The 72,089-nt window shown below is 33.4% G+C and overlaps 4 protein-coding genes and 1 long non-coding RNA gene across 7 annotated transcripts; 1 reads left to right on the top strand and 4 right to left on the bottom strand.

Annotated features, from left to right (window-relative positions):
- Positions 1 to 4,879: 4,879 nt before the first annotated feature.
- On the bottom strand, positions 4,880 to 6,028 carry LOC114423141. The gene is made up of 4 exons (XR_003668798.1): positions 5,750 to 6,028; positions 5,486 to 5,544; positions 5,258 to 5,293; positions 4,880 to 5,160 (listed from the first exon to the last, which is right to left on the bottom strand). It is a non-coding gene; the product is annotated as an uncharacterized LOC114423141 (long non-coding RNA).
- A 13,847-nt stretch (positions 6,029 to 19,875) lies between these two features.
- On the top strand, positions 19,876 to 24,080 carry LOC114423182. Its single transcript, XM_028389828.1, has 6 exons — positions 19,876 to 20,160; positions 20,244 to 20,420; positions 20,520 to 20,684; positions 21,399 to 21,599; positions 23,280 to 23,377; positions 23,461 to 24,080. The coding sequence occupies exons 1-6, from the start codon at positions 20,109 to 20,111 to the stop codon at positions 23,968 to 23,970; spliced, it is 1,203 nt and encodes a 400-aa protein (XP_028245629.1). The 5' UTR covers positions 19,876 to 20,108; the 3' UTR covers positions 23,971 to 24,080.
- Positions 24,081 to 26,651: 2,571 nt separating this feature from the next.
- Positions 26,652 to 30,173, bottom strand: LOC114423181. The gene is made up of 7 exons (XM_028389826.1): positions 29,741 to 30,173; positions 29,564 to 29,644; positions 29,291 to 29,467; positions 28,655 to 28,825; positions 28,237 to 28,449; positions 28,060 to 28,148; positions 26,652 to 27,686 (listed from the first exon to the last, which is right to left on the bottom strand). The coding sequence occupies exons 1-7, from the start codon at positions 29,823 to 29,825 to the stop codon at positions 27,012 to 27,014; spliced, it is 1,491 nt and encodes a 496-aa protein (XP_028245627.1). The 5' UTR covers positions 29,826 to 30,173; the 3' UTR covers positions 26,652 to 27,011.
- A 25,610-nt stretch (positions 30,174 to 55,783) lies between these two features.
- On the bottom strand, positions 55,784 to 60,924 carry LOC114423176 (GPN-loop GTPase 3). 2 transcript variants are annotated; one of them, XM_028389817.1, is made up of 10 exons: positions 60,752 to 60,924; positions 60,311 to 60,490; positions 59,763 to 59,871; positions 59,581 to 59,662; positions 59,265 to 59,350; positions 58,846 to 58,949; positions 58,584 to 58,714; positions 58,407 to 58,500; positions 57,517 to 57,572; positions 55,784 to 56,309 (listed from the first exon to the last, which is right to left on the bottom strand). In XM_028389817.1, exons 2-10 carry the CDS (start codon positions 60,353 to 60,355, stop codon positions 56,213 to 56,215), a joined length of 804 nt encoding a protein of 267 aa, XP_028245618.1. In that variant the 5' UTR covers positions 60,356 to 60,490; positions 60,752 to 60,924; the 3' UTR covers positions 55,784 to 56,212. The 2 variants fall into 2 exon arrangements, with proteins under 2 accessions (XP_028245618.1, XP_028245619.1); XM_028389818.1 differs by having other exon boundaries at positions 60,738 to 60,921.
- A 1,372-nt stretch (positions 60,925 to 62,296) lies between these two features.
- On the bottom strand, positions 62,297 to 67,685 carry LOC114423175 (probable alpha,alpha-trehalose-phosphate synthase [UDP-forming] 10). 2 transcript variants are annotated; one of them, XM_028389815.1, is made up of 4 exons: positions 67,484 to 67,685; positions 63,468 to 65,487; positions 63,081 to 63,354; positions 62,297 to 62,991 (listed from the first exon to the last, which is right to left on the bottom strand). In XM_028389815.1, the coding sequence occupies exons 2-4, from the start codon at positions 65,453 to 65,455 to the stop codon at positions 62,668 to 62,670; spliced, it is 2,586 nt and encodes an 861-aa protein (XP_028245616.1). In that variant the 5' UTR covers positions 65,456 to 65,487; positions 67,484 to 67,685; the 3' UTR covers positions 62,297 to 62,667. The 2 variants fall into 2 exon arrangements, with proteins under 2 accessions (XP_028245616.1, XP_028245617.1); XM_028389816.1 differs by having other exon boundaries at positions 67,523 to 67,685.
- Between the last annotated feature and the right edge of the window lie 4,404 nt (positions 67,686 to 72,089).

The following is a 72,089-nucleotide window of genomic DNA, read 5'->3' as shown; positions in this document are numbered from 1 at the left end:
AAATAAACTTGCACTGGTGGAGTTCCTAGATAAAAACCACACCTGTAGTTTGTTATTCCACCAGTTGTGAATGCAATAAAGGCTTACAAAAAACATTACATATAGGTAAAAAGTATGATTTTAAGATAGCTATGGAATTTGAGATAAAAATTACATGTACCTAATCTAATCATCATTTATTATTTATTACTTCTCTATTTGTTTACCCCGTTGAATATTTGAATCTTTTGTTATCAACCCCTTTAAAAATTTGATATGACAACATTTACAATTATTGTATTTTTGCTTTATTTTTATTAAGTTAACGTTATAGAAGAATTGTTTAATAAAAAAGATATTATTATAATCATAATAAGAGTAATAAAAAAGGTAAATGATAACTAATAAGATATTAATATAATAAAAATAAGAGTAATAAAAAAGGAAAATGGTAATTAATAAGTATAGAAAAGAAAAGAGAAGAAGATTTGTGAATAGTAATAGGGGAAGAGAGAAAGAGGGAGAAGAAGGTAGTGACAGAGACAAAAGAAAAAAAAAGATAAGAAAAGAAAGAGTGAAAACGTAATTTCATGAGAGAGAGAAAGAGAAGAGAAATGAAAACGTAAAAGGAGAGATTTTTTGATAATAAATAAATTTTTTTAAAAAAATTTGCAACAGTTGACACTAAGGAAGAGAGAAGTGGTATGCTAAAACACAAAGCTTCAGAATTGAGGAGGAAAAATGATAAAAATATCAACCATATTTTAAGCCAGTTAAAATAAAGAACATAGTTTAATGTTTTTTAAAAATCTGATGGAACACATCACTTAATTATTAACTTTTCTTATATATGTATGAATTTTTATTTATATAAAATATTAAATTAGGAGAAGTTACTTTTTTCGTATTTAAAAAATGAAATATATATATATATATATATATATATATATATATATAATTTTTTAAAATCATTTGTCTTACGTAAAAAGCATAATTTAAATTTTAATTTTATAATGTTGAATGAAATAAAATTAATAGAATGAGAATTCAGTAAAAAAATCTTTAATGTTATTAATAATATTTAATGCCCGTTTTAATTATGGCCCGTATAAAATTGAAGTTATATTTCACATATTTTCTGTATTTTTAATTTATCATAAAATGGAAAGGGATGTAAAAAAATAATGAAATGAATTTTTTTGTAAAAGAATAAAGGAGGAGAAACAAAAGCGGAGAAGAAAAAAGGAGAAGTTGAGGAAGAGAAGAAAGGGGAAACTGGATATTGATAGAAAAGAAAAGAGAAGAAGTTAAGGAAGAGAAAGAGGGGGGGGGGGGGGGGGGGGAATCCTAACGGATGCAAGAGAAATGGGACAGAGAGAAGAAAGTTCCTGGAATTAAGGAAAATTAAATGGTGCGGTGAAATCCGACAAATTAGAAAGTGACAGGATGAAGCCTTGCACGTGGACTGAAGTGAGCAAAGAAGGTAGAGGGTTTATAATCTTTATATTATTAGGGATTTTTAGATAATAAATAATTATTTTAAAAAAAAATTGCAACAGTTGACACTAAGGAAGAGAGAAGTGTTATGCTAAAACACAAAGCTTCAGAATTGAGGAGGGAAAAGGATAAAAATATCAACCATATTTTTAGTCAGTTAAAATAAAGAACATAATTTAATGTTTTTTAAAAATCTGATGGAACACATCACTTAATTATTAACTTTTCTTATATATGTATGAATTTATATTTATATAAAATATTAAATTAGGAGAAGTTACTTTTTCGTATTTTAAAAATGATATATATATATATATATATATATATATATATATATATATATATATATAATTTTATTTTAAAATCATTTGTCTTACGTAAAAGGCATAATTTAAATTTTAATTTTATAATGTTGAATGAAATAAAATTAATAGAATGAGAATTCAGTAAAAAAATCTTTAATGTTATTAATAATATTTAATGCCCGCTTTAATTATGGCCCGTATAAAATTGAAGTTATATTTCACATATTTTCCGTATTTTTAATTTATCATAAATTGGAAAGGGATGTAAAAAAAATAATGAAATGGATCTTTTTGTAAAAGAATAAAGGAGGAGAAACAAAAGCGGAGAAGAAAAAAGGAAGAGAAAGAGGGGGGAAGAGAATCTCAACGGATGCAAGAGAAATGGAACAGAGAGAATTAAATGGTGCGATGAAATCCGGCGATTAGAAATTGACATGTGACTTGGTGGTTGTGGAAATAAATAAATTAATTTAAAAAAGGGAGGAATTGCAACAGCTGGCACAAACAAGTTATAATTTTTATATTATTTATAATTTTTTATCATTAACTATGACGAAAATTTTAAGATTTAATTATAACATAAAGGTGGATAATGTCTTGCACAAATTAAGGACATATGTTCCGGAAGAGTCCAAAGCAAAAAGAATAGAATATTTCAGTTGCCTTTTAAGCAATTAAGTAATATGTTTGTAGAATAATCTAACTATATATACATAGGTTCATAGGCCCAGTGTTTGAAATATAAATTTATGGTTTTTTTAATTTTTTTTAAAACTCACTTTTTGTTTAATCTCTAATTTTTCTTATATTTTATTTCCTTTTTTTCACTTTGTAACCAACCAATTCATTTTTCAATAGTACCTTAAATGAATATATTAAATTAAGAATTCAATATAATAATAAAAAAAGAAATAAAACATTTAAAAATTTAAAAATGTGAGCAAAATTATAAAGGAAAATAAAATTAAATGTATTTAGGATAAAAAGCCAAATGTGCATATTAAGCAAAGTAAGGAGATTGAAATGACATTTAAGTCAAATAACTAACTACACAAAATTTGAATTCAAATTCAAAACATGAGAATAGTAACAAAAAGAGGCACGTCCGCATAAAAGCATATCTGAACAAAATATTTAAAAATGATTGTTAAGTATGGTGTTTATAAATTTTTCTAACTTTGTGTTTGATTTGCAGTTGTATAAAATATATATACTTTAAAATATGAATTTGATTGATTCAAAAATATATTGTGATTCAATTTTGATTTTTTAAAAAAATTTGATTGATTCCAGATCATTTATAATTAATCTAAATAATTTTTAAAAGGAAACATGACATGTGATAACCAAATAATAAATAATAAATACAATTATTTTTTTTGTATTCATAGTAACATATCATTATATTAAATTTGATTATATAATAAATCAAATGTAATAATGAATGTAATGAAACTCATTATTTTTAAGATGCTGAATAATTGTATGTTAGATGATTTGATTCAATAACAATTAAAATAATTATAAAAAATTCAATCAAAATAATATGTTTACTATTACTATTAGCACCAACATTGAATAAATTAAATAAATATTAATTGATTACATGTTAATAATTGAATAAATAAATTAGTAATATCAGTTAAAGTATTATATATTAACCTTAATGATATCATAATCAAATTAAAATTTTGAAATTTTAAAATTTTGCATGATGAGTTTCAATTTTATAGAGACATTAAACATAAAATGTAGAGAAAAAATCTTTAAAATTGCAAGCAATGCATTTCAGAAAACCATCAATTTTTGCAAGCTCCTTTTACTTCCAAAATCCTGAAATTACTATAAATTAAATCAGAGAAAGAACAAAATGTGATAAACAAAATACTCTTTACTATATGTGTCTCTCCTTCATAAATCGGGTTTATAATACTGTAATCAATTTTCGTAACTTCGTTATTATCAAAACAAAAAGATCATATCATACTTTTAATGGAAAAAAAATTTCATACGAAAGTGAAATGAATAAAATTACTAATATTAAATAACTCAGTTTAACTAATATAAACAAAAGTGTTTTCAATTTACGTTTTTCAGAAAATTGTAAACAATAAAATGCATTATCCGGAATATTTAAAATTAATTGTTAAGAACCTCCTAATTAAGAATATATGTTTAGTAATTTGAAAAGCATGATTATTTTCAAATACAAACAGAATAATTAAAATTGATTTGTTAAGCACCTATTAATGGAAAGATATGTTAAATTTGCCTAATATTTTGGGTAAATTTTGAATTCATAAAACATCCTTTTAAATATAATTGATTGTTAAGTTCCTACTAATTAAGAATAACTGAATGCCAAAATAAGTTTTAAAGATTAATAGTGTAATATTTAAGATTGATTGTTAAGTAAAATGTAGGCTGAGTACAAAGGTTACATTCAAAGCTAATATTTACTTATATTAAAAATATATCTTCCCTGACCAGGGGTCATTAAGTATTAACTATTTTTGTTCAAATATAAGAGATGAATATAACCATTTACCAAAACAAAAATGAAAAGGTCCATTACAAGACTCAAAGGGGCGAATAAATACCATTTTTTGGGTAACCAAGTAATACCACAATACGATTTTCGGGAAGAGAATAAATATTATTTTTTGTTCGAGTGTTTGACGTCATTACTATTTATCACCCGTGTGAACAGAATTTATTAATTCAATTGTTCACAATGTGTAGAAGTTATTTTTTATTATAAAATTATCTTTTTTTTTTATTTTTGTAAGATTTGAATAAGGAAGAGTCAAAAAGATTTTACATACCAGGACCCATTTTTCTTTACACTTACGATTTTTGAAACATCTAGGAGTCCATCATAATCGATCATTTACCAAACAAAAGTGATCGCAAAACAACTCCAAACTTCACCAAGAGAAATATTAATCTTCACCCTTGTGACACTTTTAAAATTAGAATCAAGTTTCCCCTTCAAGCCAAGCAAAAAAGAAAAGCAATCCCCAATATTATCAAATAACATAAAGAATCAGCTTCTTCTCATCACAACCTTACAAAAAATACAAATAGCTACCAATACATTTCACCTTAACTTTATTCATTCATTCATATTCATATTAGTAAAAAGTAAAAAATCCATCATCCCTTACAATAAAAAGCAGAAGGGGATACAACTATCACAGAACTAAACTACTTTACTTAAACAACCTCTTTTGAATCCAAACTATAGAAAATAAAAATCAAAACCTGATATAAAAAAAAGAACCAAATCAAAATTCCACAGGTTTTCTAGGAACACAACTGCAATTAGCAATCCTCCTGCAAGCTTGACATAGTACTTAAAACAACCAACAACATCATCCTACATGATAAATGATAAAATTAGAGATAAAAATAAGGAAGAAAAGCTAATGGTAACATCACTTGTTGTTTTGGCAAAATTAAATGTAACCACTCACCAGGTCTGCAAGTGCTCCATTTTTTCTCTCTGTTATCTGGGATAAAGAGAAGCACATTAAGGTGTCCACACATAGTAAAAGGTCAGAAAGCATAAAGGGAAAAATGTATATAAAAGGTATATAAAAGGGAAGACATATATTAAAAGAAAGAAGGTACCGTTGTACTCATGTAGAAAACAAAATAAAGGCAGAACACCCCAAAAAATTTAAGCTTTTATGTTAACGAACCTGTACTCATGAAGTTTTTGAGATAAAAATCGCAACTTTAATGTGTTCTTCCACCTTCTCTGCATACAACATGCCAAAAAATATATCGAACCATTACACAATCAAAAAAGAACGAAAACACAAAAAGCTAAGCATAGGAAGCAATGAGCACGTTGGAGAAGGCTGAGGAACACAAAAAAAATGTAAACTTTTATATCGTGAGAAGTCAGAAAACAAAATAAAGGCAAAACACCCAAAAAAATTTAAGTTTTTGTGTTTACGAACTTGTACTCTTGGATTTTTTGAGATAAAAATCGCAGCTTTAATGTGTTCTTCCACCTTCTCTGCATAAATAAACACACGTCTTCTACCATTGTAGTTCAAGAGGGAAAAAGAGAAGAATAGAAGAAGAAGAAGAAGTGAGAAGTGAGAGAAAGAGGTCAGCGCACAAATGAAAAAAAAAAAACAAAATAAAGGCAGAACACCCAAAAAAAATTAAGCTTTTGTGTTTACGAACCTGTAGTCATGGAGTTTTTGAGATAAAAATGACAACTTTAATGTGTTCTTCCACCTTGTCTGCATACAACATGCCAAAAAATATATTGAACCATTACACAACCAAAAAAGGACGAAAACACAAAAAAAAATGTAAACTTTTATATCGTGAGAAGTCAGAAAACAAAATAAAGGCAGAACACCAAAAAAAATTTAAGCTTTTGTGTTTACGAACTTGTACTCTTGGATTTTTGAGATAAAAAGCGCAGCTCTAATGTGTTCTTTCACCTTCTCTGCATAAATAAACACACGTCTTCTACTATTGTAGTTCAAGAGGGAAAAAGAGAAGAACAGAAGAAGAAGAAGAAGCGAGAAGTGAGAGAAAGGGGTCAGCGCACAAATGAAAAAAAAAAAGGCAGAACACCCAAAAAAATTTAAGCTTTTGTGTTTACGAACCTGTACTCTTGGATTTTTTGAGATAAAAATCGCAGCTTTAATGTGTTCTTCCACCTTCTCTGCATAAATAAATACACGACTTCTACCATTGTAGTTCAAGAGGGAAAAAGAGAAGAACAAAAGAAGAAGAAGAAGAAGAAGTGAAAAGTGAGATAAAGGGGTCAACGCACAAATGGAAAAAAAAAAACATACGCGTTTGACGGTAAAAAGGAGCAATAAGGAAGTAGAAAGGAAGTACCTTGTAGAGGAAACACACGTCCTCTACCATTGTAGTTCAAGAGAGAGTAAGAAAAGAATAGAGGAAGAAGAAGAAATGAGGAGTGAGAGAAAGGGATCAGAACAGAATGGGAATGGGAAAGGGTGAACGGAGTGAGAATGGAAATAGAATGGGAAAGGGCAGGACACGTGGACTGAAGTGAGCAATCAACAAAGAAGCATAAAAGAGGGTTTTTTATTGGACAGGTGGCAACACACGGACTGAAGAGCAAAGAAGCATAAAAGAGGGTTTATTATTGGACAGGTGGCAACACACGACAATGAGCAAAGAAGAAGCATAAAACACGACAATGAGCAATAAGCAAAGAAGAAGCATAAAAGAAGGTCTATAACTGGATAGGTGTCAACAGGACAGAGAATAGGCAATAGACAAGTGTCAACAGGACAGAGAAAAGGTAGTCAGAGCCTTGTTTGTATAAATAGATAGATGCTTTATTAAAACTTTGGCTTTTTGTCATATAATCGACTGATATCATAATCTTTATAATCTTGGAAACATGTTTAGAATATAAATTAGAATTTCATACCAAAATCAATATTCAAATTTTATCCTATAGGATTGAGAATGTTCCCACTTGATTAAACAAATTGTTGTTGGTATTAGAAAACAATTGATTAAAGAGGTCTCAACTGGATATGCACCTTTTATAATCAGATTCTTGATCAAGCCCATTGAGTGATACTAGTAATTTCCATGTTGTTTCCGTATAGGAGGGTGAGTCTGATCCCAAGTGCATTCTTGAGGCACTTTATACTCTTTTGAACAAAAAGTTTGCTTTCAAAGTTAAGACCATACTAGGTAGCATAACATTTTCTGTTTTTGAAGTGTTTGAAGATGAAGACACAATTAAAGCAATAGTTGCCAAAATTCCGGTTGATGAGGTATAGCTAAACTTATAGTTCAGTCAATGATTACATATGTAACACAACTAATAATTAATGAATTTTTTACATAGGATTTGAGCACATCTTTGGTGACATCTAAGAAAGACAAGTTGATGTCTTCTATAGTGAAGCTCGATGATATATGTGACAATGTAAGTATGAGTATATACTTAATTATTTGTTATAACTATTTATAAATGCAAAGTGAGTTGTTCTAATTTTGTTTTACTTTTTTAATTTCAGCAAACTCTGTCTGCAAGAGTAGACTATGACCCTGAAGCACTACTCACCCAAACCCACTGCTAAAAGAATTTTATATGTTGATTCTCAAATGATGTACATGTTTTGGAGGTTTGTTAAACATCATCTATGTGAAGACTTTGGTTGGGAAGTAGTTGTTTTTTGTGGTCTTAAAGTTGTCTGAAGCATTTTGTGCTGTTAAACTTGACCAAAATGTTGTAAAAATATTTAGTTTTAGGGGGTAAAGGATGAACTAAGTATTGTGCGGTGATTTTGGGTGGGTTGTCAGGTTTTGTTAATTAGTACTTCCTATGTGCTTAATTATAAGATCATTTGCAGAACTTTACTTGCCTCTTTTTATAATATTTTTTTTCTTTTAATTTTTAGATATATTAATTATTTTTTCCCTAAATATCTTAACCATGTATCCTCTAAGAAGAATAATGTTCTCTGCCTTTGCAAAATTACATGACTATCAATTAAAATCAGTATTACATATGCAATATAAAATAAAGTAAATGTTATAATAAAAAAAAAGCCCTTATCCTCCAAAGCAGTGTCTAAAATTGAACTTAGTAAACAAAACTGCATCACACATAATTGATACAAGTGCTAATATATTAAATTTATAATTTATGGATAACAATTACTAACCTTTTTGAAATTAGTATTTTAAGATATAAAATAAAAAATGTATTGATCAAATTTATCAAATATTAATCTATTTATTTTGCAGTATATATCGATATTAGTAATATACGATGTTTCCTCAACGAGAAAGAATAATTAAATTAAGTATCCTCTTTATTAATTACTAAAATCCTCCTTGTAATGATTAATTGTCGCTATATGAATCTATCTAATGTAACTTCTATTAAATTATTTACGGAGATGATAATTAAATAACGCAATTGAGATTATCATGCACCAACAAATAACGTAATTAAATAATTATATGACAAACTAAATACTAAATCATGAAATCGTGTACAGCAAGTAGTAGAATTTGCACCATGCCTCGTGGCATTGCAACACTAAGATGGAAATACCAAGAATCAAGTCTTTCTCAAAATATAGTAGTACATGCCAATTAAACAAAAGGCATTCAATATGACAACATGAATACATCTTTAAGGAAAAATATTTTGTTACTACCATGTAAAAAATATATAAAAAGTAATGTAAAATATTAAATAAAACCATATAAAAATATATACAAAATATTAAATAAAACTAAAAAAGTTTAAAAAATATTTATTTATTAAATAATTAAATTAAAAAAAATTATTTACAATTTTTTAAAAAATTAACGAAAAAATAAAACATTAACAATTTTAAAGTTGAAAAAAAACATTGACGACTTCAAAGTTAAAAAAAAAAATTTACAACTTTAAAGTTATAATAAAAAAAATTAAAATCCTAAAAAAATTTACAACTTCAAATAAACAAAAAAGAAACCGTAATGGATGTTAGCACTTCCAACTACAACTTATCCTAAAATGAGTAATAGTTGAAAAACATTCCCAAATGATAAATTCTAAAAAATATTACACCCAAATGATAAATGAGCCAAATCAAAGGCAAATTTCCCTGTTTGAGGTTCTTTTACAAAGAATTTCTCAAACTAGGGCTGTTTTGGAAATATTTTCCATGAGGTGCTGTTTTTGCACGTACCCAGCATGGGACGCGCCAGTAGAACTGACGACTTCATGCATGGCGGACAAGTGTCGACTGCTGGAGGGACGCGCTAACCTGATTGGCGATTTGATCATGTATTGCAAAACGCCAATGGTGTTGGCGCTTTGACCCTGTCTTGTCCCATCAAGCAGCAGCAGCAGAAGGCAGCAGGGCTAGGTGCAGGGAAACGCCATTCCTATTGGCGCTTCGTGCCTGCTGAAGGCGCTGGTGCAATTGGCGCTTCGTGCTTTTTCTTTCGTTTATAAACTGCGTTTTGGCCTTCAATTGTTTGCCTGCGTTTTCGAGTTTGCTTGTTATCCGAGAGAGTGAAATATTGTGAGAAGAGAGAACTGCTTGGTTGGTGCTGTTCTTGTTGGTGTTCTTTCATTTTCGTAAAAAATTTGTAAGTTATATATTGAATCTTTTGTATGTTTTTATTTATATAGATGTTTATATTTTGATAATAAAATGGTTTTAGGTAGTGTAAGATAATAATTTTGTATAGTTTAGGTAGTGTAAGATAATAATTTTGTATAGTTTAAGTAGTGTAAGATAATAATAATTTTGTATAGTTTAGGTAGTGTAAGATAATAATTTTGTATAGTTTAGGTAGTGTAAGATAATAATAATTTTGTATAGTTTAGGTAGTGTAAGATAATAATTTTGTATAGTTTAGTTTCAATTCTTAATGTTATAGGATAGATTAGATTTAGTTTAAATTTTTTATATGATAAATTAGGAATAATTTTTTATATGATAAATTAGGAATAATTTTATATGATAAATTAAGTTTAGTTGAAATTTTTTATATAGGTTTAGGTACCATAATTTAATAATTTTAGATTAGGAATAATTTTAGGTACCATAACGTATTAAGTTTAGATTAGCTTTAGTTTAAATTTTGTATATGGTAGATTACATTTAGTTTAAATATTTGATCATAGATTAGAAATAATTGTATGTATTGTAAATTATTAATTTAAAAATAGGTTTGAATTAAATTTTTTATATTACGTTAATTTTAATTTTAATTATTATTAGTTTCATATGTTATGTTTAAATTAGAATAGTTTTACGTATTTTAAATTATTGATGTTGTATGTTAAATTATTTTACTCGTAATTATTTGAAGTCATTAATTTTGCATATGGTAGATTACATTTAGTTTAAATATTTGTTATGATAGATTAAGAATAATTGTATGTAATGTAAATTAGTAATTTTAAATTAGGTTAGAATTAAAAAATTTATATTACGTTAGTTTTAGTTATTATTAATTTCATATGTTATGTTTAAATTAGAATAGTTTTACGTATTTTAAATTAGTGATGTTGTATGTTAAATTATTTTACTCGTAATTATTTGAAGTCATTAATTTTGTATATGGTAGATTACATTTAGTTTAAATATTTGTTATGATAGATTAAGAATAATTTTATGTAGTGTAAATTAGTAATTTTAAATTAGGTTAGAATTAAATTTTTTATATTACGTTAGTTTTAGTTATTATTATTAGTTTCATATGTTGTGTTTAAATTATAATAGTTTTACGTATTTTAAATTATTGATTCCGTATGTTAAATTATTTTACTCGTAATTATTTGAAGTCATTAATTTATATATTTAAATTTATATTTATTTATAATTTAATTTATTTATAAAATATATATGAATTAGGTTATTTGTATAATATATTTTGTTATTGAAATTTAAAAAAAATAATTTATTATTTATTTTAATTAATTTTTTGTAAATATACTTAATTTGTGTATGTATAATTAATGTATAAATTTTATTGTCAATTAATTGTATTATATTTTATTTTGTAGGATCAATGGCATCTTCGTCGTCATGCTCATCCAATTGATGGTGACGTGTTGTGGATGCAACCCAAGCATGTTTCAGAACATTTTTGGAATGGGGAACCAGACAGAAAACTACACATCAGACGAGCAGTCCCGACGTATCAAGGTGAAGAACAAATACCAGAGGCAATTGTTTCTTTGCTTCGACAATGTGGGTTTTATTGGATCATGAAGGTGGGACACCTAAAGATAAATGCGGCCTTAATTAGTGCGTTCATTGAAAGATGGAGGCCCCAAACCCACACGTTTCACCTGAGATGCGGAGAGGCTACCATTACTCTCCAAGATGTGTCAGTTTTATTAGGTCTGCGTACTGACGGGGCACCATTAATTGGTTCAACAAATCTTGTTTGGGCCGATTTGTGTGAAGAATTATTAGGAGTCAGACCACAGGAAGGCGAAATTGAAGGCAGTGTCGTCAAATTAAGTTGGTTGGCTCACCATTTTTCTCACATAAATATTGATGAGGGTAACGTTGAACAATTACAAAGGTTTACCCGTGCGTGGATCCTTCGATTCATAGGAGGTGTCATCTTTGTTAACAAAAGTAGTAGCAGAGTTTCCTTAAGGTACCTACAATTTTTACGTGACTTTGAACAGTGCAGCACGTATGCGTGGGGACCTGTCGTGCTTGCGTATTGATATAGAGAGATGTGCAGCGCCACCGATTACAAAGTTAAATCAATCGGAGGTATGTGCATCTTAATCCAAATGTGGGCATGGGAACGATGCACGACTTTAGCTCCAAAGAAGACGCCTTCCGTCATAGAAAATAAACCACTCGGACACAGGTTTGTCGTTTAAAAAATTAGATTTGAATTAAAAATATTTAATGATGGAACGTGTTGACAATGATGATTTCATTTTTATTGTAGGTGGCTGCGACGTGGAAATCAGCATATTGGCAATGATGATCTTAGACTTTTCCGTTGCAAATTGGATCTGATGAAACGACATGAGGTAAGAACATCGTAATGTAATGGTTAAATGAAATTTTAATATGTTATGTTTGATTGAAAATTGACAAGTGTGTTGTTATATGCAGTTTGTCTGGGAGCCATACATAGCAACTGTGATGACAGCGTTGCCTCCAATTTGCGTGGTTGGAAGTGTAGCCTGGTTTGCGGTGGTGCCACTGATTTGTTTCCATGTTGTTGAGTGGCACCAACTCGATAGAGTTTTACGACAATTTGGATTGCAACAACCTATTTCTGGGTTTCCTTCGCAACCGCAGAATCTCCATGGCATAACGCTCAAAGGCAAACAAGATGAGAATTGGTTCCACCTGTTGGCCCCAATCATTAGTCAGTGGAACAATGCAGCTGAGTTTAGGGTCGACGTTTATCCTCGACAGGAGGGCCTACTGGGTTTTAACTCGGACTACATGGTGTGGTATAGGCGTAAAACAAAGATGTTTGTCGACCCAAACAATGCAAACACAACTGCATTGGTATTTATCTGTTTTTCAATGTTTAACTTCTAATTAATTTCTTAAGCATGAGCATTAGTTTCTTGACGCTAATAATTGCAGGGTGAAGTTGTGGAGACTTTACAATATATGGTGTCACCACAAGGGAGGAACACATGGACAGTTGATGATCTCGTGCCTTACGTGGATAAGTTAGCGATTATATCTGAAGAGCAAGAGAGAATTACTGAGCCAGTGTCACATGGTCCAGCATCAGAGCGTGAATTCCCAGCACAAGAGTTTCACATTCTTCAGTCAAGTGTTGAAACTCGGGGCATAGGCAGACGAAGGGAGCCTGTTGAAGCGGAACAATATTCCTAACAAATGATGGAGCGTGGTCATGGAATGTATTACACGCCAGCAACATTTTCCGAATATCCTTCACAGATATATCAGTATCCTTTTACAGGTCATCATACTGATACTTCTGAGACCTCACATTCGTTCGGTGGTGTTGCGGAAACACAACCTCATTTTTCATGGCCCACTATGACTCCTCCACAGCAGCACGATGCCCCCATGGCAACACCTAATGCCCCATTTGCTCAGCAATGGAATGTACCCGAAGTAATACCTGATATGGGCGACTTATTAGGTGTTGATTTGCGTCAGGAGTTTTCTGCTGAGGCTGAGCAAGCAGAAGCGGGGAGACAACGCGGCAGAAGAAATCCTGATCGTTAAGCGCAAAGATGGGATCGACCAAGTGGCACATCCTCACGACATCATGGACGCCACAATGACTGATTTTTATGTCTATGTGTAAATTTGTTGTTGTTTGTAAGACATTTGATTTTGACAGTTAATCTATCGCATCTCATTTATTATACCTTACTAATGTATAGAGTTTATGTGGCGCATCAAACTATAATAATAAACAAAGTTTAAAAAAAAAACTAAATTAGAAAAAGGGGTTAAGGCTTAGTGTTAGGTCTAAGGCTTAGTGTTTTGTATTAGGGGTTAGGGTTAGGGCTTAGGGGTTTAGGGAGTAGGGATTAGGATTAAGGGTTACGGTTAGGGTTAGGGTTATGTTTTTGGGATTAGGGTTTGGGTTAGGGTTAGTTTTTAGGGATTACGGATTCGGGATGTGTCTTATGGGTTGGGGTTAGGGTTAGGGTTTTGGGGTAGGGTTAGGGTTATGGTTTAGGGTTTAGGGCTTAGTGTGTTGGATTAGGGGTTTGGGGTAGGGTTAGAGATAGGGTTAGGGCTTAGGGGATTAAGGCTTAGGGTTTTGGATTAGGGTTTATGGTTATGTTTTTCACTAATGAATTCATGGAACCCCACAAATAGCTAATGTATAGAGTTTATGTGGCGCATCAAACTATAATAATAAACAAAGTATAAAAATAAAACTAAAGTACACATATGAAAAATAAGTAGTTTTAGTAACTAAAGCCGAACACCAACACCAGATGTTTTTAAGGCATTGACTAAGACCATAGTTCATCATTATAGATAGTTCTCCTTTAGTATCAATTTGAATACCCCTAACTACAGCATTGGGCTTCCCACTTTCACAAAACCTAGGTTTGGGGTTGAGGTGTTAGGGGTTTGGATTAGGGATTAGGTGTTAGGGTTAGGGTAGGGGTTGGGATTATGGGGTTGGGTTAGGGTTAGGGTTAGGTCTTAGGGGTTTAAGGGTTAGTGTTTGGGATTAGGGGTTAGGGTTTTGGGGTAAAGGTAGGGTTAGTCCCTATGGGTTTGGATTAGGGATTAGGGTTAAGGTTTGGTGGGATGGGATTAGGTTTTATTATGTTGGGAAAAGGGTTTAGGTGGTTTGGGGTTATGGTTTAGTGTGTAGGGGCATGGTTAGGGTTTGGTGGGTTGGGATTAGGGTTTAGGGTTAGGTGGTTTGGGGTTTAGGGTTAGTGTGTTGGGCTTAGGGTTAGGGTTAGGTCTTAGGAGTTTAAGGGTTAGTGTTTGGGATTAGGGATTAGGGTTTTAGGGTAGGGGTAAGGTTAGTCCCTAGGGGTTTGGATTAGGGATTAGGGTTAGGGTTTGGTGGGATGGGATTAGGGTTTGTTGTGTTGGGAGAAGGGTTTTGGTGGTTTAGGGTTAGGGTTTAGTGTGTAGGGGCAGAGTTAGGGTTTGGTGGGTTGTGATTAGGGTTTAGGGTTTAGGTGGTTTGGGGTTTATGTGGTTTAGGGTTTAGGGTTAGTGTGTTGGGGTTGTGGGTTTAGGTGGTTTGGTGTTGGGGTTTAGTGTGTTGGGCTTAGGGTTTAGGTGGTTTGGGGTTGGGGTTTAGTGTGTTTGGCTTAGGGTTTAGGTGGTTTATTGTGTTGGGCTTAGGGTTTATGTGTTTTGTGGTTAGGGTTTGTGTGCTGGGGTTAGGGTTTAGGTGTTTTGTGCTTAGGGTTTAGTATGTTGGGCTTAGGGTTTAGGTGTTTTGTGCTTAGGGTTTAGTGTGTTGGGCTTAGGGTTTAGGTGTTAGGGTTAGGTTTGATGATTAGGGTTTAGTGTTAGGGTTTATGGATGTGTTTTTAAGTAACGAATTCATTGAAACCCACAAATATCTAATGTACACAAACCAAAATAAGTAATGTTTTTAACTAACAAATTTATTCAACCCCACAAATTCAATACATTGAAGAGAACTTAAACAAATACAAGTCACTCGACTAACATAAATCAATGATTTGAACAACTCCCACGCTCAGATTGCATTGGACAGCGACGCCTGTTATGCCCTTCGGCTCCACATCTACTGCATTTTATTTGGTGCTCAAATGGTTCGACCCAATCCATCTCATTCCTTATCCTTGTTGATTTTGGCCGACCTTTCGCACGAATTGTGGTTGGGTCAGGGATAAGTGTCCATGCATCATTAGAAGGAGGAATAGTCGCTTCATTCCCAAGAGGCCACCATTGTGCGGAGTAAGCTTTTAAGATGTGCTCATTTGTATAAACAACATCTATATATTGGTAGTAGTTCAGGCTCACGTAACCACATGCTGCAATAATATGTGAACATGGATAGTGAAGCGCAGAATACCTTTCGCATTGACAATAATAACCGTTCAAGTTAACTGCCCACTTTTGTCCACCACGTTGCATAATAGGATTGATGGTCTCCTCTACTTCAAACCTTGTGGAGTGGATGTCATACACGCGAACGATGTGCGAACAAGCTTGTTCTTGATTTTTTCTAAGTTCTTTAACAAGCTTTGAACAATATACTTGCCCTTCATTTAACTGTCTCTGGGCTTGGCGGTCACGCTCAACAAAGTACTTTCGACACCTACTGTACATTGATTTGACCAAGGCTGTTATGAGAATGTTGCGACAATCCTTCAAAACCTTATTGATACATTCTGAGAGGTTGGTTGTCATGTGGCCATATCGACGTCCTTCTCTATCATAAGCCATCGTCCATTTATCCTTTGAAATGCGATCAATCCATGTTGCTATGGTTGGACTCAGTTCACGAAATTTTTCTAAACCTTGATTAAAAATGTGCTTGCAAGGAGTGTAGGCTGCATAAAATTAGTTATGAATAACAATTTTAAGTATATATGAAAGTTAAATAAACGTGACCGTCAAATATGAAATCTTACCCAACTTCTTCAACATTTCTTTTTGTTTGGCGTTATTGAATTTCCGATTGAAGTTGCTTGCTATGTGTCGCACGCAATAGACATGATAACCGTGGGGAGGTTGCCAACCAAGTGCTTCGTTAGCGACAGCGGACTTTATACTCGCGTGTCGATCAGATATCAGACAAATACCATTTTTATCAGTGACGTGTTCACGCAAGTGTGCCAAAAACTATGACCACGCTGTCAACGTCTCACCTTCAACCATCGCGAATGCTAGAGGAAGGACACCACCATTTCCATCTTATGATGTGGCCATTAAGAGGGTCCCACGGTATTTGCCGTACAAATGTGTGTCGTCAACTTGTATGATTGGCTTACAGTACTTGAAAGCTTCTTTACATTGCCCAAAAGTCCAAAAAACTCTATGAAACTGACGGTGTTCGCGACTAATCGTATTCCCAACGATAAAATTGTCATGTAGTACTTGAAAATATGATCCAGGAGAATGATTTTGCATGTGTGTTAGCCACGACGAAAGTTTCGCATATGACTCATCCCAATTGCCATATTCAATTGCAATGGCTTTCTGTTTCGCCAACCAAACTTTTTTGTACGACACCTTGTACGCAAATTCACTATTAATCCTCTCTTGAATCAAAGAAATTTTTATTGATGGACTTCTCTGATCATGCCTGTCAATAACATAACAAAATTTAAATGAAAATTAACAAAAAATGAACATAATATGAACATAAAATACGTACTTACTACACAAGTGGCAATTAAATCTGAATCAAGTTTCTCGTGATCTTGTGTCATGGTCATATTCAGACATGTGTGTGGTCCACCCCATTGTGTGACTTTCCACGTATCTGTTTTTTTAGATAAAATTGCCCTCATATAGAAAGGGCAAGGACACTCTGTATTTTTATTCACGCAACAAACCACATACTTGTTCGTTTTGCTTTCAACAACTTTGAAACTTTGATGCACCTTTATAAAATATTGTTTGACAGCATTTTTGACCGCATCTTTACTATCAAATTCCATGCCAACATATAATTCTTGGCCAACATTAAAGGTCGACGGCATCTCCAAACCGCAAATGTCCTCCTCATCAGGATAACTCCAGTTGATATTGTTATAATGTAAGACATCATTCCAAAATGGATTTTCTATTCGTTGTGCACCTAACAGTTCAAAATAAAATAAAAAATCAAATAATACTTATTTAGCATTAAATACAATTGTCATCAAATGATAAATGTATTGTCTAATTTTTTTATACAACAAATTATACCTTCTGCTGGGTGAACAATTCTTACTGGTTGAGGAATGTTGGTGACTTCATCGTCTGTATCAGATATACCGTCAATACTGTCATCTTCGTCTAAAGACTCTTCAACGTATGAGTTAGACACAAGATAATCATCATCATCATCATCATCGTCTTCGTCAATATGTAAATTGCTCATATTTGTTGCCGGTTGTGTCTCATCATTATATAAATAATTTCCACATGATGTAAGCGAATTGGCAGAATGAAACATTGAACCACCAGCCACATCCTTTTCTATGTACAATTCCAGAACTGACATTTGGTCTTGTTGTTTAAAACTTTCCAACATTGTTTCAATGTCTTCGTCATCACAAATTTGCAAGGCAATATATTTTCCTGACACTAAAAATCTACAGCTAATAGCAGAAATAATTTCATTATTTTGTAACTTTACCTTATCTCCAATTTTTTTCTTCAAAGCATTGAAACTAATTCCACGTTTAATCTGAATCGCTTTTTTACTGCCTTCAAATATTACACCATCATTATCTTCATATACCCTTCCATTGAAATACAACACTGTTATAACCGAATTCATCGTGTACCTACAAAAACAATATTTTAACACGTCAAATAAATCACAAAATGGGTATCACAAAAAGTCATTACTGAAACTTCAAAATAAAACTTTATTTAAAAAAAAAACTTCAAATCAATTTCACATTAAGACACTTTAAAAAAATTAACAAGTTCAATGTAGTAATTTTAAACTAATCAAGATGTAATTAAAATTATTAACTTTAAATAAATTTCACATCAACACACTTAAATAACACAAACGATTTTATAAAACTTTTAATCAAAACTAATAAAATGTAATCGCAAAAGATCTCTTTATTGGAACTTCACATTCAATTTCTCTTTTAAAAAATTTTAATTAACTTCAAATTAATTTTATGGGACAAACTTATAAAAAATGAACAATTTCAACAAAGTCATTATTAACAGAAAATTTAATAATTCATTAGCGAAGTTAGTAGTATAAATAATTAATCTTAACCATTAATAACTTTAAAATGGAAAAAGGTAATTACAAAATTACTACAAATATAATAAAATATTTGTAGTACGAGAAAAAACAAAGCATCAAATAACACTTTCGAGTTCAACGTTTCTAAATTTTTAACACACCAACAAACCAACCGAATCTAATTAAAAAAATACTACAACTTCATATTAAAAAAAAATCGTACTTAAAATACTTACTTCAAATAAATATCATCTATAATTTTTTTTATTCAAAGTTCAAACATTCATCAACACCAACCTAATTTAATTAAAAAAATAATACAAATTTCACATTCAAAATATTTTCTTCAAATAAACATCGTTACACAATTTTTCTGTTTATTTTTGACATTTAAACACACACTAACAAGCCTTTTAAACATAAAAGCTAATATAATTTTTTTAAAATAAAATGCTTCATACCACAGAAATTTCCAAAGCCACCAAAATGCCAAAGCTACCAAAACGAAAGCAAAATGTTCAAAGGGAAGAAAAAACATAAAAGCTAATATAATTTTTTTAAAAAAATGCTTCATACCATAGAAATTTCCAAAGCCACCAAAATGCCAAAGCTACCAAAACGAAAGCAAAATGTTCAAAGGGAAAGCGCTGAAGAAAAAACATAAAAGCTAATATAATTTTTTTTAAAAAAATGCTTCATACCACAGAAATTTCCAAAGTCACCAAAATGCCAAAACTACGAAAACGAAAGTAAAATGTTCAAAGGGAAAGCGCAGAACAAATGTACAAGACTCTGGGTATTGGTCGGGTATTTAAACACCTTCAAACGCCATCACCATTGGCGTTTTCATGTAAGTCGCAGGAATCAATGGCACCTCCCTCTTCCAAAATCGCAACCACCACAGGCGCTTCCCTACAACTCTGCAGGCCAGTTTGCAACGCTGCAACCTAGGGCTACGCGTTTGATTGAGCCTTCACCAAGTCGCCACTACTGCTGACGCTTCCAAAGCCACCTCAGCAAAAGGGGACGCGCTGCTGGGAATGGCGTTTCCATGGCCACGTGGCTCGTCCTTGTCGAAGGCGCCATCAGCACTGGTGCCATGCATGGCCAGCTACGTACAAAACAACCCCCCCTGAGAAATACCTCCAAAACAGCCCTAGTCTGGGAAATTCTTTCTAAAAGAAACCCAAAGAAGAAAATGTGCCCAAATCAAAATATTGGTCTAGGGAAGATAAAAATATCTTAACTTGGAGTGAGTTGCACTTGCACAGGGGAGGGGAGACTAGAGAGCAGAGGGCCTCTGGTCAAGTTGCAATATAAAAAAATACCAAACTTTTTCTTTTCTTCTACACTACTTCGCCCACAAGGAACCCTTCCTTTTTCCATCACTACTAAGTACTAACACTGAAACTTGTGCTTACTCTTGCAGCAAAGTGAATAATGGCTTCACTTTCCACCTTCCTCACACTCACTCTCTTCTTCCTCTCACACGGTAAGTCATTCCCTCATTCTCCCTTTTCCTTCCAATTCCATTTCTCATTTCTTTATTTCTTTTTTTTCCTTTCAATTTTTTAGTTAACGCCAAAGAAATCGTCATCACCGAAGAGGGTTACACCGTGACCACCGTATTCGACGGCCACAAGCCTCACATCTTCCCTTTCACCGTTCTCCAGCGACCCTTTTCCTCCGATCTCATCCTTCTCGATTCCGTCAACAGCACTTTCTACACGGCGCAATTCCCCATTACAGAAGGTTCTTTTCTTTCCCTTTCTTTTTTTTAGTCTTCTGGGGTGTGCCAAAGTTTCGATTTTTGTTGATATTTTGCGGTTATTCTTCGTTATTCTGTGGCAGAAAGCGTTTTCACGAGGCTTTCTGGCGATGGGTCTGTGGGGTATTCTGATGGGGACGTGGGTTCTGCTCGGTTCGCCAAACCCAGAAGCTTTGCTTTTGATATGAGAGGGAATGTGTATGTTGCTGATAAGTCCAACCGTGCAATAAGGAAAATTAGTGCCAAGGGTATGTTTGTAAATAATTCCTTAATTTGGTTGCAATTAAAGTTTGTCTTTGGCTTCGTTTAATTGTCTTGGATTGCATGATGTTGATTGAAAATGCATCTATTTACTACCAAATGCGTGAATAAACTTGCACGAAGTTATTCTAGCTTAATGAGCGATCTCAAGTTTGAACCTTGGACATTTAATTGCATTAAATTACTCGAAGGAAAATCTTTGTCGTCCATGATGATCCTACCTGACAAGATTGACTTCCTGCAGAGGATTCATGTGGTACCCCCAAAAAATGCATCTGTTCTGTTTTTGGACAAGTAGTTGTAGGATTTGACTCCTAAAATGAGACTAAAATCAACTGTCATATTAAATGTGCATGCTTAATAAATAATGAATGTCTTGAAATATCAATAGCTAATTTTTTACCATGACTGAAATTTCTTTATTTTCTAAAGCGAGTTGCTTATTTCGGAAGAGCCAATTCCATAGTTGCATGAAAAGAGGAAGAGAGAGAGAGAGAGAGAGAGAGAGCAGATGAAGAGGGAAGTTTCACTCTACAAGCAAAGCGTGGGCCAAACTATTTATGTAAAATGTTGAATGTGATGGCCTCCAGTTTTTGCTTTAGCTTAGAGTAGCTTAATGATTGTTTTTAAATGAATGACTTGGATGATAAGTCTCATGAGTTGTGTTGAACATTCCTTTTGTCTGATTTCATCTTGACTAGGTGTGACCACGATTGCTGGGGGAGAGTTCTCAGAAAAGTCAAGAACAAAGGATGGGCCTGCACTTAATGCATCATTTTCAAATGATTTTGACCTGACTTTCATTCCTGGGCTGTGTGCTTTGCTCGTGTCAGATCACATGCATAGATTGGTCCGCCAGATTAATTTGATGGAGGAGGATTGCACCCTTGGTTCTAAACCTGGTGAGATTTTAGAATTTGGGGCATGTGTATATCTGCTAGTGTGTATATTTTTTTTTAACTTTTACAAATTTTAGATGAGTGTACACCCCATTTTTTAGGTGTAGGAGGTGGAAGGAAGAGAGACAGAAAGAAAAAAAAAAGGAATAAGAATTGGTAGACACTTACATTCTAGTTGGACCAGAGAAAAGTGTAAGTATGATAAGTAATATGATATGATAGGAAAAAAGAGAGAAAAATAGTAGGGGTTAATGAGGTGTTTGGAATGATGAAGTGTTCCCATATCACTACTCAAAAATAAAGGGGGAGAGAGAAAGTGAGAGATGTGATGTGTGATAAAAAGAAAAAGTGAGGTGGAAGTGAAGTTGAAGTACTGTAGAGGTGCATAAATATCACTGTTGTTAAGTTGTGTTTCCTATTCTTTTTAGCTTAAAGCATCTCTAACTAAATCAATCTTACACAAATAAATAAGTCTGTAGAATGAAGATTTCAGTAAATCCATCTTTACAATGCCTGATTGCATTTGAAATTTTCATATAGTCATGTTCAAGATTGAAAGTCCAACTTCATTTTTATCAAAATAATAATCCACCTTGATTGAAATTAATGTCATGCTAACAGAAATTATAATAAATACATCTAATTAAGTGGTTATTTGATCTAAATAAACTGTTGTAAGTGGGCTACTACATGGTGTGAGTGTGTAAATCTTGCACTAGTGTCTAGTACATTTTTTAACCCAAACAATAAGGTAATAATAGTATAATAGCTTAAGTGAATGCACAGACATAAATATACTTGATATGGTTTCTTCTATTGCACCAAGGCTATGACGCTTGTATGTTTTGTAATATTTGTAGAAACATGTCATGATTCATGAACATAGCAAAGGCAAACAGTTTCAACCTGAGGCTGTAATTGTCATTCACTTATGAACCTTTCTATTGACTTAAAATTTTGAAAATATAAATCATCACTCCATCAATTATTTCATTACTTGAGTTATGCAAATGAAGGTTCCTGTTTAGAAATGGGGCAGTTGATAAGGTGAAAGATGGGAGTGTATATTTGCTCTACTGTTTGGAATTTGGGAACAAGTGGGCAGAATGAAACCTAGTGGGGACCAATGTCTCTTGTGTCACTTTCAACACGGGAATTTTTCTCCCTGCATTTAGGCAAACAAGTGGCCACCTCTTAACTTCATCTACATTTTGCACAATTCCAAAAACAACCTTGACTGAAACTTCTCTCTTCCTCATGTTTGGTTTTAGGGGTACTTTTGCAGTTTTTGCCTCTCTCCACTTAAATAAAACATTATTAAAAATGGATAATATTAATATCCACCTTGTCCATACCTATTTTCTCTATTAAAATTCAACCACCATCACACCTAACTGTTATGCCAAATGTTTTTTATTTTAGATAATTCATTTGCATTTTTCCATGATTCTTGTTGATGATTAATTTCACAAAGCAATTAAAATTTTGTTTTATCTTTTCTTATTCATTAGATTTCATCTCTACTTTCTTTTTTCTTGGAGTGACAGTTCCTCTTAAGTCTCAACCATCCTGGAAGCAAGAGCTTTATATTAAGTTCCCCCTTGCTCAATTATTACCTTGCCTTAATCTAACCTAGATACACTAATTCGACTATAATGTGAAAAAAAAACTTCTTTTGTCCAGGACTAGGCGCAGTTATGACTTGGACTCTTGGATTAGGACTTTCATGCTTACTTGGCTTAGTAATTGGAATTGTGGTGCGTCCTTACATCATCCCTAATGTAAGTTCCTCTCAACTTGTTAAGATGATATATTGCCGAGTAAAATTACTTACACCTTGTCCAACTGAAAACTGTGTAGACAGAAAGGCACCAACCCTTGCCACTTCACCGAGACATGGAAGCGTTACCTAACCAGTCTGGGGAAGCTAGCACAGACGCTCTTCTTCGGTGCCAAAAGCGCAATTGCTAGCTGCAGTTGCTCCTCTGTTTACAAAATCCTGATGAGCTTTTGGAGATTGAGTCTCTCTCATCTTGTTTGCATGTCTAGAATTAGAATCAACATAGTTTCTCCAAGGCCACATCTGGAATCAGTGTCTTTGCTAGATTTAGATGCCTGCAATAGCGGTGAGGTAACAAAGTCAGGTAAGTATTATGACCAATTGAAGGATTTGATGAGTTTTGATGAAGATTCAAACAATGGCAAGGCAACCTTTAACAAAGGAAATGATAGCATAGGAAGGAGGAATGTGTGCTATGAAGGTGATGTCATGATGAAGGCTAACATGGGCTTTGTAGAGACACCTAAAGATAACAATAACATTGTTCGTCAAGAATCTTCTGTGTGTAAAATGGGTATTGTGAAGCGTAGATGAAGTTATTTGTAAGACATGAACTATGTTATGAAACTAGCATGCATATATTTTGTCACCAGCAACCATCTTTTTTGGCTTCTTTTGCTATCTAATAGTATGTGTTTGGTTTATTGTTGAGTGACCCCAAATGGTCGTTGAATCATAAGTTACAAATTTCTACTTCTCAGAAAATATGCATAGGAATGTGTCCGTTCAACTTAACGTTAAACCAAACACACCCTGAGTAGTAACCATGCCAAGTATGGATATCTGCACCTTTAAATATCATTGAACTTCCAAATGAAAACTTGCTCCATACTGAATAGGATAATTTCTGCGGAAAACAATTAGTTAAGCTTGTCAATGAAAGGATAATAAGCCGTGGTTAAGAATTAAGCAATTAAATGTCGCGTACCTGGAACTATTGGAAGGATGTCTTATATATGTTATAAGAGCAATTTTGGCTCAAGTAAAGGTGTGAAGTTGAGTCTAGGTTTGTAAATTAAGAAAATTAAATAATATACTCGAACAAATGCAGGAAATATTACCCGTATTGTAGAAAAAAAGTTCCTTAAAAAAAGTCCGTTCACTATAGTACGTACATATAATTTTGATATATTAATTTTAGTGAATTTCTCTGGACTTGAACTCATAACTAGCCAGATGAAGTAGATAATTTTCTTTTTAAATCAAATTCAACAATAAAACAAGAAAAGATCTCTCCATGACTTGCATTTTTCGATGCACACTTATTGTCCTATGCATACATCTAAACCTGGATTATTTCCTTAGGAAAAGGCTTTAAGTCAAATATTCAATTGATGAACCTCTTTTTTTTTTTTTTTTTTCTTTTTTATGATATCAATTGAATCTCAATTTTTTTTAATGATATTGATGTGAAGTATCCCTTAGTTAGTTTTGTTTATAACTAATCTTTATCATGATTAAATCCTAACTTATTAAATCAACATTTCAAATCTTATAGATATAATTGAGATTTCACATGAAATAAATTTTTGGTATAAAAATAAAGTAAACAATTAATGGTATTTTTTTAAAAAAGTAAAATAAGTATGAAATAATAACAAATTACTTGACACAGACAAAAAAACATCTACCTTTTAAAAGTAAAGACTTAACTTTATAATATAAAATTACTTGACATAATGTGCCGAGCACATTCTAAAATTCTAAATTAAAATAAAATCTAAACTTAGTTATAAGATTTTTTTTACAATTATACTAATTAAATTAAATAATGTGAGGAACTCTATTTCAGTAAGTTAAACCTAATGCATGAGTTATTACAAATTTGTTTTTGGTTCTTACAGATAAAAATAAATAAACAATGTTAATTTGACATTGATTTTTCTAAAAGACCATCTACAACTAAATTAAATTGAATTTTTGTTCAATTTTCTAAAATTATTTGTCATATATTTAATTTTTTTCATAGTTTTTATTGAATGAAATTTGTGAGTTTCACTAAACATGAGCTCTATTTTCTATCTGATGAATCTCATTCTTAATTTAGTATGATATATAATTTTCAACCAGTTAAAAATGTATTAGAAAGACAATACTAAAAAAAGTGTTGCTACATTCTTGCTTCAATATGTTCAAAGCATTATAATTTTTATCTTCTTTTTTAAAATAAATATTATGTTTTCCTTTTAAATTGTAATGCAATATTTTATTTTCATAATTTTTTTTACAATTTTATTTTTTATACACTGGTGTAAAATTTTCTTATCAATATTCATTAAAAATATTTTAAATATAACTTTTAAAATAAGTATTACATAATCCTATAATCTAATCGTGATGAAAATCTATAATTGAATGACATCATGTTAGTGAATTCTAAATTTCTAATTATTTATTTTATCATTCAATATTCGTACCTTAACCCATTTTTTTTTTTAAATATAAAGTAATGAAATTGTGACGATTTCATTCACATGCTACTAGGGGAACTCCATTCGTGTCACATCGACACATCGTAATCCGTGTTAATTAATTTAGAAAATCTAGCCACCTGACCTTAACTCACCGAAAGACGCTTCAATTTAGACTCTAGTCAGCAAAATGTCTGGGCAACGCTTTCAAGCTTGGCATCCATATAAATCCAATTTCAACAAGAAATTCACTTCAAATGCATATTATAATTTACTTATCTAAAATGAATAGGTAAAAATAAATTTACTATATTTACAAACCTTATTAATCGATGTACTAAAAATATTCAATAAAGAATAAAATTATTAAAAAACATGGTTGAAACTTGAAATACAATAAAAAGTACATTAATAATACTTTCTAAAACATCGTTTTGATTCATTAAACAACATACTTAAACCACTTATTAGAATTCGTCTTAATTTAACGCATATTATGATATTGACTAACTATAAATTAAAAATAAATACCTTCTTGTTTAAAGCCAATTCCATTTTAAAAAAAAAAACCTATACTCATCCCCTGATTTTTTTTAATTACATATAACACCATTCTCTTTTTTTTTTTTTTATATTCCTACACTAATCCTCTTAATGTTTGAAAAAACATTACATTAACACTAAAATAGATGGTTCTAAAAGTTAAAAAAGAAAAGATATCTTGTGCAATCCAAAAAAATCTTAAGTGTTAATGTAATTTACTCTTTTAAAAAATTAATGTAAATTAGTACTGTAGACTCTTGATTTTAGTCTTTAGGAAATGTAATTAAAGAACAGAAAGAAAGAAATTACAATTTTTTTCAGAGTACTATTGGACATTTAAACATAATGAGATCATCAGAAGAATATAGCATGCAAAATTTCTTGATCCCTCCCCACCCTCATGATTGCCAGAGTTGCTTCTTACACTACACACCATAGCAACCTCCATTTGGCAGAACTGAATAAAACAATTAACATTATGATCAGCACCACCGCCTTCCTCTTACTAATATCTCACTGAAAGAAATCATTAATTATACCACTACCTATACCTGATTTCATTCTTCCCTCTCCATTGAGATCATTACTTCTAAAAATCTAAACTTCCTAGCTGTTATATACTCAATACCTGTAACCATAACCCATGGAACTCATTCTAGACCGAATATTTTGTTCATACATTGATTCCCCATAATCCACAGGCTTGATAACCACAGATTCCTGCTTCCTATCCTGCTCCTGCACTGCCCCAAATACTATTTCATTGGTTGTCTCATGGCTCTGCTCATAGTAAGTGTGAGGGATTGACGAGCGGTACTGATGGCGATGATGGTGTTTCTGTTGCTGTTGCTGCTGGAGATCTCCATCCCATCCGCTGTAGAATGCTCGGCTTTGTCGCAGTTGTTGCATTTTCTCTGCATCCTTGGACATGAAAGGATAGGTTTTTCGTGGGGTTGGGGCCCTTGTGTCGATGGAAGGGGGCTGGTCTTCGTCGGGGATCACAAAGCTTTCCTGCACCGGCCAAGCATTAACTTGCTTCTGAGGTTGCTGGATAAGTGGTTGTCGTTGAAATTGGTAGCTCAGGGATTTTCTTCTGAAAGAAGGAAATAGTCCTCCCATTATCTCCACCATTGACACACCGGTGTTGGCAATAAGCTTCCCAAGGGATCCGAAGAAACCTTCTTCCTGCTTGTCAGGTTCACATTCTGCTGGAATTAAAGGAGGCCTGACAGATTTAAAGGGCTTTTGATATGGACTTGGAGGAACCGAAGATGTTACTGTTACTGGAACCTGAGCCTGCAAAAAAAAAAAACATGAGATGGATTATAGACTCTTCATGAGCATGCATCTACAGTATCATGAGGCTGTAGTTGCAATCCCATCACTGCAAAGGTAATGCAAAGTTAAAATGTAATAACTTGAAACTATAGATAGATATTCCATTATGTAGCTCTCAACGGAAGTAACAAGATGCTTTTTACTGCAAAGTGTAAGAACAGTAGTTCTCAAACAATTCAGAATGTCTGGTGCAAGTTAATTTATTCACGAAATGCTAAAATTGGACAATCATATTCATTAATGACTATTTTAGTTATAAAAAAGTCTATATCACTATCAGTCTCATTCAGTGCAATGCTTGAGATGGAATAAGGCAAGACTAAGCACTAACTTCCTGGGATGACACAATTGTACCAAGCCTACGCTGCAGTAATGCCAGCATGTAACCAAAGAATCCAGCCCCAACAAGCATTGCAATCCCTGTAACATTGAAGGCAATCAGTCTAAATTTGATTAACAATAACACTTGACAGAATTTCTACAGAAAATCATGTATGATTTAGTTTACCAAGTGGGAATCCACTGCCATATTGATAAGCACAATCATCAAAATGGAGTTGGATCTCCCTGATGGCTCGGTTTCCTCTGTCTATGACGAGTAGCGAACAGCTACTTCCAACATAAGCCACATCAAAGTCACCAGAAAATTTAGCTTCTTCACTTGGTCCATCAACATGGCCCCCTCCGCGGCTCCATTTTCCACCAGCAATTGTCGTGACCCCTGAAATAGAAATCTTCAATGAAAAGCTCCCACATTTGACTCATGCGGTAACAATTATATAATCAAACCGGGCCTACAATATCATTGTAAGAGTACACGTATATAGGATTTGTAAGCTGTCTACAATTTCCAGAAAGGATAAGTATATGTAATAGTTATGATACTAACTATGCATAGAGGGAGAGGGGGAGAAAGATTATTATACCTGAATCACTAATTTTCCTAATTGCCATATTCGTAGTATCTGCAACATAAATATTTCCTCGGTCATCAACAGTTATCCCCTTTGGGTGACTCATCCTAGCCTCCCTGAGTTTTCCATCAACATGCCCAGAATACCCTTCAGCTGATCCTGCAACCAGCTTGGGTCGGCTGTCTGCACAATTGCAACGAACATTATCTTCATCAGGTGCACCTTACAATGTATACATACACAAAAGAAACTTTACAGTCGCACTGCAATTATACTCAAAAGACAAGTCCCATAGACACATAGTTCAAAATGCATTATAATCATGCAATGCATTTTCATTCAGCTCATAATCATGAATTGAAGTGACTGAGATATCACAAATCATGTTGCATAATCTAGAATCACATTATGCAAACACCAGAAAATATGATGCAACGGATCAAACTCAAACTGACAGCAATCTAGATATGCCTAAAACTAACTAATCGCCATTCCAGATCCAGCAAAAGGCAGCTGAACTTTCAAATTCTCAACAACAGCAACAAACCTATGATTTTTTTTCCAAAACATCACAATTAAACAAAGTGGATTTCACCAATCACTTAGAACCACAAGCCACCATCAAAAACCACATTGTGACACACTTACACAAAGAAAGCGAGGATGAAATCCTATAAATGTTACTATTAGCCGAATCAAGAATGAGAAGCTCCCCATTGGGCAACACCTCCACAGCATAAGGCTCGATCCCAAGCTTGCTTCCATCAAACACAGTCTCCACGTTGTACCCACTCTCGAACTTCATCATCGACCTGCTCGAAACCGCTGCAAAAAAAAACCCCAAAAAAACCCACATTTCAAACCTTCAAAACCCATCTACCAAAACCAAAGCCAAAAACCAAACTTGCACCAGATCCACACCCGTTTTGGTGGTGGCCTTGAGCGACCACACCCACTTGGTGAAAGCAGGCACGGCATTGGAGAGAAACCCACTAACAATTTCTGAAACCAAGAAGACACAGAGCTATCTATGAGCAAAAGAAGCAAACTTTGATGAAACGGAAGCGAGAGAATGAGCACAAGTGAATGGGGTCTTACTTGCTGGGGAAGTAGCGGAAGGTGCAGCTGAGACATGGAGAAGGTGGAGAGTGAGGGCCAGCAAGAGAAGTTTGTGCTTACCCATTTGAGCTGATCCGAAGAAGGGTGAAGCTATGGAGAATGTTGTGACGTTTCAACAATGGTGGTGAAGACTGAAGAGAGTGGGAGAAGAACCCTAATTCAAAGGTGTGGAGAGAAAGAAGATGAAAAGGAAAGGAAACTGGGAATGTCTCTTTTTTTGGGGTAATGTTTTAGCAGAAAGGAAAGGAAAGGAAAGGGAGTGGGTTTTTGAGTGAAGGGGGAAAAAGGCAGAGAGGAGAAGAGAGAGGAGGAAAGGTACAGTGCATAAAATAAGAGCAAAAGCAAAGGGGGGAGAGAGAGAGGGAGAGAGAGAGAAAGAGAGAGGGACCCTTTAATTGATATTGATGTCTTAAATTCGGAGTGTTTTTCGACAACAGGCTTTAAATGATGTCTTAAATTTAAATTGTTGGTTCAAAGTTTATTCCAGATTTCCAGTACTGTATTTTTTAATTTTTTTATGGGAGACAAGGGTAAGTTGTTTGACCATTATTTATTATTTATTAATATAGTATATTTAATAAATAATCATATTCCTTATGGATTTGATTTTCACGTTGCGTTTGTGTGTGACAGAATATTTTATTATTAAGGGGGGGGAGACTAAGGAATACGCATGAGAAACATCCCTCTTGCGTCTAGGACACAAGTCAGAATCAATCATGTGTCCATGCTTCCTTTCATAAGCAAACCCATGAAATATGTTTTTGTTATTTAGGGATCTTTTTATTCTGAACCCTAAAAACATTCGAGACACACTGACATTCTGTGTAAGGAAAAGATAAGCGGCTTTTATGGAAAATAACTTGTCCTTAGCACACTTCTAGATTGGCACATCATCCAGACCTTGCGAATTGAAGGGGGATTAATGGCAATAGTTCTATACAAATCTGAGGCGACATAATAACATTAAGAGCAGGCCAAGGCCATCCAGTGTCATCCTCATAAGCTGAAATCGGAAGGTTAGGTTCAGCATAAGGGATATTATCCACCATCATAGTCTCAAGGGAGTCCATATTAGGAATCCACTTATCCCTCCAAAACTTGATTGTGTTACTATTATGAATGTTCCAAACATGTTATCTTTACCAAAACTTGATTGTGTTACCATTATGAATGTTCCAAACATGTTATCTTTAATATGGTGCCAATGGTTTGCAATAGTCACTTGTCCTGGAAAGGCAAATATTAATATCACAAAAGAGGATTAGATTGTGATTTTAAAAACTTTTTTTCTTATAAAATAAAGTTAACTATTGAAGAATTTTGTACTTTATTAAATAATTGGTTAAATATTATGTTATTTATTTTAATTTTAATAAAACATCGTTCGTTAAAAAAGAAAGAAAGAATTCGTAAAAAAAGGCCGGAACATCCATTTAATTTGAAAAGCTATACATTACTACTTAAGATAATCATAAAATTCTATTTTTTATGATGTAAAATAATTAAAATAATATAAATTCATTTTTATTATCTCATTTCATTTATAAAAAAATATTATCCGAAAATTTTTAAATGATAAATTATTTAAAATAAATTCAAATATGAAAATTTACAATTATTTAGAAACATATAATTACCAAATTTAAGTTTTTTTTAGGGGTTACCGAATTTGAAGTTATGACTAACAGACTAAGTAATTAATATGCCCCTCCTTTTCATTTTAAATTTATAAGTTAGATAGTAGTTAGTTTTTTTTTTTGTGGGAAACTATATATATATATATATATAAACAAACTCGGCAAAAGAAATCTACAACAAAGGATTTGGACAAGAGGGCCAAAACTTCAAAGCATCCAAGGATGACACGCCTTTCTTAGTGCACATTGGTTTCCTTGACGAAGCACATGCTAAAAACACAACTGCCACGACCTCTGTTTATACTGCCAAATCTTGTCAATGAGAGCATTGTAGGGATGAAACTAAGTATCATTACTATGGATCAGGTTCAACGCAATCATAGAGTCAGACTCGCAAATAAAAATTGAATATCATTGTTCCAAGCGATGTTCAAACCATGGTAAATCGCGAAATGTTCTGCATGAAGACTAGTAGTGAAGCCACAGAAACCAGAAAACCCAAGTTGCTACTGACCAAGATTATCGCGAATCACTCCGCCAAAACTTGAGGTTCCTGGATTACCCAAAGAACTCTCGTCGGTGTTGAGCTCCCGAAAAGGCTGAAGAGGGGGAGACCAATGAACCAAAACGGATTGACGAGGGTGAGCCTGTTGGTTGTTGTTCAAGCTAATGATGGTTTCATGAAGTGATGTTATCTGATGTTGAATATATATACCAAGAGGTCCACACTTTATTTGAAAACACCTCTTCATTCCTCGATCTCCAAATGAACCACCAAATAATCGCAAAGAACACTCCTTTGGATCCAAAAACATTCCTCTTGATCCATTGAACAACATCATCAATTAAGAAGTCAGGGTCTGGTTGCCAACTTATTGTTTGCCAAACCATTGTTGCTTTGTTGCAATCCCTAAGCAAGTGAATAATATCCTCCTAGAAAACACCACCACTACTAAAAAAAAATATTTTTTATGACACACATTTTAAAACGGTTATGCAGAAACTGTTTTTGAATGTCACACCGTGACAATTTCGTGAATATGAGATTGTCAATGAAGATGATTTTATAAAACTACCATTTTACGACAATTTTTCAAAAACCGTCTTAGAATAATTATCATTCTAAGACGATTTTACAAAAACCATCTTAGAAGTTAGTGTTTTTAATTTTTAACTCTTTCTTTCCTCTCTCATTCCCATTCTCTCCCTCTCGGCCCCTTCCTCTTCAACTTAACTGTAACCCTAATTCCCTCTCCGTTCTCTTCTCTTCCCCCTTTCTCGTACCCTGTCTCCATCTCCCTCCGCATCTTTTTCCCTCCCGCTTCCTCCTCACTTCCTATCCTTACTCCATTCTCCCCTCCACCGCTTCCTCAGTTGCCTCCTTCTTCTCTTTCCCCAATCAAAATGATGCCACTTCCCTCTTCCTCGCAATCGCGCGCCTCCACCTCCTCTATTACCCTAACAGTCCAAACGTTGTCGTTTCCTTCCTCGTTGGTGCCAACGACGACAAACTCAGCTTCTTCATTTTCATTATCAAGGATTTGCACTTGGACATTCTATATTAAAAGGTATGCGTAAGTCGTGGGCTGTGGTGAGGCCATATATAAGCACTCACACTCATATCAATATATGGTGCGACCATTATTCACTTCTCCTTCATTTTCGAACGACGACAGTCAAGCTATCTCTCTCTTTTTCGCCTCGTAAGCTTCTTCTTTAATTTGCTTAACACTTTATCAGATCCGCGTTTCTCTTACAACCACATCACTATCATTTTTTCTTGATTATTTGTTCCTATTTTTCTATTTATATGAGAAACAACCAAGAAGGAACATTCCTATAATCTTGAGCTACTTCTTTTCTTTTCAAATTTCTAAATGGTTAAATATTATGGGATCAATTTGTGCTATGCATTTTCTGATCGTACATGGAATTAGTTCTCAAAGATTTTGCCATGTTAGCTTGAGAATTATACCTAAATGTGTTCGTATTTAATCTTTTGGATTGCTGATTCCATTTTCATCCATCAATGGCTCCAGTAGCATAAACATCTTCATATTCAATCAAGCCAAGATGTCTTTCATGAAACATTTTGGCTTGTATAGATATAGAGTGTTTATATATCCTTTTATTTGGTAGTTGACTTCATATGTTTGATTTCTATAGATGTTTGTATTGTTGGTGTTGCACGTACACCAATGGGTGGATTTCTTGGTACTCTATCATCTCTATTTGCCACCAAGCTAGGTTCTATAGCTATTGAAGGTAACTATGTCTATGGAAACCTATGTCAATGCTTATTACATTGCATTTGAATTCTTTGTGTTTACATATTCTTGAATTAATCAAGGTACTCATTCATTTATTTATTATTCATGCTTAACACTGGCTCAAGAATTAATGTATCATTCTTGAATTAATAAAAAGAATAAGTGGACCCAGATTATATTGTGTGGTTTTGGAGGTGAATTGTGAGATTACAAGTATATGGTATTCTAGTGTAGGACCTTGTAACATCCCAAAACCCAGGACATGGAAACTTGTGGAGCATAGCAAATGGGCCAGGTTTGTTTGCTTAAAACACACTTGCTGCTTTTTAATTTTTTGTATGTTGTTATTATAAAATATATATGTATGCATTTGTGTAGCATTAAAGTAGTAATTATTGATGCAGTTGGAACCAGCTTGGAAACATGTCCTCCACTGAACCTCTGCAGGTACCTACTTTCAGCAAAATTCAATTCAATTAACTCTTATGTTAAAAATTAATGCAATATATATATATATATATATATATATATATATATATATATATATATATATATATATATATATATATATATATATAATCAAACAATTTAGGATCCACACTTGGAAAGGGCTTCAATCGTGGACTAGGAACTATTATAGGAGGTGGACTAGGTTGCTTAGTAGCAGTTTTTGCCTAAAGCATTGGGATTGGCAGGGTTGGCAACTCATTTAATATCTAATATTTTTTTTCATTTTCTCCAGACTATTAGTGGTTTTGGCTTTTGGGAACCAGTAAGTCCATTCACCGTGTTTTGTTATTATATGTGTGTGTGTGTGTGTGTGTGTAGAAGTTAGAAAGTTCTGAAGGCTAATCATGTGACATTTGCAGGTCCTTGTCCGAAAATTTTTAGAGCTCTACCTCTATATATATATATATATATATATATAACATCCTAAAATAGTTTTTTGAAAAATCGTCTTAAAATGTCTACATTCTAAGATGATTTTTTGAGAATGTATACAAAAACTGTCTTAGAATTCACCCGATTTAGTTTTTTTTTAATAAACCATTCTAAGACGGATGTTTAAAGAACCGTCTTAGAATGATCTATATTCTAAGATGATTTTTAGATAACAAGCATCTTAGAAGGGTACTCTTCCAAGATGGTTCTTAGCTAAGAACCGTCTTAGAAGGATACATTTTTCTAAGACGGTTTTGAATTGTTTTTGAATATGCTTAAGAATCGTCATCATATGTCATTTTTGCAATAGTGCACACTTGTTACAAAGAGAAACCATAGACAAGTGTCTATAGTTACAAAACATGTTAGTAGGAAGGCTTTCTTTAGTAGAAAGCCAAGGAAACAATTTGATATTTTTTTTTCGTCCATAGCCAGGACCAAGAATCTCCATGGGTATTACTTGTGGAAACATCACCCTAATGAGCCACTAGCAGGTGGATTTTGCTGAATAAATGTCATCCCGTGCAGGGGACCAAATAATATCATCTGATATGTCCATGTTGAAAAATGTGGACCTCATAATTTGTTTGACATCATCCGGAATGGTTGCGGCATAACAAAGTTCCAACCAGCTTCATTACACCCGCCCTTAACTTGAAGTGCAGTGTCCATGATATTAATATAATCAACCTCTTTAGATAGATAACCGAATTCCAACCACTTATCATACCAAAGGGACACTTCACCTTTGCCAATTCGGATAATGAATCCATCCTTTAAGATTTCGGCAGCTTTGATTATGGAAGCCCAGGAAAAAAATAAGATCATGCAACAAACCCTACTTGGAAAACAAATATTTTGCATGAAGCATCTGAACCCATAAGCGCTCTTTATCATTGATTAAACTCTATACATGTTTTCCCAAAAGACATATGTTTATGTTCCTAGTAGATCGCACCCCTAGGCCCTCAAATCTTTTGGGTTGAGTTACATTTTCCCTATTGACCCCAATGGGAACTAGGTTTTCCCTAAATAAATCTACAAACTATAATATCAATGCTTTCACAAATTCCTTCAGGCAACCAACAATTTTGCATGACATAATGAGGAATAGTGGCCAACACAGATTTGGCCAAGGTTATAGACCCACCCTATTAAGGAGCTCGTTTTTTCATCCAACCAATCTTCCTTGAATTCTCTCTAGCAGGAAGCCAAAATCAGATTTTTTTTTATTCTACCCATAAGGATAGGGAAGCCTAGGTATTTATCAATTTGTTGAGTATGGTTAAACTCAAAAATATTCTCAAAGCGAGTAATTTTCCTTCTTGGAACATTCTTAGAAGCTAAGAATTTATATTTGCTAACATTAATTTTAAAGCCAACAGTTAAACAAAAAGCATCAAGAACTTGCTTGTATATCCTTGCTATCTCATAGGTCGCCTTTATAAACAACAGACAATCATCAACGAAGAATAGGTGAGAAACTTTTGGGCCATTCCTAGATACTGATATAGACTGCCACTGATTGGAGGAGACTTTTGAATGAATCAATAAACCCAATTTCTACATACACAGAACAAACAGGTGTGACGACATGGGATTTCCCTATCTCAATCATCTAGTAGGTGCAAAAGAGTCCAGGGTATCATTGTTCCACTTTAGAGAAAGAGAAGCTTCACTTGTACAACTCAAAATGAGATCAATGGTTTGTTGAGGAAAGCCAAACTCTTCAAGAGTAACCTTCAAAATACCCCAGTCAATTCTATCATAGGCTTTCTCAAAGTCAATTTTGAGCATCAAGTAACCTATTTTCCCTTTTTCATATACATATGATGGGCTATTTCCTGAGCTATAATCGCATTATCATTAGTCATTCTCTTTGGAATAAAACTACTTTGTAAGGATCCTATAAAATTATTCAAGTGAGATTGGATACAATTAACCAACAATTTAGAAATAATTTTCAAAGACACATTACAAAGACTAATAGGACAAAAGCCTTTTAAGGAAAATGGCTAATCAACTTTAGGAATAGGAACGATAAGAGTTGCAGCCAAACCTGGTGGAATATGTCCTGTAGAGAAGGTTGTGGCCACCATCTCCCAAATATCAAAAGCAATAATGTCCTAATAGTTCCTAAAGAAAATGGGTTGAAACCCATCAGGTCTAGGAGCTTTATAAGGGCTCATACCAAAAACTGATTGTTTAACCTCATTCATAGTGACCAAGCTAACCAAATCCTCATGCAACACATCACCAATATCAGGTATATTATCAAGGCGCAAGCTCTAAGGTTGACAAACATCATTACTTTGAAACAACTCCTTGAAGAAATCATTATTGCTTCCCTCTTTAACAATTCCTCGTTAGTGCCCCAAATCTCTTCAATATCCAAACCTCTGACTTTATTTCTCCTTTTTCTAATGATGGTTTGAGTATCAAATTTTTTTTGTATTCTTATTCCCATACTTAACCTAATTTTCTCTAGAGTTTGGAACCACAACATCTCCTACTGAGCAATAACATGATTATATTGACGTTGAAGCTCCTTGTCAAACTTTGCTAATTCATGATCATAAGACAAATCCAAATCTCTATAGATCCCTTTTAGCTTAGCATCCAAATGTCTCTTTCTATGAAAAATGTTACCAAAAACCTTTTCATTGAACTCAAGGGATTTGGTCTTAATATGCTTCAACTTATGACCCACAATACCATGATTAGTTTTCCAAGTATTTTCAACAACAACACCATAGTCAGGATGAAAAGTCCACGCTGCTTGAAAAATAATATTTTATTTTTCCTCATCGCTACCTTTTTACAACTCACCAAAAGGGGTTATGGTCAGAGTTATGGTTTGGCGGAACTTCCACCAAAGAATGAAGAAAAGTTATGCGCCATTGAGGATTATATAAACATCTATCAAGCTTTTTACGAACATGTCCTCCATTTTGGACGTTCTTGCTCCAGGTGTACAAACCCGATTTCAACTCATGGTCCAACATTAAAATCCCGTACCATTATCCAAGGGCCTGTAATGGTATCACCCAAGGCCATAAGATGATCCCACACTTGAGTACACAGTGTTGGATTAGGGGAAACATAAATAGCTGAACAAAACCAGAATAAGTCAAGACGTTGGATCTTGAACGTAATAGACTAACTAAACTTTTCAACCAAGGTGAAAACAACATCAAAGATATTAGTAAGAACCCAAATACCACCTGAATGACCATTTGCTTGTTGGAGAAGCAAAGCATGATTACCTAGGGAATCCCATTTCTTTTCAACATTACAAAAAAGAGTATGAGTTTCATAAATTAAAAAGAAAGAGGGATGATATTGACAAACCAACTCACTGATATTTCACCAGGTGCAGCAACCAACTGCACCACGAATGTTCCACGATATGAGAGATATATCTTTAAAACAATCCATACAAATTATACTCATAAAGTGGATCATGATGCCAACTTTAACTTTGTTGGCCTGAGCTATGAGTTTCTTGAGGAATAGATGAGGGCACCACTTCCATATCTGCCTGTGGAGCAATTGTGTCTTCATCCATGTTCAAACTGGTTTCAACATTCACATTTTGTTGTAAGAACGTTGTGGGCTCGATACCTTCACCAACACCATGCATAACATGTTGAATTGGTCCCATGTGTTGAATGTTTGGTTCCCTTTGCTTGTGACTGATATGTGGGTCCCCCTTAGTGTTTCTTGCAGAGGCCAATTTAGTAGCATTTTGAATCATCAAAGGTATAGGCATGAAAAAAATCCTTTCAAGATCTTTTATTTTTCATATTCCCAATTGGCTTTTTCTAGTGATTGGTGGTTGCATTATTTGATGGCCCCACTAGATCAAAATATGACACTCTGAAAATATGGAAGGAATATTCACTCTAGGATGAATATTTTCTCTCTCCAATTTGTTTTCTTACTTTCATGATTTCCCATTAAAGCATATTCTTTCTTTCTTTTTTTGTGCATATACATTTCTCTTTTTTTTTCTTGTTACCACCAACCACTCACCATGTAATGCATCATCTATTTGTGGGGCCCTAGTTGCAGAATTGTTGGTTGAAACATTCCTTGGATTAGCAACTAGGGTTTCTGGCGGCATTGTCGTACTCTTGTCTCCCTCCTTTGTCGGCAAACCAATATCTTTTTGAGTTGGATGCTTCCCCGAGATAGTTACTAGAGTTTTTTTACACTCTCTCGCAAAGTGTCCATAGTAGCCGCATGTAGCACAAATCCTATGGAGGCCTTCCTATTCAACTCGATACCAATGATCTTGAAGCCAAAATCTCCCTACAACTGGAACACTCAAGTCAATTTCAACACATACTCTTGCAAAATGACTACGTCGTACATCTAGAGTATTAGAATTCACCTTCATTGGCATCCCTATCGTTGTTGGCATTGCCAATAGTATGCTTTCATCATAAAACACAATATTTAGCCCCAGAAAATGTACCCTTACGAGTGTCTTCTCTATTTATGCTTTAGGAGAAAGGAACGATGGAGATCATGTTTAAACAATTAAATAATGATCAAACAACATCCAAGGACCATCCTCCATAACCTTCCTTCTGTCATTCTCATTATCAAACTTGACCATGAAATATTCAAGATAAATATCCAAAATTTCAATAGCCTTGTGAGCCTATCCTTCATAGTATTAAAACCAACAAATTTCTCCAAAAGCTTGATCACCAACGCGTCTTGCCAAGGGGTAGATAAACCTTCCACAACCTTCTTGTCCAAATGAACTTTTGGCTTCAAGTGATTACCATCTTCGTACTTCAAAAGGTCCACCTTAGGTCTAGGTGCCACTGGTGCTTTTTGGCCCATCATCAGATCTCTAAACGAAGTGCGTTTCTGTTGTCCTCCACCATCCGACAGCTCCTTACCGGAGTCGCTTCCGCTCTCAATACCTACAAAGAAAAAAGGATTTCCCATGTTCGTTTAATAAGATGTGGATAATAGTTAGTTTTACTAAATAATTTTAATTCAATCAAGTAATTATTACCTTTTAGTCTTTAGTTAGTTTTTCAAATTTTTTTTACTAATTTATTCATTGATTTTACAAAACACCTTTAATCTATAATAAAATTATTATCCTTTTTCTTTTAGAACTGTAGTACTAATATTTTTAATTTTCTATCTCATTGTTTTAAAATTAAATAGAATTAATTTTGATAAAAAAAGTAATATTAAACATAAATAAGATATATATTTAAATTAATTTCAAAACGTAATTTTTTATATTAAAAAGGAAAGAGGATAAGTGTCAAAAGTGGGTTTGCGCTTGACTCAATTCTACAAAACCGACTTGTAAGGTGAGAATTGTTCCCCACTTTATATAGTTTATCTCGGCACTATCCTTATTTAATGTGAGACTTCAACATGCCCCATTTTTCCTCATGGCTACCCACCATGTAGGACTTTCAACACACCCCTCTATCTAGGTATGGTCACACCTCCCCTCATGCTCAAGGCTACCTGCCTAAAGCGTGACAAACATAGGGATCCATTTAGGATGAGCTCTGATACCATGTCAGAAAGTGGGTTTGAGCTTAACTTAACCCTACAAAATCGACTTCTAAGGTGAGGATTGCTTCCCACTTTATATAGTTTATCTCGACACTATCTTTATTCGATGTGGGACTTCAACATGCCCCATTTTTCCTCATGGCTACCCGTCATGTGGGACTTTCAACGCACCCCTCTATCTAGGTGTGATCATAAATGCATTGTGCACATCCATCTAATGTAATTCCCAAGCTCCTGTGGTTGCTACGGCTAACACTATGCGTACTGTTACCATTTTTATAGCAGGTGCAAAAGTCCCTGTGTTATCGATCCCCTCCTTTTGATGATTGCCAAAAATTACTATCTGGGCTTTGAATCGTTCTACACTTCCATCAACTTTATGCTTTATTTTGTACACCCACTTGTAGCCAAGTGCATTTTTTCCTGGAGGTAATTGCATGATTGTCCAAGTTCCATTGGTCTCAAGGACATGTATCTCACTTTTCATTGCATCTCTCCATCGACTGTCTTTCACCGCGTCAATATAAGTGACAAGCTCCTTTTTCTGTGAAATGGATGCAAGAAAAGCACAATGTGCAAGAAAAAAATGGTCATAATTCACATAATCAGTTATAGGATAGGGTGCACCTGAGTCTGCCTTTGGAGAGGGTAAATAGTTGGATGGGCTCAATCTTTTGGTGGTATTTGTCACATAATCTTGCAATGAAGTAGAAGGTTGTTTGGTTCTATGTCCTTTGCCCAATAATGGCTCGATTGGTGATATAGATGGAAGCATTGTATCTTGTGTGTCCATATTTTGGAGATTAACACCTTGTTCATCGAACTCCGCATTTGGCTCACCCCTTCTATCATCCATTGTCATATCACCACTTTCTTCAGTACCTCCTGTGTGATCCGTTTCTTCTACACCATCAGTCACATCACCAACAATTTCTTCACAACTCCAATTTTTAGGAGGATCGTCTTTCTTGGTAGTAACATTAATAGAAAAAGAATACTTGGTCTCAACGAATTCAACATCTCGAGAGACAAAAATCTCTTTTGTTTCTAAGTCAAACAGCTTCCACCCTTTCTTGCCATATGGGTAGTCAATAAACACATACTTCTTACTCCTACTTGCAAATTTATTACCATTCCGTCTTTGATTATGGGCGTAGCATAAGGAGCCAAATATTTTCAAATGTTCATATGCAGGTTGCTGCTCATACAACATCTCATATGGAGTTTTCCCATTCAAAACAGTGGAAGGAGTTCGATTGATCAAATATGTTGCAGTTAAAATACATTCCCCCCAGAACTTAATAGGAAGATTACCTTGAAATCGCAGTGCTCGAGCCACATTCAAAATATGTCTATATTTTCGTTCCACTCTCCCATTTTGTTGGGGTGTTCCGGTGCAAGATGTCTGAAAAATTATTCCACGATCAAGAAAATATCTTTTCATACATGTGAATTTTGTCCCATTATCACTTCTGAATATTTTGACTTGTTTATGAAACTGCCTCTCAAGCAGAGCAAAAAAATTGTGAAGCATTGTCGATACTTCTCGTTTATCAGCTAATAGATATACCCATACAACACATAAATAATCATCAACTATTGTTAGGAAATAAAAAGCACCACAAGTAGAAGGAGTTCTATATGGTCCCCATAAATCACAATGAACTAATTCAAATGCACTACTGGTTTTATGTTCACTCAAAGGAAACTTCTCTCTAGTCTGTTAGGCTTTAAAACAGACTTCACATGTTTTATTCACTACATTGTTATCTTTGTGTTTTCTAACCTCAGGAATCAACTGGGTGATCTTCAAGGAAGGATGTCCCAACCGTTTGTGTCACAAGTCCATGGAATGCAAACCATCAGTTTTGTAAGCTCTCACATTTCAAGCCCCTCTAAAGAAATAGAGTTCATCCCTTCGTTCACCTGCTCCAATCAGGGTCCTCAAAATACGGTCCTGCACAACACATAACTTATCAATGAATTGAACAACACATTTCAATTCATCCATCATCTGTGAAACAGATATCAAATTGCAATTCAATTTAGGCACATAGAGAACATTAGTAAGTTTTAAGCCTCCATCTACCATCACACTTCCTTCTTTAATCGCGGTTGTATGATGTCCATTAGGAAGTTCAATTGGACAACTTTGAATATCTCGTAGTTCATGCATATGATTCATATTTCCAGTCATGTGGTTGGAAGCCCCTGTGTCAATTATCCATGTATTGGTATCACGTTCACCTGTCTTCTTGTCATTAGAGTTTGTCTTCTGAGCATTTAGTAATTCTACCAACGTCTGTCACTGCTCTGTAGTAAGCCCAATCAAACTTGAACTGTCTCCTTCTCAGATCCTGGTGTCTGCACTTGTTTCACCATTGTGCACAACATTTGTACGCATTGTTTCTCCTTTTCCTCGTCCAATTCCCGGGTTGTTGTTGGAATTCAATTCATACGGTGATGAAGTTTTCTTCACCATCTTATGTTCTTCTTGCTTATGAGACTCATTCTTAGGACATGATGACTCATTGTCACCAAATTTCAAACAGAACCTGTTGGTGGCTTTGATACCATAAATAATTCTATGACAGAATAATTTTGTTCTGTATTTTATACTTTATTAAGGCATAAATATATATAAGAGAGTTACATCAAAATCTCTTAAGATTGAGTTATATAGATTGATTTTTCAAATAAAACTTCTAAGATTACGTCTAGACTAAAAATAGATTGATTTACATGATCACAAGCTAATAATACGAAATAATATAATAATTATACATAATTTCACACAGATTATGTTATCTCTTATTATCTCATGATTGATATCATTAATAAGAGAAATTAATTTGACGAGGAAAACAAACAAGCCCTCGCTCAGTATCACTATTTTTTATCGACTACGTGAATCTACGTTAACTAACAACACCACCAAACAATCCACGACGTATATTCTCTGTTTTGATTTTGTGTTGTTATCAATAAAAAGTGTAAAATATTGATGGAGACGTACGTAACATATATGAATATATGGTTATTAAAATTGTAGTAACTTATATAGCGGGGCCCAAACAATCCATGAACCTTAGTTTGTCTCCAACAAACGTTGCTGAGTCATTCATGGATGTTTGATTTGTAATAAATAATTTCTTTTAAAAGTTTCATTAAATTAAATTATATATGTTATGTAAAAAATAAATTTTATATTATATTATCTAATAAAATTATTTAAGAGATATAATTTTCTTGATATATAAGTCACTTACTGTAAACTTAGTCAAACCTACAATATTATATTACAGTGGTTTGGAAAAAAAGTTATATATATATATATATTAATTAGTATAAAACATTTTAATTAGTTTCCACATAATTCCACAGAAACCAAATAAAAGTTTACATTATCATTGTATCATATTAATAAATAAGATGGAGTAATAAAATAAGTAAATATTAATCGTTAGATATATGTATAAAAAAGTTCTATACATGCGCTAACAGTGTATTATATTATTTAGACCCCTTGAAATTATTAAAAAAGAGAAGGGTGTTTAACAAGGTTATAACTTCTTATTACAAATGAAAAGAAGAAGTCACATACACGTATTTGCATGTGAAGTCTGTAATAATTATCAATTAACATGATAAATGAGATTTTTTTCCTTTTTTCTTTTTTTTAGGTCTATGGCTATTCTAGCTATATGATGAAAATGATCATTTGTCATGTGTATTTGATACAGTCAGAAAATAAAAATAATCTCATTTACAATTGATTTATTAGAGTTATATTCCATACATGTATGCACATTAAACATAGACATTATTTAAATCATTATTTTGATTTATTTTTCCATGGTAAAGAGTTATACTTTACATCACAACTTGCTTATAAATACTACCGTGTGTTCTTAAAGAAACACTACTTGCATCGAGCTACTATTATAATAGTGAAATTGTCAAATGACGTGATGATACTTTATATAAGCCAACATCTTATTTAAAATGTGGGAACTGAGAGCCCGACTTTGCTATGCTGTATACAAGGATATATGTACATGCCAGGTTCTCTTGTTAAAATTAATTGTTTAAGAGCTTTTCTATTATTTACATGAAATTGGATAATTGATGCGTGATAACCATAAATCCATAATTCATACACTTGCACAATATCATATTTATTTCAACATTTTTTAATCTTATTGCCACATTGTATTACTAATCATATTTTTTTTTCTTTTTCTTTCTGTTAATATCTATTTCCCTCGTGAATCTCTATTAATTATAGAGTATGCATTTATATTTATTTAGTAATAATATTCTTCTCATTTAATTATGCTTTGGTTTTTACATAAAGAATAAATAAATAAATATAAATACATTTAATTCAAGGTTTTAAATTACGTTCATGGTTATAATTTCTTCTCGATCTTCGATATTGTAGAAAGTCATGCATAAATTCGACTAATGCAATCACCACAATTGCATTTGCAAAGATCTAAAAAAAACTTTGATATTGCAATCAAAATCATAGTTGCGGACCATTTTCTAAAATCTTAATTTTAACCTTCATCACATATAAGAAAACCACTTGCTAATTTGCCACTCAAATAATGTCTATATAATTTTTCTTGCTATGTAATACATGATCATATCATATGGACAGTATTTTTCAAAAGTCTCATGTAGGGCAAACATAACCTAAGCATACCTTGGAGCTAAAGATTTTCAGTACTCCCATTCTACCTGACAGCAAATTGATTCAAGTATTCACTTCTATTATACAACCCTTCATAAATGAAATTGGTTTTGTGGTCCTGCCAACAACATTCAATGATTCAATGAATGAATGAGGTACTGTCACTGTCCCCCCCTCCCCCATGTTGATGCAATGCAATTCCAACAACAAAGTCTTATCTCACCAAGTGAGATTGATAACATCAATTACACGATATTTGTAACATCTTAGATGAATCACACTAGAATAAGAGAGATCCAAAGATTATGCAAGTATGAAATTGTACACATAAAAAAGACTTAAAAAAATTAATTGATATTATTTATACCAATAAGATGCATCTATTTTTTAGTATTTCATCACTTAAAAACTATACAATTAAGCGTGTTTAACTTTGAGCAATTATGGAATGAATCCTTTTAGGAAATTTCCTAGAAAACGTGAGTGAGATCAAAACATGTTGAAAAGTCTCTGTTGATTTGTAAAGATAATCATCTCCTGAAAGCAATCAAAATAAATTGTTGAGTCTCAGAAAAAGTTAACTACATAGGTTTTTAATGGAGTGTTCTGACCATCAAGGAATTGAGTGAAGTGTCACTGTATAGTATGTATAGTATTGTAGTGTGAGAGTCATTGAAAAATCGACGATCAAAGACATTATAATATCATTCAACGGTTAAAAACTAAAATTTTAGAAAAATTATTTAGCCAAAAATCTCCCTTTGATGATTTTCTCTTAGGTCTTTTTTTTGTCTGGGTTTTCTATCCACATGCAATGCAATACCATATCCATAAAAAGTCCTCTGCATCGATCCTTCTGTTGGGGTGTGTAAGAAAGAGAGAGTAGTACAATCAAGCATCAACAATGCAACACAACACATTGGTTTAGGACACACCAATAATCCATGAAAGATTATTGCTGTTGTTGTTTTGAAGGCCAGGCTGCACCTGATGCTGACACTATTGGCTAGTGGCTACCACTTATTGTCTAACTCTATTCAGCAGAGCAAGCTGGCAATGATGCCATGCCACGTGATGAGACTGTTGGCTTTGCATTCTAGATCAGATTTCACCACTTTGTTGTATATTTTTTTATAACACTCTCAAGGGAAGAGAACAAAGGAAGAACAGTGCAAGACAAACGTGCCCAATTTTCCATTCCTTCGTGAAACACTTCGAATCTTACATCAAGTTTTTTTTTTTTTTTAAAAAAATTTACAAAGGGATGTCCACTGCACCAGGTGAAACAAAACGAAACAACAAAAATTGTTTGCATGTATTATATAGATAAATTTCTGTATCACTTAATTAAGAATCAAATACTTATCTCAATTAAAAAAAATCCCATGATTTAGAAGTTAATCCAAATTGAACTTATATCTTTCTCCGACACAATTTATTGGGCTGGGGCCATTTTGCTTCAGAATTTTTGGATGCATTTCAGTGCCAAAAACATGCAGCCCTATCCTCCATAGGTTTTGGTTACCCCCAAGATAGCACTAGGTTGCAATGTAATGTTTCATTACCAAATAAGTCACAAGCATTCATCATTTCTTTTAGACTAACACATTATGTCTAATATGTTCAGCTCCTGGTTTTTGGGAAAACGAGGATGTTCAATTAGTAGCAGGCAAAAAGTAGCCAATGATTATTATTTTTTCTTTTTTTCCAAAAATTCTAGGTGGGTGCATGTGTACAACCTTTGCCCAAAGGGGAATTTCTTTTTTATGTCTATAGTTTACATTAGATCATTCATTTTTTCTATTCCTATGCAAGCAAGTACAAATTTAATGAAAATAAAAAATGCCACGAATCTATCACTAGGCACTAGGTAGGTGTGGCTTATATAAATGACTCTTGAGCGCCATATCTAGTTCATTAGTGTAAAAAGTACAAAAATCACTCAACCTAACTAGCTAGTGTGATATTCGTCTTATTGTGTTGTGTCCTTTGGTGGTGACTAGTGCAAAGAAACTATTCCACATATCAATGGCCATTGATGCCCCCCCCTTTTTTTTTTCTCTTCTTTGATTCCCTCATCCTTGCATGAATTTCAACGTTAGGTGATAGGTTTTAAGATGGCTAATGGTATGAGATTTGATATTTTTAATTGGTTTGGTAGAAATGAAAGAGGATGAAAAAAGAGTGAAATGACACATGGTTTTACTTTCTACTTTAATTCAAAATTTTTATCTCTTTTTATTTTCATCTCTTTTCTTTCTACTCTACTAAGCATACACTTAGTGGCTATTGGAACACGGCTATTTCGCCCCTACCACAAGGCCAATAACTGAATTCAATCCTTAAGGGGATAAGTCCCAAAATCATTTAAGGTTGGAGGAAAAAAATAAACAAAATTCTAACATGCATAATCATTGTTGCATCATTGGCTTATGACTTATGTACTAGGTGGGCCAGCCGCCATTGAGAAACTGTTTGACAAGGGGGCCTAAGGGTTGATTGAGTCCAAACTGCCAAAAGGAGTGATACCTGCATACAATGACAGACCCAAGACTCCAAGTCAGGTCTGTAAAAATTCTTAAGGGGTTTCCTAGACTATCAATGATAGGAAACAACAGGATCTTGAAACCTATGGTTCTCACAAACAATCAATAAACAACAATAGATAATGATGTGTACCTTTCTCCATAGGAAGACTTGTACCTTTCTCCATAGGAACTTCTCTCCGGTGCACTTTGATCTCCTTGGAAAATGAGAGAAATAAGATTTCACTTCCTTTGGCCTTTCTTTTATGCCTCTCTCCGTTAGTGATGACTATGAGTGAGAGAGAACACTTTTCTGGTCAGGAAGGGGACCTTATTTCACGTTAGTGGGTATTAAGCCCCTTTTATAACCACTACTCCCATCAAGTAGCAGTCAACCCTAGAAACTTCTCCTATTAAGCCCAATTACAATTTAGTCCTTAATCGTTAATTATTTACTTATTAGTCCCTACATAAGTCACATGCCTCTCACATGAGACATAAATTCTAACATTCTCCCACTTGGCTCATATGACATTAATAAACATTATGGACTAAATAAATAAATAGATTAACTAACATAATGCGCATTAAAATTGACTAAATTGTTCTATACATTGGGTACATCATAATTTCATGATTAAGAATAGGAACCAATTTGAGTCATGGCGGTTGTACATCATCTAATCGACATAGTCCCTTCCATGTACTACAAATTAGTCTTCTCCTTAATGTGACCATTAGTTAGGAGTACATAATTGGTCCAACATAATGTCTTCATTCAAGACAAAACCTGTTAACATTACTCTAACACAAACATGCATGCAAACATAGAGAACAGGTAATCAGAAACATATCATAATTGAGCTCAGAGTGTCAGCAAAATTACATAAGGTAAATTACACTTAATGATCATCAATAACAATAATGCCCATACTTTCAACATGTTCTATAATGTCTTGGGCAATAATCCCTTATTCAAAGGGTCAACTATCATAAGGTTTGTGCTAATATGTTCTATTGACACTCTTTGTTTTTGAACTCCTTCCTTCACGACAAAGTACCTCAATTTTATATGCTTAGCACCCTTAGAGTACTTGTCGTTCTTACAAAAAAATATTGTTGCGGAGTTATCACAATACATTTTCAGCGGCCTAGCAATACTGTCGACAATTCCAAGCCCTGAAATAAAGTTCCGCAACCAATTAATCTGAACTGTAGCGTCAAAATATATTACAAATTCAGCTTTCAGATGCAACAACAACTGATGCATACAAAATAGCTTTCATTTATTTTCGTTCCATATCATTTCTAGGACATTCTGCGAGACTAAATTAGTCTCCATTCTAAATTAGAATAGGTGATGTTAAATACCTTTCCATCTTGAATCTCTCTAGTACTTTATCGATATATATACTTTCTGAGATAAGTCTGACAATCCTTGTGATCTATTATGGAATATTTCTATCCCTATCACATACCTTACCTCACCCATATCTTTCACTTCAAAGTTTCTAGAGAGAAATTTCTTAGTCTTATGAAGAAGACCAAGATCGTTAGTTGCAAGCAAGATATCACCAATATACAGAATTAGAAAAATAACCTTACTCCCACTGACCTTCAGATACATACACTGATAAACAGTATTTGCCTTAAATTTAAAGGAAACAATGGCATCATTAAACCTCAAATACCATTCGCGGGAAGCTTACTTTAAGACTGTATATTGATTTCTTTAGTTTGCACACTATGTGTTCCTTTCCTTCAATTGAGAACCCCATTGGTTGGTCCATACAAACATTCTCCTCTAAATCTCCATTAAGAAAGGCAGTTTTCACATCCATCTGATGTAGCTCCAAGTCATAATGGGCTACTAATGCCATAATAATCCTGAAAGAATCATTTCGTGAGACCGGTAAAATGTCTCTTTATAATCAATATCATCTTTCTAAGTAAATTCCTTAGCAACAAGTCTAGCCTTGTAACGTTCAAGGTTGCCATGAGAGTCACGTTTAGTCTTGAAGACCCACTTACAACCAACTCTCTTACAACCCTTTGGTAATCCTACAAGGTCCCAAACTCTATTATGTTCCATGGAATTTATCTATTCTTTCATGACATTTAACCACTTCTCAGAATTATCACAACTTATAGCTTGTGAAAACAAAACTGGATCATTATCATTAATGCTTAAGTTTGTTTTTGTTTCATGTAGGAATACCACATAATCATTCGAAATAGCTGGTCTCCTTTCTCTTTGAGACCTCTTTAATGTTACTTCTTGTGGTTCTTCCATAATAGGTTCATTATACATCATGGGTTCATTATTGTGTTGCTCCTCTTCATTAATTTTGTAGCAATAACTGAAGGAGCAATCACCTTACTGTTAGAGGCATAAGCTAAAAGGACTTACACTCTAACTTCTTTAATTTCCATTTCTCGTGGAACTGTACTCCCACTGATTTCATCATTTCCAATGAACCTTGCATTTCCAGTTTTGACAATTCTCATACTATGATTAGAACAATAAAACATATACCCTTTTAACTTTTCTGGATAACCAATGAAATATCCACTGATTGTTCTTGCATCCAATTTTCTTTCTTGCGGATTATAAATCCTTATTTCTGCCTGGCAACCCCAAACATGCAGGTGCCTTATACTAGGTATCCTATTTGTCTACAGCTCAAAAGGTGTCTTTGGAACTACCTTACTAGGAACCCTGTTCAACAACTACATGGCAGTTTTCAAGGTATGCATCCACAAGGATACGGATAAAGTCTAATTGATTAACATACTCCTAACCATATCCATTAAAGTTCTATTCCGCCTTTCTGATACACCATTTTGTTGTGGTGTACCGGGAATTGTGTATTGCACACAAATGCACGTTTCTGAACAAGCTTAGCAAATGGACCTGGGTGTTGCCCAGTTTCATCATATCTTCCGTAATACTCATCACCTCTATCATATCTAATAATTTTCACATTTCTGTCTAATTGCCTTTTTACTTCATTCTAGTAAATTTCTATGGCATTCATTGCCTGAGAAATCTCAGGCAGCAAGTAGACATAACCATAATGTGAATAATTATCAATAATGGTGATAAAGTATCTTTTCTTTCCGAAAGAACTAATATCAAAAGGTTCACAAATATCAGTATGCACAATTTCAAGAAGCTGAGTGCTTCTTGTAGCTCCTTTCTTTGTATGTTTTGCTTGTTTTCCCTTAATACAACCCACACAAATATTTAGATCCGTAAAATCTAGATAAGGAAGAATTTCATTCTTTATTAATCTTTCCATCCTTTCTCTATAAATGTGACCTAAACGTTTATACCACAAGAAAGCATATCGTTCATTCACTAAACTATGTTTAGTGCCAACATTATGATGCAGAGTTAAAACAGTTTCAGCATACAAACTGTCTATTTCCAATTTATATAAACCATCACAAGAATACCAGTACCAATGAGATGATTATGCTTAAATAAATTGAAACATCCATTACCAAAATTAAAAGAGTATGCAGTAACTTCAAGTTTAGATAATGAAACTAAATTCCTAGATAAACTAGGTACATAAGGAGTTTCCAGTAAATCTAAACGATGTCCAGTGTTGCGTTTTAAATAATAAGTTTCAACTATTTCCACTAGAGCTTTCACTTCATTCCCTATGAAAATGAACTTCTCATTTGGGCTTATGGTTTGGATTGTAAGGAATCTCTGCATAATGTTAGAAACATGAGTCATACTTCCAGAATTAATCCATCATGTATCATGGGAAACTACAGTTAAGTTTGATTCAAAACATACATGAGTATTAAGCTCACCATTCTTTTCGAACCAAGACTTACATTTTAGACAATCCTTTTGGAAATGTCTTAATTTAACAAAATTGACAATTATTGCCCTTTGATACCTTTCTTCTGGATTTGCAAAGAGTCGTCATTATTCTTTAATGACCCTTTGCCTTTATCATGCTTCTTCATAAATTTCTTTTCAAGCTCCTTGATTCCCTTGGTGGCTAACATAATGGACTAAGTGACTTCCTTGATTCTTAAGCCTCGTTTCTTTCTGAACTAACATACTGTGCAATTCATGCACATTCCATTTATCTTTCACGGTATTATAGTTCATTTAGAACGGGCCAAACTCAGACGGTAATGAGTTTAGAATAAACTGAACAAGAAAGTTCTCATTCACAGCCATTATATTCCCAAGGTCTTAAGTCTTGCTGTAATGTTTGTCATCTCAATGACATGTTCATACATAGTACGTGAACCATTAAACTTCATGGTGGTCAATGTACTCATTAATGTCCCAACAACAAACTTATCAGCTGTTTGAGAATACTCTCTTACTAATCCCATAAACTTTTTAGCACTTTCGATTTTAGGGAGAGTTGTCTTAATACTTTCTGCAACAGTCATTCTCATCAACATTAGGCTGAGTCTGTTACATCTTTCCCAAGTTTTACAATGAACTTTCTCTTCACTGCTACTAACATCAATAATAGTAAAAAACTTCTCTTCCAACATAGCAAGATCATGATCCAAAACACTAAGGTGAAATTGAACTTGCTCATTTCTGTCAGAGAAGTTAAGCCCATTAAAATTGGCTCAGATGATACATAAGAATCCAATGAATTCAAAACATGTATTACATAATAAAATTCACATAAGTGTTTTGAGACATAAAATACATGTCATACATATGATTCATTCAGATAACAGTCAATGTATATTGATGTTCTCATTTGGATGATACATCAACACACAACATACAAACATAATGATGCTAATAAAATTTTAACATTATTTGGCAATTAAATATGCACCATTTAGTAGTATCTATTTCCTTTGGGCATATAAATAAAACTAATGATACACACAAATCGCCTACAATTATATTCACTAATTATAAGAACAACTAATCAACCTTTGGGCGATCCATAAATGCCTTATAACAATGAATTTCAATTACCCATAAACCAATAACCATATAATTTAGCATCCATTATTCTATGAGTAATCAAAATAATCATTAATTTTGGAATTAAATAACCTTACAAATTTGGCCACTTTGGTGACTAACAAATTCAACATACATTTAATTCCAACCAAGTATAATTGAAATAATCATTAATTTGGAATTAAATAACCTTACAAATTTGGCCACTTTGGTGACTAACAAATTCAACATACATTTAATTCCAACCAAATATATATGGCCTGCACATACTTATTGCTATTAACAATTCATAGTCATTCTATTAATTTCATTCCAGACCATAAAATAATATTTGCATTTATTTGTGTTTTTACATTCAAACACGTTCAAGCTATGTAGCATATACATATATTTACTGCTACCAATAATTGTAAAATATTCACATTAATTTAATTGCAGAACATAAACTTTCAATCCTTTAATCACGTTCAACAATAACTTTTTCGAAAGAAAAAAAATAAAAAAAAAAGTGGGATTGAAAATAGCAAACATAAGGTTGCAAATAGCAATTTCCAAAATTTCTTATAGGAACAAACATACCTACGCAGCGCGCAACTTTTCAAAATTCCTTCACTTACTAACCTACTGTAGCAGCCATAGCTTTTCCATGAATTGGAATTGCAACTCACGCTTTCTTTTTCCATTATAAATAGATAGTGGCAGCCACAATGGTTTTCTCCAAATTTACATAATATTTATACTTTCTCCAAAAATTGGTATTCAACAATAATAAAATATTACCAATAAAACAATACATGCAGCGGAAAATAAAATTCTTAAATTTCATAATTAGGATTTATGCATAATTGGGAGAAATTAAATTATCCCTAAATTTCATAATTAGGGTTCATACATAATTGAGAGAAATTAAATTATCCCTAAATTTCATAATTAGGGTTCATGCATAATTAAGAGAAATTAAATCATTCTTGGAGAATCATAAATTTCATAACACATGCTCTGATACCACATGTAAAAATTCTTAAGGGGTTTCCTAGACTATCAATGATAGGAAACAACAGGATCTTGAAACCTATGGTTCTCACAAACAATCAATAAACAACAATAGATAATGATGTGTACCTTTCTCCATAGGAAGACTTGTACCTTTCTCCATAGGAACTTCTCTCCGGTGCACTTTGATCTCCTTGGAAAATGAGAGAAATAAGATTTCACTTCCTTTGACCTTTCTTTTATGCCTCTCTCCGTTAGTGATGACTATGAGTGAGAGAGAACACTTTTCTGGTCAGGAAGGGGACCTTATTTCACGTTAGTGGGTATTAAGCCCCTTTTATAACCACTACTCCCATCAAGTAGCAGTCAACCCTAGAAACTTCTCCTATTAAGCCCACAACAACAACAACAACAACAACGCCTTATCCCACTAGGTGGGGTCGGCTACATGGATCAACTTCCGCCATAATGTTCTATCAAGTACCATACTTCTATCCAAACCATTAATTTCGAGATCCTTTTTGATAACCTCTCTTATAGTCTTTTTGGGTCTTCCTCTGCCTCGAATTGTTTGTCTTCTCTCCATCTGGTCTACTCTCCTCACTACAGAGTCTACCGGTCTTCTCTCTACATGCCCAAACCACCTAAGTCTATTTTCCACCATCTTCTCTACAATAGGCGCTACTCCAACCCTCTCTCTAATAGCTTCGTTTCTAATTTTATCCTGTCGAGTCTTACCACACATCCACCGCAACATCCTCATCTCCGCTACACCTACTTTATTCTCATGTTGGCTCTTGACCGCCCAACATTCTGTTCCGTACAAAATCGCCGGTCTTACCGCAGTCCGATAAAACTTCTCCTATTAAGCCCAATTACAATTTAGTCCTTAATCGTTAATTATTTACTTATTAGTCCCTACATAAGTCACATGCCTCTCACATGAGACATAAATTCTAACAAGGTCATCTATTTAAAAGTAAATAATAATAATAATAATAATAATAATAATAATAATAATAATAATAGATATAAAGATGAGTGAGAAATTGAGGTTAGTGAGTTCAAATATAAAAAAAAAATAGGAGTGCAAAGTATATTAAAAAATGGAGAAAAAAGGTTATGTATTGAAAATTGTAAAAAAAATTACATAGTCATTCAATCACAATCTATCATGTATGATAAATTTGTTGACTTTTAAAATAATTATCTTAAAGTAATTCAAATAGTGATTTATGATTAAATGATAATATAAAATTATTTCACACTATTAGTTCATAGACATTAAACTAAAAAAAAATTACATATAACTTTTTTTTGAAAATGATGGGATGCATTTGTGCATTCTCATTACAATGTAGGTCGTAACTGCCTGCATAGACTGCGACACTCATGCTAGTAAAAATTTGAGGTGAAGATATTATATAATCTTTGTGGCAGAGTAACATTGCTATTTACAGGTGTAAGTTGGGCAAAACATTTACGAGGTGGTTGCCTATTTGAAGGGAGTAATGCCTTCCACATAGACTAGAGACGAGTGTCCTCCTTTACAAGGATCAACGGTTGGGGCATGCCTTAAGTTCTTTTGGTTAGTGATGGGTGACTAATTATTGTTGTAAGAAAACAAATTTGCATTCGAAATACTTTATTAAATATTGTAAAGGAAATCAGTCACCAGAGAAATCTTGTTTTCTCTTGAGAAGATTAATCCATTATAAACTTAAAAGATGACATCATATAACTATGTATGTTAGTGGAAAAAAAATCAATTATTTTGAATCCACTCAACAATCTAGGTCTAATCTGATGTTTAGGCTATATTACCTTATTGATCTAGGATTCAAGTCCCCAACAAACATGCTAAGTTGATAAAATCCAACTTTAGCACCTACTATAGGTCACAATGATCACGCCACTATTCCAAAATATTCCCCCCTTTTTTCCAGCACTCTTTGCATCTCACAGGTAGTTAAGTTAAGGGTGATCATGTATATTAGCTCATGACTTAGTGGCAACTCACTAACACTGATTTTATAAATACCTTAGTCATATGTTAACTTTCTCCCTACCATCAGTCTACAAGATGCCTACTAACTAAAACGTCAGGGTATTCTTGTAGATGCACGTGCCTATTCTCCAATGCATATATATTATCAGTGTAATGAGTTTGGATTCAACCTCCTTAATTTTTAAACACATGCTTGATTATTGTTTGAGCTTGTTTTTCAGTTATTGTGTTATGAGCGTGTGATAATTGAGCATCATATATAATACATGCTACTAAAATTCATCACGGTGTATCAGGCTCGGATTGACACATGATGTGGTTATTTTAACTTTAATGAGAATATTTGAAAAAAAAAGTTATGCTTTAATTTTAGTAAAATAATACTTTAAAATACAACGTAAATTAAATTCTCTGTTGTATATAGTAAAACTACAGCTAATCCCAGTTCACTAGTTCTTTCCTGTACGTGACAAATACGTTTACCTTTTAGTGTCATGCTCACAAAAACTCAGCTAGCCTTGTATTCAAACAGGCTCAGTCAATATTTTCATCATACAAATTCATCCTTCTCATTCTTGCATTGTCTACTTTGCCATCAGATTTTTACTCTTGCGACCAAAGTCATAAAATTCCCAGAAAGGAAGCAGTAATGGCAAGAGAATGATCAAGCTAGCCAATTTTTCATCCCATTTAGAGGATAAACTGTATAAATGTTCAACTTCCTCAATTCACATTAAAACAATCTAATGAGATACTACATATTAACAACTTCAGCTTGGTACACCATAATGTCGAAGTTAAGCAGAACTTTCAATTATACCAAGCAGTGTTGCAGAAGGGGATTGGCTACTCATCATCCTCAGGGTCAAAATCCTTAACCTTCACATCTGCATCTTCTCCATATTGAATGCAGTTGTCAATTTGGGCCAGTACATATTGTATACTGTAGATAAGAACAATCCAATAATAAGTATAAAACAAAAATAATGACTTCATTTTGAACATGGAGTTTTAAACAAATGAAACAAAGGATGTGAGACTAGCATGGACTTTAAAGATAACTACGAAGAGTAAGTAATTCCTGTAGTTTACCAAATCTCTAAGATTACTTTGGTTGTTTAAGAGTGAACGTGATTGATCAAAATCAATGTAAATAGTAATATAACCACATAACTTTCCAAATTAATGACATAAAACCACTTTAAGGCCTAGTTAAAATAATTCAAGATATCATATGAGGAAACACACACAAGCTGCACCAAGGTTGAAAAATAGTTAAAAATCCCCCACTCAATACAATATACCCAAAACCTGATATCAGGGCAAGGTAAAATGTTCTACAGAGACAGGTAAAATACAATGGAATGCAGCAAACTTGAACAGTTCAAGTTAGAATTCTAAGTCACAAGCAAATTAGAATGTTAATTGCAGAGCACAGCATACTTCATATATCTCGCGAAGACAATAAAAGCAATCATATTTTCTTAAGTAATGACACTTGTATTCTTCCCAAAGTATTCAAAAGCTGTATCTTCTATTTGTTTCAACCACTAAACCAGAGAACCATCGTTTGAGTTCAACTGATAGGAATCAGTTACTAGCTAATAAAATGGTAATTTGTATTGATTGAGAAAAATAAGAAAGTACAATAATAACATACGAGCAATGTTTGCTCCCAGCCAAGGGTAGTTCCTATGACCCCAGACCCCAGCTATAAGCTAAGATAAAACATGTCCACTCCTTCCCCCACAATTATCCTGATATCATATGTATATCTTTGTAACTGACTTTCCCTCCACTCACCTGTGCCTCATCTAAATTACAATTAAGCTAAGTGTTGGCCTTAGGCATCCATGTGTAAACTTGTAGAGCCTTCTTGGGCCAATAAACACAATGTGTCTCCATGGTACTATCATCAACTTTAACAGTTTAATTTATTCCATATTATATTTTTCATTTTTGGTAAAAATAATTTTCGCTTGCTTCAGTTCATACCATTCGATTTTAATATATCAGCATCATCACTGTCACATACCCAATAACAATCACAGCCAGGAGCAAAATTATATCCCTTATATGCCCGCAGTATAAGATTATTCAATAAATGAACAGGTAGCTAGAAAATTCAAGGAAAAGACATAAGAGTGTACCTTTTTTCCTTCCTTAAGTCTAATGGTATAAAACTCACCATGCTATAGTTATTTACCTGTTCAAAAGGAATGCATAAATAAATAAACTGATGGAACCAAAACAAAGTGGCACAGAGTTTAATCAGCATTTCTAGGAAACCTCAGTGGTAAGAGAAAAATCAAGAATGAGTGTCCTAAGAAGGGATATGGGAATGAGTTGAAAGGAACCTACGTTGAAGAGGTGATTAATTAGGGCACAGTGACTAAAGGTGAGGAGCACCATGAATAATTGAATATCATAGCAGGATGGGGTAAGTTTAATAGATACATGACTTGTTATTTTAGGGGGGGAAAAATAAAATATATTGACAAATTTGGAAAAAAAAATTATTAAAAAAATGGCCTATGCGAAAATCATGGGTAAAAACACACTCAGCCAAATGTCATATTTAAAGGAGTGAGTACAAACACACTCAGCCAAAATATCATATTTAAAGAAGGAATGTCTCTCCCTGGTAATCTTGCCCAAAGTGCAATCATCATTAATACTTGCTAAGCATCACCCAAGTATTATTCTTATAAAAAATAAGAATCAATTGAATCAACTCAAATACTTATTAGACCATTATCTACATAAATCAACTATACTTCAGTCTATAAAAATTCTATTAAAATTGCTATCTATGCCCCCTGGCAGTACCCTCACATTCTACAACACCCCAACGCCTGAATGACTTAAGTGTAAATTGCTATTTTGTTGTCAAATATAACATGAGATGACATATCACCAGGACATTGATTAATCAATGATTGAACATTGAAAACCAGCAGGTACAGTTTTAACTTAAATACTAATATTAGTGGGAAAAGGGGGAAAAGGCATAACTTATAAAAAATCATAGATTACCTACCAATTCAATCAAAGCCTTATTCAGCTTTGCATACTGAGGACCCATCCGTTGATTCAATTCAGACAATAAAAAGGTGGGCTCTGGATCCAAAAAACTAAGAGCAAAAGTATATTAGAATTTAAATGAATGAAATGGAGAAGACAAATTTGGGAAAGAAGTTTTAGTAATAGTAAATACTCTTCAAGATCCTTCTTTTTAGTCACAAGGTCCATCTTTGAGAGGATATTAACATGAGGTAGTTCAAGTTGAACCATCGCAGAAAGACATGCCATGCATCCACTTATAAACTTGGTCACGTCTGTCATGAACTGGAAAACATTTTAATATTATTAGAGTCAACAAAGATAATAATTAAAATATACAATAACAGGAAGTCTATAGGAATATGAGAGAGCCAATAACTTAAAAGAAAATATTTTCTCAACAAACTACCACAAACCTGTGAATCAAGTAAGTAAACAGCACAAACACTAAAATTTTTCCGTTTCAAATGTTCCACAAAATTCTTAAGCACTGGGACATGTGAATATAGTTCTATCTGACCTGCAAAACATTACAAAGCATAGTTGATTGGTCACGATCTGTCAGGTCAACCATAAAACTTTATTTTTAAGATAATCTTCAACATTCTAGAAACTGGCAATACAACCTTTTTGTTCTAAAAGAACAAATTTAAGTAGTTCATTATACAAGGCTACCACCCATTCTGATTTTGTGGCCTTTCATAAGCGTTATTGCATTTTATAATTATAACAATATTATCACCTCATAATCACAATATTCTCAAAATGTCATACTTTGAATACAAAAGCATATACATATAAATAACAAAATTGGCAGAGAGAAGAGCATGAATACCAGGGCAGTCGAAAACCAAGTAATCATCATCTAAATAATTGTCCAGTTCCTCAGTGAGCCAATCATCTAGGTTATCTTCAAGGTGTCTAAATATTATTATTAAGGCAATAAAATTTTAAATCAAAAGTTTAAAACAGTGAATTGCAAACAAAAGTAAATAAAGGGAAAAGGTGAAACAGAGAAATACTGAGAGACAAACTGTACTAGTAAATGTAATCTCTACTTAAGGCAGCCTGAAAACAACAATGAAGAGAAATCACTGTTTCAAAGAAGGTTGTAAAGAAAATAGACAACAACCCTTCAAAAAAAAGGATACTCCATGCAGTAGACAAGACCACCATTAGGACCCAATCCAAGTTCCTCCATAACATCATCTAGGGAAATGAGTTCCCTTATATCTGCAAGCATGTCAACCCAAGAAAGTCAAGTCAAGCTCCGCAAATCACAAAACTCCAAACCCGTGAAAGAAATAACAACATAATAACAAATTCTACTTACCCATCGCAACAGGATAGTCAAAATTTTCAGCAGCAGGGTCAAGATTCACAACATGTATCGATCGCCGTGCAGCAACACAGTGTTCATACAAACTTGAGCAATACGTGGACTGATTGCAAAAAGCAAGATGCGCACACACAACACACACACACACACACTGTTAAGTATCTCAAACAAAGCACATGCCAAGTACATAACTACACATACATACATACATACATAACAAGGTTCCAAAACTGCAATGGAAGCAAGAACTATCTAAACTGCAATTGCAGCCACATTTGTTAGCAGTTTTCCACACTAATTGCAAATTTACATTTTGATCAAGGTTTTAAAAAACAGTCAGTGACTGTGATTTGGGCTGCAATATCAAGGTTATTTTTTAACTGTCCGCGACCGCAATTGGGACCACAATTGAGACCACATGGGCCACATTTGTCCGCAATTTCCCATGATATCAACAAGCACGACCGTGACCGATACTTCAAACCTTGATTGTGATGTAACCAGAATTTAAAACCTTGACATGGCAAAAACAATAAAATTACCTTGCCACTACCAGCAGGACCTATGACAAGCTGTGCATAACCCATGTTATCAATGAAATTGCAAGGTTTCAGAAAGTGCAAACGGCTCGAAAGGAAGCGAGAACTACAACAGTAACGTAAGCAGTGCACCAAACCACCACGGCCAACAACAAATTCAGGACATCAGCGTAGCCCATAAACCTGAACATTACTAAATATCAAACCCAAAACAAAAAACAAAAAAATATTAAAAAAAAAAACGTTTCATTCAGTTTTATTTCGTCTTCCTTATTGTGTTTTTGCAGTGTAAAATGCAACGTTTGTGGGGTTGGATTTTTCTTATCGAATGCACAGAAGCGAAATAATAAGAGAATAATGAAAAACGCAAGCAAGTGGGTTAATGAGTTTCGATCATGATAAATAGAGAGAGGGGGAGGGATAAAGTCACCGTCACGGACGGACCTGTGAGCGGCGTGCGAGTGTGCGACGGCGACAGTGGATGCTTCGCTAGGGTTTGAACTTTGAAGTGCAGAGAAAGAAACGCAGCGGAATGAATTAAAAGTCTACGGCTGTGTTCGGTAGCGGCGATTTAGGAACGCAATTTTGGATGGACGTTTGGCGTTACAAAATAAATTAAGTTGTTGGGTAAAGGTTTGACTCCATTTTCTAATGCTTCATCACGTGACAAAAGTGTGAGCAAGTCCATGTTTACTTTTCTACCCTTTCTGAGTGCTCAATGGTCTTCAAGTATGCGTTGCAGTTTTGCAAAGTCTTCCTCAGGTACGTATGTGTTCGTACTGGGTAAAAGGTGAATCAATAATTTCATATGTTTAATATTTTATTTTCACTCTATTTTTCATTTATTCTTTTTTGACTAAATAATTCAACTCTCAATTTTATTTTTACTCAATTTAAACAACATATTTAAATTTAAATGTTTTTAGGCAACTCATAGGCAAAATTATGTTTTTGTTCTAAGTTAAAAAAATTAAAAATATAATTGGAGAAGAATACGTGTGTCTGTATTCAAAATAAAATCATTGTCAAAAAAATAATTTTTTATTTAAATAATAGAAGTTTTAAAGGAAGATAAATTAATTATTTTATTTTGAATAAAATACTTTATAAATATAAGGAATTTAATTATTTTATTCAAATACAAAATTTTAAAAAAAAATAAAAGAATTTGGTTATTTTTATGAGAAAAAAGGACTACTCTTAATGTAAAATATTTTGACACGATCATTCAATCATTCAATTATATATTATTATTTATGATAAATTTATTGATTTTTATAAAAATATTTTAAAATTCTTATCAAATGTGATTTATGATAGAATGATACTGTAAAATTAATTTATATTGTTACAACACCATTAAACTCTATTTTATCAAAATAAAAAATATAAAAATTAATTAATTTATCGAAGTAAGAATATTTGAAAATAAAACAATTTCTATTAAAGCAATTGAAATTGTAAGAATTTAAATTTGTTTAGAATACTAAAATCCTTCGTCTAAACACAACCTAAAAGCAAAAGCAACTTTATTTCTTTTTAGCACTATTGTTGAGAGATTTTCTTTTTTACTGAGATACCAAACACTTATTAGTTATTAATTTTAATAGTAAATTATATTAAATTCGTTAAATTAATCATAAAGAATTTTCCTCTCGGCTTTTGCTGTAGACAAAACTTTCTTCCACAGTAAAACTTACATGCTCTTTGGGCCCGTAGGAAATAGAAAAAAAAAAGAAAAAAAATTACAATACCCATAATAAAAGGCATAAACATCCATTTGAAAAGTACTAAGATCACTCTGTTATTAGTTAAAATTTATTTATAATCACAATTTTGTAAGCCTCACTTTTTTATTAAATGAATAAAACTCGTGATTTTTTAATTTCTTATAAATTTTAGTCAATAATAAAAAACATTAAAAAAATCATCAAAAAATTGTGTATCACTCCTCGTATTCGCTTTTCTGCAGATATACCAAGTTGAAGAGATCTCAAACCAGAAATGCATTTTATGTATTGCAACAAAAATATTGTAACTATACAGGTTTCGGTGCCCCCATTGTTCAGTGCAAACAACGATGATAATAAGATCTAACAGTTCTAAGCACAACGAAATCTCTCGGTGGCACCAGCAAATATAACAATTGATGTTACCATGTACAAGAGAAGAATTGTTAGGCACCAATGAACCGCACTATTTAACAAAAAACCTCCCAGATCGATGCCACGCAAACCGGTTCAGGAGCCCAAAAAAGAATTAGATCCGCACCATTTGTTTGTCAGGTTAAGATTAATAACCAAAAATTTCATTGATTCACAGGAGAAGACCAATAAATGCTGTCTTAACTTGTCTATAACTCAAACTGTGCTCTCAAAAGAGACTTGAGAATGAGCAAGAAGCCTGGGTTTTGGATTGGATGAAGCAGCAAGGCCCTGAAGCAACTTCACAACATCAGAAGCATCATCAAGAAAATACTTGGCCTTGCTAGGCTTCCTACCCACAGTGCAGGCAAAGATCTCTGGAGCTGATGGTAATGACGGGCACGTAACCGTCCTCAAAATGCTCTCAAACATGTCCTCGTCGGACCTATCATCTCCAATGCACAGCACAAAATCTGGTGGATTGGCACCATTAACCATGGTCATAAGAACCTGTTCAGCTACCAAACCCTTGCTTATTCCCTGCAGAGAGCAAAGCAATGCTTTGATTAAGTCCACTCCAGCCTGTGTTTTACATCCACGAAGATGAGGGGAAGGAATTAGGAAAATACCTGTGGCTTAACTTCAACAATATGCTGGCCTCTCGTAACAGCTGCTGGTTCATTAGCAAGCACACTTTCCAAGTGATCCAACAATTCTTTGGCTTGGCAAGAACCAAAATCAGGGTCTGCATCTTGATGATGCCACACCAAAGCACTCTCCTTAACTTCAATATTAGAACCATCGGTTGATTCTGTATACAACTGCATGACAGGTTCCACCATCTTTTTCCAATCAAGGTCTGCAGACAAGTGACTTGCTTCCCATTCAGAATCTTTGTTCCACCTGCAACCATTAAAAGAAGAAAAAAACCTTGTTATACTTTTTTTGAGGGAAAGGAGGGGAACAAAGAGGGAGATGCAAAGTAGCCCAATCTTCCTGACATTAAAATGACATACCTTAAAAAGTACCCATGTTCTGCTGCAAGTCCCAGCATTTGGCATGATGTAAACCATTCACTCAGTGAATCCTTTCCCCTCCCACTAACAATGAACACAATATTCTTGGGATCGTTACATAGAGCATTTAAGACGGAGATGACTTCAGGGCTGGGGTTTTTACTTATGGAAGACTGTGGTACAACAGTACCATCATAATCAAGAAAGATGGCCCTTCTATTGGTTCTCTTGTATGCTGAAACAATATGGTCAACTGACAACTTCCTAAAACCATGAGAAAGAGAAACAACTCTGAACCCCAAGCCCAAACCAAATCCCCAGCATCTTTTGGTGTAATGATCTTTGCAGGCTCTCTCCAAATCCAGCATAAAGCTGCGCGCCCAATATGCCACATCATGAGAACTCACATACCGATAGTGTTTCTCATGGCGCAACTGCTTCTCTGAATCACTCATAGTCAGGGCTGCATACATAGCATCGGCTACGGCATCTATGTTCCAGGGATTGACCCTTATTGCCCCACTAAGAGAAGGTGAACAACCAATGAACTCAGACACAACAAGCATGCTTGTACAAGGAGAATCACTTTTTCTACCCAATGCTTCATCTAGTTGAGCAGTTCCCTGTCTGCAGACAATATATTTGTATGGGACTAAGTTCATACCATCCCTTACAGCATTGACAATGCAACATTCAGCTACAGCATAATAGGCACTCTTCTCAAAGTGAGGAACAGGACGGTCAATGAGAATGACTGGCTGATAATTATTTGAGCTATATGTATCATTGATCCTCTGGGCAATTGAATATGTTTCATTCTTTGCTTCCTGAACATCCTTCCCTGAGCCCCTTGCAGGATTTACAATTTGAACTAGGACAACTTTGCCCTGCAAATCTGGATTCTGCTGCAGCAGATGCTCCACAGCTAGAAGTTTCAGACTAATGCCCTTAAAAATATCCATGTCATCAACACCAAGAATTACTTTCTTATCCTTAAACTCTTCCTGAACCTCTTTTAGCTTAGCAGATGTAGACGAAAGATTTAACACAGATTCAAGCCTACCCATGTGAATGCCTACAGGCAAGATTTTAATAAATATAGTGCGGCCAAAGTAATCAAGCCCTATATGTCCCCGCTTAGATTCATAGTCTAGACCTAGCATTCTACTGCAGCAAGAAAGAAAGTGGCGAGCATAATCAAATGTATGAAAGCCAATTAAATCAGAGTTCAACAATCCCCTCAAAATTTCATCCCTTACTGGTAAAGTTCGGTAGATTTCAGATGAAGGGAAAGGACTATGCAGAAAAAACCCAAGTTTAACCCGATTATATCGCTTCCTCAAGAAAGTAGGCAAAACCATTAAGTGATAATCATGAACCCAAACAAAATCATCATCAGGATTAATTACTTCCATGACCTTGTCTGCAAATATTTTGTTTGCAGAAACATAAGCCTGCCAAAGTATACGGTCAAAGCGATCACCGTGATCTGGGCATATGGGTAGCATATAATGAAAGAGAGGCCAAAGTTGCTGCTTACAAAATCCAAGGTAGAACCTTTTTTGGAGATCATGGGGTAGAAAGGTAGGTACACAATTAAATTCATCCAGCAATCTCTGAGCAACTGCATCCTGCTCACAGGCATCTATTTCAACCTTGAGAGAACCCACATAGATTACCTCTGTATCAGCAGAAAAACCGTCTTTTAATTGTAATAAAATTGAATCCTCATCCCAACTGAAGACCCATTTAGCAGTTTCTATATCTCTTTTAGCCTGCACTGGCAACATGTTTGCCACAATGATTTTCCGCTCCCTACATCCAGAAGAGCTAACATCTGAATCCCCGTCGTTACAGCCATAACCATCCAGGTCTGAAATAATTCCAGGAACGGTCATAACCCTCGGAAGGGCTCTTGGGGGGCAAGGAAAATCAAGAAAGTCTCCACTAGCTAAGTCAAAGAGATTAGCATATGATCTTGAAGCCATGACTGGGAAAGGGGATCTTTCTTCAATTCTTTCTATCAATTCATACAAAAAAAAGAAAAATATGAATATCAAACATTTCCATTAAGTATCCTACAAATAACATATCGCTGGACTCCAAGTAAAAAAATTGACCGACTGCATTCCACATGGATCAACAAACACTAGTTATCTGGTATGAATCTCATAATACTTCATTTCAGGAACATTTACTGAAGGTTCTCATGTAGTTGCTAGAACAAAAATTACTTCAGTAATAGCAATTAACGCAATTTTAAATCATCAAAGTGGTTCAAATAGTAGACTGCTGAACAATAAGCACCAGGATGTGATGAAAGATGAAAAGGGCAAGGCAAGAGTAAATATAAGTCAGCTAGGAATGCCAACTCTGACACATGGATTTATCTGGAGGAAACAGTTAGGCAAATGTTAACTGAGATGATAATCATTGTCGTCACGACAAATTTGTTGTATACAAAATTAGAAAATTCTTGATAGCATTTATTTCTCCCGAGTCTTCCAAAAAACAACTGAGCAAATAAGTAAAACAATATTTGTGAATCAGTGTCAATGACGGCAAAAATGAAATGTAAAGTGAACCACTTATGACATACATGATGATATAACATTTCCAGAAGACACACATCCATCCTCACTATGCTATTCTCCCATTTTTGGTACGAGACAAACACAGTGAGCATCGAGTAAACAGAGATTGCATCTTTAATATTGACACCACACCAGAAAACAAAATCTGGCAGTCACAAAACAGCAAACATCACAAAACTGCTGTTATATTGTTCTATCCTCCATTAATACATAAATCCTGATCTAAGATTGCTCGACCAGTGGTTGTGGTTTATCCCAAAATCCTTTTCCCAACTCCTTAAAAGTGCTAACATGAAATTACCATGATACTCCCAGGAATACCACAAAATTTCAATTCTGTTTGCGAAAAATCTCTTCTAATTTAACTCTACATCCTAAATCATGAACCACCACATAAGAAAAAGCAGATGGATTCCCTTTAAAAATGATAATGTCATTTCATCTTATCTTATCTATAGGAACTTAGGCACACCCAAATATAAACAGAGATTCTATTCCCCAAAGATTACAGATAATGCTATACGCATGCACTAATCTTTATGGCATTGATTCCCACAGCTCAAACTACAAAGCTAGTGTAAATCTCAGCATGTAGGAACTCTGTAGGAATCCAACTTCACAGTTCACACACTATTCTACAAGTTCACAATACGTGTGAAACAGTGAAAAATAAAACCGTGTTGTGTGATCAAAATATGATTTTTTTTTTGTATCCCCTTGATCAAAATATGATAAACCCCCACATAATACAAAATGGTCTGGAAATTTCAATCAAAATACAGAGATGTATTATATCCTACCACTTTACTCTTGAAAAAGTGCTTCGAAGCCTCATCAAGCCAAAGTACCAAAAAAAAATCTATTTAAAGGAAAATCACCTTGTTTTGAGTTATCTCTTCAAAAACACTTTCCATTTTCCAACACCACAAACTAAATTAAAAAAAAAAACTATAGCCCAAAAGAAGCACTAAACAGAGAGCATATAATACAAAAACAAAAAAAAAATCTGATCATATTTTTTTCTAAAACAAAAGATTATCACATAAGAAAATAAATCCCATAAAAAAAAGATTGGGATTCAGAACTGTTAAATCCCAATACGGTGATGTTAAAATCAATAAAGGTAACTGAAGCCTGAGACTCATAATCAAATTCAAGCAATCATCACATTATTAAACTTCACGTAAACGACGCCGTCGTTTAACAATTCCCTTCCGAACCACCAAACGCACACCCACCAATTCACAAAACCGAACAAAAAACGCAAAACGAGCGTTCAAAACGCGAAAACGATCGGGCTCGTCCGGTTCCCGAGAAAACCGTAACTGCAAACAAAACACTTCAGAAAAACCAGCAAGAACCAGCAATTCAATTCAAAACACGGATCAAGAAAAAAAAAACGAAAAAGAACAGAGTAGTAACCTCGAGTCGGCGTCACGACTCGCGAGCTCCGAGTCTCACCTTTCCGGCGACGGAGGTGGCGAGATTCCGGCGAAGCGATGAGAGAGAGAGTTGAAACTGCGCTTTTTAGACAGAGAGAAGTTTCGTTTCGGTTTTGGAGTAGGGAAGAACAAAACGCGAACGGCAACTGCGAAAATTTTCTTTTTTTTCTTTCTTTGTTTTAATATATATATATATATATATATATATATATATATATATATATATATATATATTGTTACTGTAGAGAACAAACAAGGCACTGGAAGGATATTTTTTTTTAATTATATAATTAAATTGTGTCTGTTTGACAAGTTGGGTAGAAATATAGATGGATAAAGACTCTCTCACTCATGTGTCCATTTTTAACAACCTTCACTGCAGTTCACTTTTCTAACCATGGTTCAGTTTTCCTTTTTTACTTTTATCTTTATTTTTATTTATTTTTCGATCTTCTCCTTTCATCATTATACTTTTCTTGTGATAAATAATTAATAGTGTGTTTGGATTAGATTCATAATAAGAAATAATTAATGATTTTTTTATGATGAAGGCAAAGCAACAAATTGCATATTTGTTATAAAAAAAATCTAAATCGCATAATTTTTTATATTTGATTTTTTATTTGTTCTGAAATATAAGTGTGGTTCTTTATATTATTATTTTTTTCTTTAATTTAGCCCTCTAAATTTAAAATAGTTGCATTTGGGTCTTTTAAAGTGTTTTTGCTAAATCACATTGATCTTATATCAGTTTACTTCACTAATTTATTGTGTTTACATAAACGTTTAACTCATATATATTGTAATTTTTGCATCAGATGTAGAAGCTACACAATTTAGCTTCTATCTATACATGAATTTTTCAAGTCAAATGATCTTATCAACACGTTAATCAACTTGGTGACACGTGAATTTATTTTAAAGCTAAGATGTAAAATTAATGTTAACCAAAATTAACATTATTAGTTGAAAAATTGACAGGGGGACATTTTGGTCTAACAGAGATATTTTAATTAAGAAGACTAAAATATATTTTTTAACTTTAAGACACTAAATTGAAATAAAAAAAAATTAGATGAGAAATCAAAATTTTATTATAGCTTTTATTTTTTGTATTGTTGTCTTTTGTAAGTATTTTAATATATCCTTTTTATACACCCATGTGTGTATTTGATTTGATTTTAAATATTAATTATTATATGGGTCAAGTAGGAATCCTTTATCCGCATCCTTATCATTAAGTGTGGTTGAATATCTTATTCTAAGTTTTCAAGTACAGTACAGTTCATTTTACCAAAACGAAACAACTACTCCTTAACCGGTGATAAAAGACAATTAAATTTAATATAAGGTACTATCATTTAACATTTCAAAATTCACACCGTTTCTTCCATTCAATATATTCTTTACTATATAGCAGGTGTTGCCCTCTTATCCCTATTAAATAATTATCTAATTATAGTCAAATTCATACAACTTGCAGAGTGGTGGTCCTTCTTTGCTAAACCCTTTTTTTATACATTTATTAATGGGTTTTTAAATACATTATCCTTTGTCAACCGGGTCCTTTTTATCTGGAGAGAAAATTTTAAAAAATTATGTATGCGTGTATATACTATGTACGAGTTTTCTTTTTTAAAGTTATTTCACTCATCATGCATGAATGAATGACCCTTCATAATACATATTCATGAACACACAAAAAGCCTCATGTTGTTGTTCCAAACTTTTAACAACCCTTAGGAGATAGGTTACCGCATAAACAGGTGTTGCCCTTTCTATTTTAGATAAACAATCTTTTCTCTCAAATCAAAATCATAGCAACTACTAATTATCCTTAAACAATTTATCCTCCTTTTTTTTTTCTTTTTTAAAACAAATGCGTTTCATGTGGGAGGGGAAAGGAACTCTATTCGCTTTATGTGGCCCAAACCCTGCATGAAAAATGCACGTTGATTTAACTATGCAACTGTATATAGATATTGTATGGTCAATTTTATTGCTGTTGTAGATAATAAGGTGCAAGTACTTATGTTAATTTTACAACAAAATCATCAGCCCTGGCAATATTTTTTCGTACAAGAATGTAAGTCATGCACCTGTCACGACACCATCACTCAATCTTAGATTTTAATTAAATAAATGTTACACTATTAATTTAAATCTAAACTATTAGAAGAAAGGAGATAATGGGTGAAAGTTTGAAAGAAAAAAAAAAGATTTCAAGTCTCACATCAGGGTAAACACTCGAATAGTGTTTCACTCCCTGCATATAAAGAGCTCCTTTCTTCATTTTTTTCTTATCCCAGCTATGAAACATTTTCTCAACTTTTCTTTCTCCCTCCCAAATATCAGTCGATGTATTTCCGACAAACTTCTCCCTCTTTATTTCTTTCTATCGCACTAAATTTTTGATTGACTATTAGAGTGCTTTTTAAGTCATATTTTTTGTTGGCTATTAAAGTGACTTTTCAAGCCATATTTTTAGGTGGTTTTAGAGTGACTTTTCAAGTCATATAAAAGGGTGCAATTCTAGAAAGGTTTCCTCAGTACAGGGAATCTTATATAGTGATCTGAGTTGTTTTATTCTGGGGACTTCGTGGTTGATATTTTGCTTGCACAATTTTTGGCAGTGCCACAAAACATCTTAAAGAAAGCGACATTGTCCGCGACTCAGCCCGTAATTTTTTCGATTTGTCATAAATTATTTTTACGACATAAACAATAGCCTAAAAAAATCTCTCTTTATTAGTAATTTTAATAACGGTAAATATAATATATGCATTGACAATTCCTATGATTTTATCAAATTTATTCTTATACTCCTCTTTTTTCTATTCTTACACTAACTCTTGTTGATCATTTAAAAAATATTCTACTAAAATTATATTTGACAAGTCATTCCAATTAGCTTTTATTTTTTTTATTACCTAACAAAATTATTTAATTATTTGGTAAACAAATTTTTTAGCTAATTTTTAGCACTTTTTGAAATTTTACTACCTCTTCCCATAGTCCGAACTCACAACGGAACAACCTTGGAGGTGGTGTTGTGGCCGCATGATGAATTGTTTGTCGTTGACGATGGAGGAGATGGCAGAGCTTTGATGTGATGGGAGTAGAGAACGAAGGGAAGAAGAAGAGAGAGAAGTTCAAGGCTATGCTGTCGTAGATTATTCTTCTTCCCTCCCTTACTTTTCGTCTTGTATTCCTATTAACAGTTAAGGTAGACCATGACGATGGTGGCGACAGCACCACCGCCTTGTGGTGCAGATTTGATAGAGGTGCAGTGGCGGTACGAGTTTGATTATTAGGTTTGAGAAGAGGTAAATGACAAATAATATTAGAGATGGTGGCGACTGCAGATTTGATAGAGGTGCAGTGACGGTACGGGTTTGATTATTAGGTTTGAGAAGAGGTAAATGACAAATAATATTAGAGAGGAAGACGGTTGATTTTGAAAAAAAGATAAAAAAGTAAAAAAGAAAAAAATTAAAAATTAAAAAATATCTAAACCATTAATTTTAAAAATAAAACAATGCTATTTTTACTAATGCACGATGCAAAAAAATTTCACTTTCGCATCTTAAATTCCGTCAAGAAAGAAAGATATGAGCTGGTAGCATGTAAGTGCCAGCTAAAGGTAAAAAGAAAAAAAGAGGATAAGGTACGTACGCGTTTGGATCTGTTGTTTTTGTTGTTGAAAAGCTCGAAACCGAAGAAGCTCTTGCAACGAGGAATCAAAGAAAGAAAAAAGGATTAAAATGTAAATATTCTTGAGTCGTGGAGCGTGCCAGGCTGACTCAGCTCCACGTACTTGTATCACACCATGCCACTTCCTTCAAAATGCGGATAAGCTTCTATTTAGTATTTTCATTTTGAAACTAACCAGTCAAATAAAAATATAATACAATAGTATTCTTTTAGAAGAATATAGTAGTATCTTTTATTATTATATATAGCAGGAGAGAACAGACACTCAGTGTCTAACTTTTTTCATGTTTTTTTAGAATAAAAAAAAGATAATAAACGTTAGTGAGTGATTTATAAAAATAATTATAGAAATAAAATAATAATTTATCAATGTAATTATAAAAATAAAATAAGCATAAAAATATGTACTCCAAAATATTATATATATATATATATATATATATATTATTTTATATATAATTATAAGAGATGTTGGATTAATTTATGTTTATTGAGAAATTTAATTACTAATTTAGGTAATGGAGAAAGAGAGATAAAAAGATATAAAAATATGGTGATAAAGAAAGAGAGATAAAAAAAATATTGATTGAGTTTTAAAATAAATAGATGTTCAAATAATCAAATATCATTACCCTGATTTTTAATACAAAATATGATTAAATTTATTAATTTTAAATTTTTTTATATAATTTTAGGGTATCCTTCATCAAAATCCTTCGAGATTTCTTAACAATATATATATATATATATATATATATATATATATATATATATATATATATATATATATATATATATATTGTCAGTGGTGTCTACCATCTTAATAAAATGTTACTTTCAAAATGTTCTTAAAATATTCAAATGCACGCCCA

This window comes from Glycine soja, chromosome 8 (assembly GCF_004193775.1).
Source record: "Glycine soja cultivar W05 chromosome 8, ASM419377v2, whole genome shotgun sequence".
NCBI lineage: Eukaryota > Viridiplantae > Streptophyta > Magnoliopsida > Fabales > Fabaceae > Glycine > Glycine soja.
Note: the sequence above shows the minus strand (reverse complement) of the source record. Positions and strands in the feature narration are given on the sequence as shown.

Coding starts and splice junctions, on each gene's coding strand:
- LOC114423182 (XM_028389828.1), top strand. CDS start 20,109: ATGGCTTCACTTTCCACCTTCCTCACACTCACTCTCTTCTTCCTCTCA. Junction 21,600..23,279: donor CACCCTTGGTTCTAAACCTG/GTGAGATTTTAG, acceptor TCTTTTGTCCAG/GACTAGGCGCAGTTATGACT. Junction 23,378..23,460: donor GTCCTTACATCATCCCTAAT/GTAAGTTCCTCT, acceptor CTGTGTAGACAG/AAAGGCACCAACCCTTGCCA.
- LOC114423181 (XM_028389826.1), bottom strand. CDS start 29,825: ATGGGTAAGCACAAACTTCTCTTGCTGGCCCTCACTCTCCACCTTCTC. Junction 29,645..29,740: donor TTCCGCTACTTCCCCAGCAA/GTAAGACCCCAT, acceptor TCTTGGTTTCAG/AAATTGTTAGTGGGTTTCTC. Junction 29,468..29,563: donor CAAGGCCACCACCAAAACGG/GTGTGGATCTGG, acceptor TTTTTTTTGCAG/CGGTTTCGAGCAGGTCGATG.
- LOC114423176 (XM_028389817.1), bottom strand. CDS start 60,355: ATGGGTTATGCACAGCTTGTCATAGGTCCTGCTGGTAGTGGCAAG. Junction 59,663..59,762: donor TGACTATCCTGTTGCGATGG/GTAAGTAGAATT, acceptor ACATGCTTGCAG/ATATAAGGGAACTCATTTCC. Junction 57,573..58,406: donor ATAAGGCTTTGATTGAATTG/GTAGGTAATCTA, acceptor CCTTTTGAACAG/GTAAATAACTATAGCATGGT.
- LOC114423175 (XM_028389815.1), bottom strand. CDS start 65,455: ATGGCTTCAAGATCATATGCTAATCTCTTTGACTTAGCTAGTGGAGAC. Junction 63,355..63,467: donor GAACATGGGTACTTTTTAAG/GTATGTCATTTT, acceptor TAATGGTTGCAG/GTGGAACAAAGATTCTGAAT. Junction 62,992..63,080: donor TTGTTGAAGTTAAGCCACAG/GTATTTTCCTAA, acceptor TGCTCTCTGCAG/GGAATAAGCAAGGGTTTGGT.